This window comes from Arachis hypogaea, chromosome 4 (assembly GCF_003086295.3).
Source record: "Arachis hypogaea cultivar Tifrunner chromosome 4, arahy.Tifrunner.gnm2.J5K5, whole genome shotgun sequence".
NCBI lineage: Eukaryota > Viridiplantae > Streptophyta > Magnoliopsida > Fabales > Fabaceae > Arachis > Arachis hypogaea.
In genome coordinates this window covers 109,112,982-109,185,070 of record NC_092039.1, presented here as the reverse complement: position 1 = coordinate 109,185,070, position 72,089 = coordinate 109,112,982, and the positions used below count along the sequence as shown (strand labels likewise).

Sequence of the window (72,089 nt, the reverse complement as noted above, 5' to 3'; positions counted from 1 at the left end):
ATTTATTTTAATTAGTAAATAAACTTTGTAAATGGCTGGGTTGCCTCCCAGCAAGCGCTTCTTTATTGTCTTTAGCTGGACTACCACTGAGCTCTAATCAAGTCTCAGTTTTGAGCAATCTTGCTTGAAGTTGCTTTCAAGATAATGTTTAACTCTCTGTCCATTAACAATGAACTTTTTGTTAGATTCATTATCCTGAAGCTCTACGTATCCATATGGTGACACACTTGTAATTACATATGGACCTCTCCACCGGGATTTTAATTTTCCAGGGAATAATTTGAGCCTAGAATTGAATAGCAGAACTTTCTGCCCTGGCTTAAAGACTCTGGATGACAATTTCTTATAATGCCATCTTTTTGCTTTCTCCTTGTAAATTTTTGCATTCTCGAAAGCATTGAGTCTAAATTCCTCTAGCTCATTTAACTGGAGCAATCGTTTTTCTCCAGCTAACTTGGCATCAAGGTTTAGGAATCTGGTTGCCCAGTAGGCCTTGTGTTCCAGTTCCACTGGCAAGTGACATGCCTTTCCATACACAAGCTGGTATGGAGAGGTCCCTATAGGGGTCTTAAATGCTGTTCTGTATGCCCACAGAGCATCATCCAAGCTTCTTGCCCAATCCTTTCTACGGTTAATTACAGTCCGTTCCAGGATTCTTTTGAGTTCTCTATTTGAGACTTCAGCTTGCCCATTAGTTTGTGGGTGATATGGAGTAGCTACCCTGTGGCTAACTCCATAACGTACCAGAGCAGAGTAAAGCTGTTTATTGCAGAAATGAGTGCCCCCATCACTGATTAATACTCTAGGGATACCAAATCTGCTGAAAATATGTTTCTGGAGGAATTTTAACACTGTTTTAGTGTCATTAGTGGGTGTTGCAATAGCCTCCACCCATTTGGATACATAATCCACTGCCACCAGAATATAAGTGTTTGAGTATGATGGTGGGAAAGGACCCATGAAGTCAATACCCCATACATCAAACAACTCAATCTCCAAGATTCCTTGTTGAGGCATGGCATAACTGTGAGGTAGGTTGCCTGATCTTTGGCAACTGTCACAATTAAGCACAAATACTCGGGAATCTTTATAGAGAGTGGGCCAGTAGAAGCCACTTTGGAGGACTCTTGTGGCTGTTCGCTCACTTCCAAAATGTGCTCCATACTGTGATCCATGGCAGTGCCATAAAATCTTTTGCGCTTCTTCCTTAGGCACACATCTACGGATTACTCCGTCTGCACATCTCTTAAAGAGATATGGTTCATCCCAAAGATAGTACTTTGCATCTGTGATTAATTTCTTTGATTGCACCCTACTGTACTCTTTGGGTATGAATCTCACTACCTTGTAGTTTGCAATGTCTGCAAACCATGGCACTTCCTGGATGGCAAAGAGTTGCTCATCCGAAAAAGTTTCAGAGATTTCAGTGAGAGGGAGGGACGCCCCTTCCACTGGCTCTATTCGGGACAAATGATCTGCTACTTGATTCTCTGTCCCTTTTCTGTCTCTTATTTCTATATCAAACTCTTGCAGAAGCAACACCCATCTGATGAGTCTGGGTTTTGAATCCTGCTTTGTGAGTAGATATTTAAGAGCAGCATGATCAGTGTACACAATCACTTTTGATCCTACTAAATAGGACCTGAATTTGTCAATGGCGTAAACCACTGCAAGTAGATCTTTTTCTGTGGTTGTGTAATTCTTCTGTGCATCATTTAGGACACGGCTAGCATAATAAATGACGTGCAGAAGCTTGTCATGCCTTTGTCCCAGCACTGCACCAATGGCATGGTCACTGGCATCACACATCAATTCAAATGGTAATGTCCAGTCTGGTGCAGAGATGATTGGTGCTGTAACCAATTTAGCCTTCAGAGTCTCAAATGCCTGCAGACACTCTTTATCAAAGATAAATGGCGTGTCAGCAGCTAGCAGGTTGCTCAGAGGTTTGGCGATTTTTGAAAAATCCTTTATAAACCTCCTATAGAATCCTGCATGCCCCAAAAAGCTTCTGATTGCCTTAACATTAGCAGGTGGTGGCAATTTTTCAATGACTTCTACCTTAGCTTGGTCCACCTCTATTCCCTTGTTCGAAATTTTGTGCCCAAGGACAATTCCTTCAGTCACCATAAAGTGACATTTTTCCCAGTTTAAAACCAGGTTAGTCTCTTGGCATCTTTTCAGAACAAGTGCTAAATGGTTAAGGCAGGAGCTGAATGAGTCTCCAAAAACTGAAAAGTCATCCATGAAGACTTCCAGGAATTTTTTCACCATATCAGAGAAAATTGAGAGCATGCACCTCTGAAAGGTTGCAGGTACATTGCACAGGCCAAATGGCATCCTTCTGTATGCAAATACTCCAGATGGGCATGTGAATGCCGTTTTCTCCTGATCCTGGGGATCTACTGCAATTTGATTATAACCTGAATATCCATCCAGGAAGCAGTAGTATTCATGACCTGCTAGTCTTTCTAGCATCTGGTCTATGAATGGTAAAGGAAAATGATCCTTTCTGGTGGCTGTATTGAGCCTTCTATAATCAATGCACATACGCCACCCTGTAACTGTTCTTGTAGGAACCAGTTCATTTTTTTCATTATGAACCACTGTCATCCCTCCTTTCTTAGGGACAACTTGGACAGGGCTCACCCAGGGGCTGTCAGAAATAGGATAAATAATCCCAGCCGCTAGTAATTTAGTGACCTCTTTCTGCACCACTTCTTTCATAGCTGGATTCAGCCGCCTTTGTGGTTGGACCACTGGTTTGGCGTCCTCCTCCAGTAAGATCTTGTGCATGCATCTGGCTGGGCTAATGCCCTTAAGATCACTGATGGACCACCCAAGAGCTGTCTTGTGTGTCCTTAGCACTTGAATTAGTGCTTCCTCTTCCTGTGGCTCTAAGGTAGAGCTTATAATTACAGGAAAGGTATCACCTTCTCCCAGAAATGCATATTTCAGGGATGGTGGTAATGGTTTGAGTTCGGGTTTTGGAGGTTTCTCCTCTTCTTGAGGGATTTTCAGAGGTTCTATTATCTTCTCTGATTCCTCCAAATCAGGCTGAACATCTTTAAAGATGTCTTCTAGCTCTGATTCGAGACTCTCAGCCATATTGACCTCTCTTACCAGAGAGTCAATAATATCAACACTCATGCAGTCATTTGGGGTGTCTGGATGTTGCATGGCTTTGACAACATTCAACTTGAACTCCTCCTCATTGACTCTCAAGGTTACTTCCCCTTTTTGGACATCAATGAGGGTTCGGCCAGTTGCTAGGAAAGGTCTTCCTAGAATGAGAGTTGCACTCTTGTGCTCCTCCATTTCCAGCACCACAAAGTCAGTAGGAAAGGCGAATGGCCCAACCTTGACAATCATGTCTTCAATCACTCCTGATGGGTATTTAATGGAGCCATCAGCAAGTTGAAGACATATCCTGGTTGGTTTGATTTCTTCAGTTAAACCAAGCTTTCTGATAGTAGATGCAGGTATTAGGTTGATACTTGCCCCAAGATCACATAAAGCTTGCTTGGTACAAGTACCTTCTAATGTGCATGGTATCATAAAGCTTCCAGGATCTTTAAGCTTCTCAGGTAAGCTTTTCAGAATGACTGCACTGCATTCTTCAGTGAGGTAAACTTTTTCGGTTTCCCTCCAATCCTTCTTATGACTTAAGATCTCTTTCATGAACTTAGCATAGGATGGTATTTGCTCAAGTGCTTCTGCAAACGGAATCTTTATTTCAAGAGTCCTGAGATAGTCTGCAAAGCGGGCAAATTGCTTATCCTGTTCCGCTTGGCGGAGTTTTTGAGGATAAGGCATTTTGGCTTTGTATTCCTCAACCTTAGTTGTTGCAGGTTTATTACCTACAGAAGTAGGTTGGGAAGCCTTTTTAGAAGGGTTGTTATCAGCACTTATTTGTGACTGATCACCCACTGGCATTTGAATGCCAGGGGTAAAAGCTGGAGTGGCGTTAGACGCCATCTCCCCATTTGTTACTGGCGTTTGAACGCCAGAACCATGTTCCCTTTGGGCGTTCAACGCCGGATTCATGCTTGTTTCTGGCGTTGAACGCCAGAAATGAGCATGGTCTGGGCGTTCAACGCCAGCTTTATTCCTGTCTGGGCTCTGACTGTCCTCAGAGGGATTTTGAGTAACCAATTGTTCATTTCTTGGTTTTCTGCTGCTTTGAAGTGAGATATTTAATGTTTTCCCACTTCTTAGTTGAACTGCTTGGCATTCTTCTGCTATTTGTTTTGACAGTTGCTTTTCTGTCTGCTTTAATTGCACTTCCATATTCCTGCTTGCCATTCTTGTTTCCTGTAATATTTCCTTGAATTCGGCTAGCTGCTGAGTTAGAAAGTCTAATTGCTGATTAATTTCATTAGCCTGATCCACCGGACTGAGTTCAGCAGTTACTGTTTTAGCTTCTTCTTTCATGGAAGATTCACTGCTTAGATACAGATGCTGATTTCTAGCAACTGTATCAATAAGCTCTTGAGCTTCTTCAATTGTTTTTCTCATATGTATAGATCTACCAGCTGAGTGGTCTAGAGAAATCTGAGCTTTTTCTGTAAGCCCATAGTAGAAGATGTCTAATTGCACCCATTCTGAAAACATTTCAGAGGGGCATTTTCTTAGCATCTCTCTGTATCTCTCCCAGGCATCATAAAGGGATTCATTATCTCCTTGTTTGAAGCCTTGGATGCTTAGCATTAGCTGTGTCATCCGTTTTGGAGGGAAATAGTGATTCAGGAATTTTTCTGACAGCTGTTTCCATGTTTTTATGCTGTTCTTAGGCTGGTTATTTAACCACCTCTTAGCTTGATCTTTTACAGCAAATGGAAACAGTAATAATCTGTAGACATCCTGATCCACTTCTTTATCATGTACTGTGTCAGCAATTTGTAGGAATTGTGCCAGAAACTCTGTAGGTTCTTCCTGTGGAAGACCAGAATACTGGCAGTTTTGCTGCACCATGATAATGAGCTGAGGATTCAACTCAAAGCTACTAACTCCAATGGAGGGTATACAGATACTACTCCCATATGAAGCAGTAGTGGGGTTAGTATATGACCCCAGAGTCCTCCTGGACTGTTCATTCCCACTTAATTCCATGATGGAATAAAAGAGATGATATGTATGTTGATATTATTTATTTTATAAAAAATTATATATTTTTTTTATTTTTATTTTTTTTAAAAAAATAAAATAAAAACGAAACAAAAAGAAGAAATTGAAAATATTTTGAAATTGAAATCCGAATTTTTATAGAAAATTTTCGAAAATATAGTTTAAAATTAGTTAAAAAAGATATATTTTTTTTGAATTTTGAATTTTATGATGAAAAAGAAAAACACACAAAAGACACAAGACTTAAAATTTTTAGATCCAATGCTCCTTATTTTCGAAAATTTTTGGAGGGAAAACACCAAGGAACACCAAACTTAAAAATTTTAAGATCAGAGCACAAGAAAGACTTAAGAACACCTTGAAGATTCACAAGAACACCAAGAACAAAAGAAAGAACACCAAACTTAAAATTTTTTGAAACCCAAGACAAATTTTCGAAAATTATATCAAAATTAACAAGAAAACACCAAACTTAAAGTTTGGCACAGATTAAATCAAGAAAAATTATTTTTGAAAAAGATTTTCAAAAGAACTGGTGCCCAATTGCCAAGAACATAAGCCAACGCTATAACCAACTGAGTTAAAAATGTAATGTATTTTAAAGATGTATTATTTTTGTGGATAAAAATATAATTTTTGAAAGTTAATGTTTTGAAAAAGCACAAGAAAAACAAGAAAAGACACAAAACAAGAAAAACTCAAGATCAAACAAGAAAAATAACCAAGAACAACTTGAAGATCAATGAAGAACAAAGAACACAAGTTCGAAAATTTAAAGAAAAATATCAAATATGCAATTAACACCAAACTTAGAATAAGACACTAAACTCACGAAAATTAACAATTAATTAAGAAAAATAATTTTTTTTTAAAAGAATTTTTTGAAAAGAAATTATCCTATCAGAATTTAATGACTCTATAAAAATAAATTATTCCTGATCTAAGAAATAAAATATGCCTTCAATTGTTCAAACTCAATAATCCCCGGCAACGGCGCCAAAAACTTGGTGCACGAATTTGTGATTCGCACAACTAACCAGCAAGTGCACTGGGTCGTCCAAGTAATACCTTACGTGAGTAAGGGTCGATCCCACGGAGATTATTGGTTTGAAGCAATCAATGTTTATTTTATTAATCTTAGTCAGGAGGCCAATAAGGTTAATTGGATTTAATTGTAAGAAGTCAAAGTATTTAAAATTATTAGAAAAATAATAGAGAATAATAGCGTTACTTGTTGTGCAGTAATGAGAAATATGTTGGAGTTTTGGAGATGCTTTGTCCTCTGAATTTCTGCAATGTAATATTTAACTCAATTGTTTGTAAAGCACGTCTACGGCAAGCTGTATGTAGGGCGTCACCATTGTCAGTGGCTACTTCCCATCCTCTCAGTGAAAACGTTCCTATGCTCTGTCACAGCACGGCTAATCATCTGTCGGTTCTCAATCAGGTTGGAATAGAATCCATTGATTCTTTTGCGTCTGTCACTAACGCCCAGCCTTCAGGAGTTTGAAGCTCGTCACAGTCATTCAATCCCAGAATCCTACTCGGAATACCACAGACAAGGTTTAGACTTTCCGGATTCTCATGAATGCCGCCATCAATCCGGCTTATACCACGAAGATTCTGTTGGGGAATCTAAGAGAAGTTCATTCAGTCTGATGTAGAACGGAGGTGTTTGTCAGACACACGTTCATAGATTGAGGGAGGTGATGAGTGTCACGGATCATCACCTCTTTCACAATTAAGCGCGAATAAACATCTTAGATCGGACCATACACAAGTTTGAGTGAAATAGAAACAATTGCATTAATTCATCGAGACGCTGCAGAGCTCCTCACCCCCAACAATGGAGTTTAGAGACTCATGCCGTCAAAAAATATGTAATTTAGATCTGAAAATGTCATGAGGTCCAAGATAAGTCTCTAAAAGTTGTTTAAATAGTAAACTAGTAACCTAGGTTTACAGAAAATGAGTAAACTAAGATAATTGGTGCAGAAATCCACTTCTGGGGCCCACTTGGTGTGTGCTGGGGCTGAGACTAAAGCTATCCACGAGTAGAGGCCTTTCTTGGCGTTAAACTCCAGGTTATGACGTGTTTTGGGCGTTCAACTCCGGATCATGACGTTTTTCTGGCGTTTAACTCTAGACAGCAGCATGAACTTGGCGTTCAACGCCAAGTTACGTCGTCTATCTTCGCGCAAAGTATGAACTATTATATATTTCTGGAAAGCCCTGGATGTCTACTTTCCAACGCCGTTAAGAGCGCGCCAATTGGACTCCTGTAGCTCCAGAAAATCCATTCCGAGTGAAGGGAGGTCAGGATCCAACAGCATCAGCAGTCCTTTTTCAGCCTAAGTCAGATTTTTGCTCAACTCCCTCAATTTCAGCCAGAAAATACCTGAAATCACAGAAAAATACACACACTCATAGTAAAGTCCAGAAATATGATTTTTGCCTAAAAACTAATATTATTCTACTAAAAACTAACTGAAACATGCTAAAATCTACATGAAATTACTCCCAAAAAGCGTATAAAATATCCGCTCATCACAACACCAAACTTAAACTGTTGCTTGTCCTCAAGCAACTAGATAAATAAAATAGGTTTTAACAGAAATTAAGAAGTAATAATATTTTAGAGTTTTAAATGAAGCTCAGATTCTTATTAGATGAGCGGGGCTTGTAGCTTTTTGTCTCTGAACAGTTTTGGCATCTCCCTGTATCTTTTGAATTTCAGAATGATTGGCATCCTTAGGAACTCAGAATTCAGATAGTATTATTGACTCTCCTAGTGTAGTATGTTGATTCTTGAACACAGTTATTTTATGAGTCTTGGCCGTGGCCCTAAGCACTTTGTTTTCCAGTATTACCACCAGATACATAAATGCCACAGACACATGACTAGGTGAACCTTTTCAGATTGTGACTTAGCTTTGCTAAAGTCCCCAGTCAGAGGTATCCAGAGCTCTTAAGCACACTCTGTTTGCCTTGGATCACGACTTTAACCACTCAGTCTCAAGTTTGTAACTTGAACTTGCATGCCACAAGCACATGGTTAGGGACAGCTTGGTTTAGCCGCTTAGGCCTGGATTTTATTTCCTTGGGCCCTCCTATCCATTGATGCCCAAAGCCTTGGATCCTTTTTACTCTTGCCTAGGGCTCATGGCTTTTTCTATTGCTCCTTTTTCTCTCTCTTTTTTTTTGACTGCTTTTTCTTGCTTCAAGAATCAATTTCATGATTTTTCAGATCATCAATAATATTTTTCGTGTTCCTCATTCTTTCGGGAGCCAATATTCATCAAATTCAAAGTACAAATTATGCACTGTTCAAGCATTCATTCAGAGAACAAAAAGTATTACCACCACATATAATTAATTATAATTTTTATTATTGAGAACTCGAAAAATATAGATTACTTCTTTATTCTAAAAAATCTACTACTTTATTTATGCCTGATGATGATGAGAAAAATAAATTATAGCTTAATTGGAAATAAAATCAAAATAGACATACTAATTACTACTACTCCTATATAACTTCTAAGGTAAATTTCTATAAAAATACTATCACAGAGTTAAAGCTTAAAATTAGAACTTAACAACCTGTATTTTTGGGAAGTGGATGTTCCTCTAGTCTGTGGGGTGCTTGGTCCTTCAAGGAATAGCTTCTGACGCTTTAGTTCCTTCAGTTCACATCCTTGCTCTTCCTGTTCCCTTAGGTTCCATGATCTTGATGAGTTTTGGCTCAGTGATCATGGCAACTCACACCAAACTTAGAGGTTTGCTTGTCCTCAAGCAAAAGAAAGAAAATGAGAGGGATAGAGGGAGAGGCAATTTCGAAATCCAGAAGATATGATGAGTTGAAAAAGATTTGAAAAAGATTTGGATTGAAAAAAAGATTTGTGTTTATGAATTAAGATATATTTGATACTCTTAAAAAAGGGATTTTAGAAATTAGGATTTTTAGAAAACTAATTTGATTTGAGGGATGACAATTTGAACATGTTTATGCAAGAAATCATGAATTGAAACATAAAAATTTAGAAAAATTATAAAGAAAAACGAATTTTACCTCCTCCCACCATCCTGGCGTTAAACGCCCAAACGATGCATGTTTTGGGCGTTTAACGCCCAAATGCTGCTTCTCCTGGGCGTTCAACGCCCAGCTGATGCTTCTTTCTGGCGTTGAACGCCAGGAAGTCCTTTGTCACTGGGCGTTTTTCTGAACGCCCAGGATGCTAGCAGACTGGCGTTAAACGCCCAGAAGGTGCTTCTTTCTGGCGTTTAACGCCCAGAAGATGCTCCTTTCTGGCGTTTAACGCCCATATGGCTGCCCTTACTGGCGTTAATACGTTTTGCGCTTTTGAAATCCTATTTTTTTTAGCTATATCTTTCATCGGGCTTCTAGATTATACTATTCTTTCTATATATATTATATGTATGAGCTTAGAACTGTCGTAATCTCTGGTTAACATTTGCTTTACGACGCAATGTAAAGTTTAGGCTAATTAGGGTGTTACATAGATATTGATAAAGGTGATCGTCTAGACAAACATACGTGAGCAAGATGTTGCCTGATGATTTTAAGAAAGAAATAGTGGAGATATTAAAGAAATATTGCAATTGTTTTGCATGGGATTATGTAGAGATGCCAGGCTTGACTCATGAATTAGTAGAGCATCAATTGCCATTGAAAGCCAATGTCAAACCTGTCAAGTAGCCACCAAGGAGTTTTGCTCCTGAAGTCGTGCAGAAGATTAAAGAAGAGATTGAAAGACTTCTTAAAACTAAATTTATAAGAACAGCAAGGTACGCTGACGATTGGATTTTCTATCGGTAAAGAAATTCACAAATATAATCGCGTTGTAAGTATAGCTTCTAAACCAACAGAGAATCCTTTCGTACAAAAGTTTTGGTTGTCACTTAAGCAAACCCAATAAAATTTATAACCGAAGTATTTAAACCTCGGGTCGTCTTCTCAAGAAATTGTAGGGAAGTATGATTTATTATTGGTTATGAGTTGTGTAAATTGGGGTTTTGGGGATGAGAAATAAGAAGAGTGAATTGTAGAGAAAATAAAATAATAACAATAAAAACTCTTGGCAAGGTATGAGAATTGGAAGTCCTATCCTAGTTATCCTTATCAATTGTGATGAGAATTGGCTTTTGCTCCCACTTGGTCAACCTTTAACTATGAAGGTATGTTAAGTGGATAAATCAATTTAATTCCTCAGGTCCTAGTCAATTCCTAAGAAAAGACTAGAGTTAGGGGAATCTAAATCAATCAGCAAAGAATTTCAATTTTCAATCAACAAGGAGTTTGATAACTCAAGTGTCTCCAATTACTCAACACAAGCTAAGAATGTAAAAAGCTAAATTAAAATCATAAATATGAAATACCTCAAATTGCATTAAATAGAGAAATCAAATTAAACATGAGAATTCATAAATCAAAGTAATGGAATAAATAAAAATAGAAGAGAAACCAAAGTAAAGGAACATTGAACTTGGAATGAAGAAGAATAATCCTAAAACTAATAGAAATTCTAAATCCTAAATCCTAAGAGAGAGGAGAGAGCCTCTCTCTCTAGAAACTACATCTAAAACCAAAAATTATGAATTATGAGCTTATTTCATGAATGGATGCATTCACCCACTTTATAGCCTCTAATCTGTGTTTTCTGGGTCGAAACTGGGTCAAAAACAACCCAGAAATTGCTGGAAACGAATTCTGCCACGCTGATTTTCGCAGATGCGATGCGTCCGCGTGATGTACGAGTTCGCGTCACTTATCCTGAGGGCAACTGTGGTAAATTATATATCATTTCGAAGCCCCAGATGTTAGCTTTCCAACGCAACTGGAACCGCCTCATTTGGACCTATGTAGCTCAAGTTATGATCGATTTAGTGTGAGAGGGTCAAGTTGACAGCTTTGCAGTTCCTTCAATTTCTTGTATTCCTTACACTTTTGCATACTTCCTTTCTGTTCTCCAAGCCATTCCTGCTCTGTAATCTCTGAAATCACTTAACACACATATCAAGGCATCAAATGGTAATAAGAGAGGATATAATATGAATTTCATCAAGAAGTGTTGGGAAGAAGTTGGGCAGGAGTTTACTGGAGCAGTCTTTGATTTTTTCTGGTCTTCTAGGTTACCTAGAGATTCGAATATCACTTGGGTGGCGCTGGCGCCGAAGTTTGTTGGGGCTAAAGAAATAAAAGACCTCAGGCCGATTAGTATGATGGGTTGTGTGTATAAGGTCATATCTAAGGTATTGGTTCGGAGAATGAGGAAGGTCATGCCAGGGTTAGTAAGAGAGACACAGAGTGCGTTTGTGAAGGGCAGGAAAATTCATGATGGGGCAATGATAGCCTGTGAAACTGTGTAGTGGCTGAAGGCTAGGAAGAGGAGTGCCACAATTATTAAACTTGATTTTCAAAAGGCATACGACCGGGTCAAATGGAGTTTTGTGGATATTGCTTTGCAGAAGATGGGCTTCGGCCATATATGGAGGGGGTGGATTAAGGAGTGTGTCTGCTCTGCGTCTATGTCGGTTCTGATAAATGGGTCCCCCACTAAGCCTTTTAAGATGGAAAGGGGACTACGACAAGGAGACCATTTATCTCCATTTCTGTTTGTGCTAGTTGTTGATGTGCTACATAGGATGATCAGGGAGGTAGTGAGGAATGGCCGCATCTATCCACTTTTGGTTGGAAGGGATAACATTGAGCTGTCGCACTTACAGTTTGCAGATGATACCATTCTATTCTGTCCTATTGAGGAAGAGACTATCAGGAACTACAAGCGCTTGTTACGTTGCTTTGAGCTGATGTCAGGGTTGAGTATCAATTTTGAGAAGTCTAGCTTCATTCCGGTTAACAGTGATTAGCATTGAGCGCGTAAGATGTGTCAGTTGCTGGGTTGTAAGGCGGAGTCTCTACCAGTCCGATATCTTTGCATTTCTCTTGGAGCAAACCCGAGGCTTGTGAAGACTTGGAAACCGGTGATTGATAAGGTGGACGACAAGTTAAGTCTGTGGAAAGCAAAGACCCTAAACAAAGTGGGTAAGCTGGTTCTTATTAAGTCTGTTCTGAATAGTTTGCCTATCTACTATCTTAGCCTATACAAGATGCCAAAGGCGGTAGTTGAGAAGTTGATCTCACTCCAAAGGCGTTTCTTGTGGAGTAAAGAGAATGGGAGAAATGGGATACCACTAGTAAAATGGGAAGTGGTGATGGCTCCAAAAAAGGCAGGTGGTTGATGCGGTATTTTACAACCCACACTACTAACCGGCAAGTGCACCGGGTCGTACCAAGTAATACCTTATGTGAGTAAGGGTCGATCCCACGAGGATTGATGGATCAAGCAACAATAGCGTTTGATAAGATTAGTTAGCAAGCAGAAAATGGTTTTGAGATATTCAAAGAGCATTAAACAGTACTTTAAAAATTTCAGAAAGCAAGCAGCAATGAGTTGGGAATAAAATATTTGAGAGAACAGTTAAGGTTTCAGAGTTATCTATTTTTTCGAATTAATTTTTCTTACTAACTATTTTAATTATCTGGATTTAACGGGATACGTGACATATAATCCTTCTATTTTTGGATAATTAGAATTTATGTGGCATGCAAACTGGAGTTTGATCATGTAGCTTCTAATTGGAATTAATTGACCAAGGAATTGGCAGTTAATGAATTTTAGAGGAGACTAGAAAGGTCTAAAGAATTAGGGTCTAGTCACATATAGTTTGCCATAAATTAAATCCTACAAGGCGGTTACTGAGTTTCTCACTAAATTTTTTCCACCAAAGAAGCTGACTAAGCTTAGGATGGAGGTTCAGACCTTCAGGCAGAATGATGGTGAGACTCTGTATGAAGCTTGGAAGAGATACAAGCTACTGATTATGCAATGCCCTCCAGACATGTTCTCCAAATGGACTCAACTAGATATCTTTTATGAAGGCTAGGGTAAAATGTCCAAGATGTGCTTAGACAATTCTGCAGGAGGTTCATTGCACAAGAAGAAGACACCGGAGAAGACTATTGAGCTTATTGAATTGGTTGCTAGCAACCAATATTTATACTCATCTAACAGGAATCTAGTGAACTTTAAAACCCCTCAGAAGAGAGGCATGTTGGAAGTAAAAGCTATTAATGCTCTTCTCACTCAGAACAAGCTGATGTCTCAATAAATAAATCTACTTACTCACCAGATGGGTGGCATACAAATATCAGCTATCAACACACAAAATCCACCACAGGAAGTCTCCTATGACATGGCAGGTAATTTTTTGCAAAATGATAATTATGATTATGCTCAACCTTCTTTTGAACAGGTGAATTACATGGGGAGTGATCCTAGGAATCCCAACAATGACCCATATTCTAAGACATACAACCAGGGATGGAGAAATCACCCAAATTTTGGATGGAGTGATCAACCTCAGAGACCTCAGAACTTCAACAATAATTCTCAGGGCGATTTCCAACAGAACAATGATTTGGAAGCAATATTGATAGATTTTAGACAGGAAACCAGAGCATCCATCAAGAACCTGGAGATTCAAATGGGTCAAATAGCCACCAGAGTTAATGAAATTGATCAGAGGACCACTAATAGACTTCCTAGTAACATAATTCCAAATCCAAGAGAGGAATGCAAGGCTATCACTGTGATAAGTGGACAAGTGGCAAGTACAGAAGCACAATTTATGCAGGAAACCAGAGCATCCATTAGAAATTTAGAGGTGCTAGTGAGCCAACTGAGCAAGCAAATACTTGAGAGGTCTACAAGTAGATTTCAAGGTGATACAGTGGTGAACCCAGGAGAAGATTGCAAGGTTTTTCAATTAAGAAGTGGTAAAGTAGCTGGCTCTAAGACCAAGGTCAATGAAGAGTTAGTTGAAAAAGAAGCTCCAGAAGAGAAGAAGGAAGAAGTAGAGCACGCCCCTCCAAAGCGTGCAGACAACCCATTCCCAGACTCTCTTGACACTTATCCTACACTACCAAAGGCTCCTGAGTACAAGCCTAAGATGTCGTATCCTCAGAGACTTCAAAAGGAGACTAAGGACAAGTAGTTTTCAAAGTTCTTGGAAATCTTCAGAAAGTTACAAATCAATATTCCTTTTGCTGAGGTTTTGGAGCAAATGCCTATCTATGTCAAGTTCATGAAGGAGCTGTTGTCAAAGAAAAAGCGTTTAAAGGGAGATGAGACAGTAGTCCTGACTAAGGAATGTAGTGCTGTCATTCAAAATAACTTGCCAAGGAAGATGCCAGATCCAGGAAGCTTTAAAATTCCATGCACCATTGGGAGCACAACCTTTGAGAAAGCCTTATGTGATCTGGGGGCAAGCATAAATCTAATGCTCTTATCTGTGATGAAGAAGTTGCAAATCCAAGAGGCACAACCCACAAAGATAGCATTACAGATGGCAGACAAATCTATGAAGCCTGCATATGGATTAGTGGAAAATATATTGGTTAAAGTGGGTAAATTCTTCCTCCCAGCAGACTTTGTGATTCTTGATACAGAAGAGGATGAGAATACCTCTATAATTTTAGGAAGACCATTCCTAGCCACTGAAAGAGCCCTGATTGATGTAGAAGTGGGTGAATTAGTGTTTAGAGTGCATAATGAGCAACTGGTCTTTCATGTCTTCAAAGATATACATCCAACAGGTGAAGAAGAGAGGTGCATGCAGGCTGAGCTTATTGATCCAGACCTTCAAAAACCCCCTGATGATACACAGCAGAATCTGCAGCTCCAATCTCCCTTGGCAACAATCAATAAAATTCCTCCTGACATCAAACCTAAGTTTGGTGTTGGGAATGCATCATCTACCAAGGAGGAGGTTCCCAAAAAGAAGAAAGTACCCAGAGGATGGAGAAACAAAAAGATCCCCACTGAAGGTTTCTCCCCAGGAATGAAGGTGGTGTTGACCAGCAATCTAGCATGGTTTATACAGTAATCAGAATCCTCTCTGTGGAGCATATTGAGCTACGTTATGGAGACACAGGAAAGAAGTTCAAAGTGAGGCGTAAAGAGCTGAGCCCCTATGATCCTTCTTCTTAGAGGAGCTGACCGTCAAGCTAGTGACGATAAAGAAGCGCTTGTCGGGAGGCAACCCGATAATTTCGTATACTTAGCTATTTTTATTTTTCGTAGTAGTTTCTTATTTATTTCATTTTTCTAGAGTTCTTACTAATTTTTTTATTATGCAGCTATGTTATTCCAGGAACCGAACACCTTAAGTTATTTAAAAAAAAGGAGAAAGAGCATACGACGCGCAAGCGTCAATGACGCGTACGCGTCAGATGGATGTGTGTGAAAAATAAATTTGACAGAGAGTTGCGCAGGAGAAGCGCCAGAATGGAGCCTTTCGCACAAACAATCCCACGCGTTTGCGTACCCCACGCGTTCGCGTCGTTTGTTGATTTTCGCCATTCACGCGGGCGCGTCACCGACGCGAACGCGTGACCTGCTAATTCGACGTAAAAGAGTGTTTGGACAGAGAGTTGTGCTGCCTTGGGACAGGAAGTGTGCTAAAAGCACAAGTTAGAGCACGCAAACGTATGACCGACGCGTTCGCGTCAATTGCACATATGGCCATCCGCGCGAGCGCGTGCATGACGCGAACGCGTCGTATGAAAAATTGGCTCTCAAGCCATGTGAACAGAGAGTCGCGTGGGCGCGCGGCTGGCTTCGCGCTAATCGCACAAAATCCAGGGCACGCGGACACGTGCCTGACGCTAACGCGATATTTTGAAGAATGCGCGATCCACGCGTACGCGTGTTGTACGCGCATGCGTCACTTGCGCCGCCCAGTTTTCTTTTTCTCTCTCTCTCAATCCGAATTCTCTCTTATTCTTTCATCCTTTTATTTTTCTCTCCTCATAAAATTCGTCTCTTCTATTTTCAGTTCTTCTTTGCTTGAGGACAAGCAAACTTTTAAGTTTGGTGTTGTTGGACGCTGCGCTTATTGGTTTTCTGGCACAAAAGGGAGGCGAATCATCTTCATTAAGGAGCACAACCTGAAGAATAAAGCGACCGCTAGGATAACTAAGGTGGTTGAGTTCCTTTCACTTTTTATTCCTCCCCTCTTTTTCTATGTTATGTTCCGACTTTCTGCTATTTTGCTTTGATTGTTGCATGATCCTTTATTAGTTAGAATAATAAGACTAGTTTAGTTTCCTTTTAATTGCTTTAATGCTGAAAAGATGTTTCATGTACCACTCACTGAACTTGAATCTAAAAAGAATAGCAAAAGAAGTGATGTGTTGCATGAGAAATTGAGTTAATTTTAAGAATAATCTGATTTACTTAAAGGTGGTGGTATTTTCTGTGATTTTTGAATGCATGATATGAACAGTGCATATTTGAATTTGAATCAAGGGATGTTGATGTATAAGGAACAGGAATTTAGAGAATTATTATGACTTCTCTGAAATAAACAAAAATTTATTCCTTGAAGCAAAAGAAATAGCAAAAAAAAAAAACAATTTAAGTGCAAATTCACTAGGAAAAGATAGACAAGATGCTCACGCATCACAACACTAAACTTAAACTGTTGCTTATCCTCAAGCAATCAAAACTAATATAAGCTTAGGATGTGAATTTGCATGATAATGGGAGTTCGATTAAGCTCATGTCTCTTTTTATAGTGGGGTTTATAACTGTAATCCTGAATAGTTTTGGCATCACACTCTCCTTTGAATCAGAAGGATGTCATTGTCATTCGGAATTAGAATCCGGATAATATTATGAATTCTCTGATCTTTACATTTCAGTTTAATTCTTGAACACAAAAAAATTTACTTTAATTTATTATTATTTATTTATTTATTTTCTTTGGTGCTTTGCACCTTGAGCCTAGCCGTGACTTTAAATGTTTTCTCTCAAGCTTTACTTGACACAAAAACACCACAAGCACTTAACTGGGGAACTCTCTTTGAGTTCTGATTTTTCCTTTAATTACTCCCACAAGCCTTTGGCATACTCTATTAAATGCAATTGATCTCGACTCTAAGTGTTTTGTCTCAAGGATTACTTGACACAATCACACCACAAGCATATGACTAGGGAAACAGCTCTTTGAGCTTTTAATCATGTCTGACCTTCCTAGTCATTGATGCTCAGAGCCTTGGACCTTGCTTTTATTTTTATTCATTATTATTTTTTTTTTGCTGTTTCTTTCCTTAGACCTTTCTAGTCTCCTCTAAAATTCATTAACTACCAATTCCTTGGTCAATTAATTCCAATTAGAAGCTACATGATTAAATTCCAGTTTGCATGCCACATAAATTCTAATTACCCAAAAATAGAAGGATTATATGTCACGTATCCCGTTAAATCCAGATAATTAAAATTTAGGAGAAAATGTGTTCAAGCTATTATTCAAGTAAAGAGCTTTTCCAAGTTTTACAAGAACTCAAATAGAAAGAGGGTCATACTTCCGTTCCACCCAAATTCATAAGATAAAGAGCGAAAATAATTCTTAAATTATAAATCCATACATGAATTAAAATAGAAAAAGCAATAAAATCAATCCATGAAAATAGACAGAGCTCCTAACCTTAACAATGGAGGATTAGTTGCTCATAGTTTAGAGAAGAAAAATAAGGGTTCTAGTAACAATATATGTCTCCTGTCTAAATGTACAGAGCTCCTATTTATAACTAATCCTAATAAATTATTATCTAATTATCTAAAAATACAAATAATATCTTTTCCTAAAAGATAAGATTTGAATTTAAATTCGAATTAATTAACTACTCCGCGTCTTGTAACGTGGGGACCACTTGGCTTTACTGGATCTGCGCCTAACTTGGGTGCTAAAATGGGGCCCAGAAATCACCCCTCAGCGTTTTCTGTGTTTCTGTACGTGGCGCATGTCACGCGTACGCGTCAGTCATGCGTACGCGTCGATGGTCTTCTTCACAAGTCACGCAGACGCGTTGTTGAGTAAATTTTCAATTCACGCGTACGCGTCAGTCACGGATATTTCCGGATCACACGCACGCATCAAGCACGCGTGCGTGTCGCTCCTCGCAGTCATCTCCTTTGATTCTTGTGCTGCAGAAACTCTGTCAAATTTCGCCGAATGCTACCTAAAATAAATAAAATTGCCAAAAACTCAAAATAGCATCCATAGTGGCTAAAATATAATTAATTCTTAATTAAACTCAACAATTTAAGTGCAAATTCACTAGGAAAAGATAGACAATATGCTCACGCATCAGTGGTCTGGGAATTGGAGACGTAGTAATTCGGAATACAACTTTGCTCTTTAAGTGGCGGTGGAGGTTCTCGAAAGAGGATTGTCCCCTGTGGAAGAAAGTCATCTGCTCCTGTAATAACTTGAATCCGAATGTGATGCTGTGTGGTCAGCCTGTACCTACAAGGGGGTCCTTAGAAGGATATTTGCCAGTAACAAATTAGTGAGCCACATGTGAGAGAAAAAATAATCAGGAGTTTGTATATGGATGTAGGGAATGGTAGAACAATACGGTTCTAGGAGGATATCTGGTTACCTCACGGTGTTCTTAAAGAGTTGTTTCCAAGGCTTTTCTCGGTCTCAAACCTCAAAGGTTCTGTTATTGGAATTGTGGGTTTTGGGATGGGCTAGAGTGGATACTGAATTTTCAATGGAGGAGAGAGCTTTTTCAGTGGGAGTTGGCACTAGTAAACCAACTCCATCAGGTTTTACAGTCTGTTCAGCTAACATCTGAGAGGGAGGACAGAGTGGTCTGGACATTTGATAGATCTGGTATTTATTCGACTAACTTATTTGTGCAGGTGCTACAGGAAGCGGTTCTCCCAGAGGAAATAACAAGCTATAGCTTCACAAGTGCAATTTGGAAGGGGTTCGTTTCTCCAAGGATCGAGTTATTCTCTTGGTTTGTGTTGGTGGGAAGGGTGAATACTAAGGACAGATTGTGTAGACTAGGTGTAATTAATCCAAATGATCGTATATGTGTCTTATGTGGTAAGTCTGTGGAGTCTGCTTTTCATTTGTTTGCTGGTTGTGAGATTTCCTGGCAGCTGTGTTGTGCCTGGCTATTCGCTCTTGGAAGGAAATGGACCATGCCTGGTACACTCAAACAACACTTTGAAAGCTGGACGAATGCTGCAGCAAGAAGAGGTGAGAGGAGGAGGTGGGTGATTGGCTTCTTTGCTGTTATCTGGACGGTTTGGCTAGAACGGAATGATAGAATCTTCAGAAATCAAAACTCACGTGTGGTGGATATTATTAATAGATCCTTCTTACTCTCCGATGAGTGAAGTGGTGATGAACCCTATGGTTGTTGATGGCAACGCCGAAGATAACTAGGAGTTGTCATAACTAGAGTTGTCGAGTTGTTCTTTGTTATTTTATATGTTCCACCTTGTTGTTTTGAGCTCTTTACTTCAAAAAAAAAAAAAAAACCAATGCCTAGATAGGCAATGAATAAACCACTACGGCTGCAATACTTTCCTTCATTCAAACTTTAATTTCGTAGTAATGGCTACTACCTCTGCTGATCAGTTCATTTTTAATTGATTTTTTGCTAATTTTTTCTTTTTATTCTTCTATTGCCGTTAAAAATCACGAGACAGAAGCGTAAGTATGAACTTATTGTTTTGTTAAATTTACATATAATTTTTGATGCAATTTTTGTTCCTCCTGTAAGTTTGTGGCTTAAAAAAATATATATTAAAAGGAGATTAGACATTTGTTGTTTTTCAATTTAATCTTTAGTGCAATTGATACAATTGAATCCTCTATTTTTGGGATTAGGGAGGGAATTCCAATGCAGCTTGCTCATGATGGCTTGAGAGTCCTCATAAACTTATAAGGTGATAATGCTTTTGGATCTGAATCTTCATTTTAATCATCTAGATCAATACATATCGAACTAGGATATGAGATGTTCACTATAATTAGTGCAATGCATTTATCTCTGATATATCATCATTTTTTGTATGTGTTTACTAAAATGATTTCATTTCTCGGTTTATTATTGTCTTTTAATTTTCTAAAACTTTTTCCTATAAATCTAGAAGTAGATGACATCCAGGTTGTGTCTGTTGAAGAAGATAGAATAGGAGTGGATAGAAAATGTGAATAAAGGTTAATTTTAAAAAAATTATAAATTTTAATTTTTTAACAGACTAAAATATCTTTATAATTAATGTTCGTAAAAGTTAATTTTAAAAAAATCTAAAATACCATGATACGATTAATTCATATTGTTTAACTATACTAGAAATTAAAAATTTGAATATGATTTAGAAAAAACAAAAATACTCTTGTAATTCATATTTAGAATACTAAAATATCCTTTAATCATTAGTAAAAAAAATACTAAATTATCTTTTTAGGGTTAATTAAAATTGTTTGATTATATTAGAAATTAGAATATTTATCTACTATTTCAAATTTTAGATAACGAATGTTAAAATTAATTAGATAAAACAATTAGATATTTTTATATAAAAATAATAACTAAAAATTTTATTATTTGATTTTTTATCTACAGAGACCTTAGTTTTTTTAACCGGAGACTTTTGTCAACCTACAACTTTTTTTGTAAAAATAGCTTAATTCTATAAATTTTTTGTGCTATACATAATCTATATTGTCAGAATAAAGTAGACTATAATTTTAAAAAATTTATATTTTCGTAATATTATTACAGATAAAAATACCAATAAAAATTATTTGAATATCTCCCAATTTGATTATCTTTTATTTTGAGTAATACAATATTATTCCTTTAAATTTCTGGTAAATTTTATAGTGCCTATGGTTATATGATGTCTATAATAACTATAAAAATTTAGCAAAACTTTTTTAAGTATGATTAAATTAAAGTCACATTTTTTTTATATTTTAGTAATGCTTTTTGTTTTTGTTTTTTAAATATTATTAAATAATAAAAAATATTACTTTTAATTCTAACAATTTTTTTAAATAGGATTAAAATTATATAAACACCATAATAAAAATCATCAGCACGTAAAATTCTATCTACCGATAAACTTTTATTCTCATTCTCATCTTCACATATAAATTTATCCGTGTGAATATTCATATTCAATTTTCTCCACTAATAGCCCTATAATTAAAGAACAAAATTTGTGTAAGCGTGGTGCTTGAACCTGAAGTCAAGGAGATTCTTGCTTGTTAGTGAAACAAAAGTCGAAAATTAAGGAGAATCCATGACACAATAATTGACACTTGTTGACGAAATCAAACATTATTCTACATTCAAGTATTTCAGTAGATTGTGACATGTTACCTAGCTAATATTTGTATATACCCCATAAACCTATTTATATAGGATCACTAGGCATGCATTCATAACAAGAACTAATTGCATTCCCTATTTATAATTTGTTACATCACAATTCAATAATTATAGCAGCTAGTGTCATATATTTGCTTTGTTTTTTACAATATCTCATATATAATCTAGTAGATCAAAGATTAATTTACCATAAAATTAGAATTATTTATGTACAAAGCGAAATTCAAATTTTTAATATTTATTTAATTAGACAAGTAATTGATTACTCACTATTCAATTATAACTTTAGCTGTTTAATTATTTCCTTCCTTGATTAGCTTCTTACTTATCTATATATATGGAAGCTAATTATTATTCTTCCATGGTTAAAGATGATTCAACATCGAAATTGAACTCGATGCATCGTCTTCGCCGCCGTCGTCTTCGCCGCCGTCGTGCCGTCTCGGCGCTACAATGATAAGGATCATGAGTTCCATCATCATCAGTTGCGGATATCAGTTTCATCAACAATATCTTTGTCCCTCCAAAAAGATGATGCTGCTGATGATAATGAGTTTCCATGCATGTTATCTCCTATTAATGGTGATGATACAACAAATAATAATACTAATACTAGTGCATTAATGTTGAATAATCCGGGGGTTGGATTAATAATGGAGAGTAATCCTCATAAACCTCCTGAAGCCCAAACAACAATTCAGAGGGGGAACCATAATATGGACGCTCCATCTTCTAGGTATGTATTTATATGTTCTAGGTATGGATTAAAATGTTAACATAAACATACTAATAGAAATGTGTTGCTTGTTTTCATTTTAATTTTATAAATCAACTCAGCACACATATTTCTATTTCATGAAAAAGACGTACTTATCTTTTATGTGAGTTGCCTCATCCAATACTTAATAATTATGTGTTATTTGAATATATGAAACAAATTTAGAGGCAGATTGATTTGTAAAAATATTTTTTATTTTATTTTTTAAAATTATTTTTATTTTCAGATTCTTAGATTTTTTAAAATATGATTTTTTTTAAAAATAAGATTCGAATCCGAAACTTCTAGATAAAGAGAAAGAAATTATGCAATCTAAATTATAGTTCATTGACTTAAAATATGATTGTTTAGTTAAAATGATTTTTGTTTTCAAATAGAAAAATAATGAAATATGTTTAATTGATCTTTTTCATCATCAAAATTAAAACTTATATTTATTACTAAATAATAAAAATACGTTTAGTTAATCTATTATTTTTTTTAAGTGCACAATTTAGTTAATCAAATTATTTTTATTATAAGTTAACAATTAATTTTATAAAATATGTCTCATTTTTTTTTAATTGATGAATGATGATTAAATTGTCAATTAACTTTTTTTTTAAGACAATGTGCACTAGTTAAGTCCCACAAATAGACAAAATAAAAGTTATAAGTATGTCTGATGACAAAAAAAAAAAAAAGAGGGATTTGACATTTGATGAGAGAATAGAGAACCTGCTAGCATAGAGGGGTTAAATAAAAAGACAAAAGAAAAATTTATGATAGATTCGAACAATGCACATAATCATTTAACGCAAATTAATTTTATTATGGAGGCAACCTTAGTGTAGGATGTAGATATGGAGAGGAGGAGAGTTTTATTGGGCTGTGGTATCAGGAATATAATAATCAGATCTTACGATTTGTTGATGGGAACTTGGACTTTTTGATTTTTTGTAAATTAAAAAAAAAATTCCTCTCAATCACAAATCAGACCCAAGCACTAGTATAGCCAAATAAAAAAAAATAAAGAAAATGGACCATCCATTTTGGTGAGGACATATCGCACGGTCTGATTTTTTCTATGTGAATTTCATATACTATGAGCAAAATGGACCCTCCGATTTGCTTACAAAATTTTCAAAACAAAAAATTTGGAGAGTCCGATTTCTTCCTACCAAATATGAGCTAAAAATTGCCCCACATTTCAGTGTAGCACTCCCTCATTTCATAACTTGGCACAACACCTGCCCCTTCTCCATAACCAAAAAAATTAACCTAATTTAAAAGAGTGAAATCACAATCTTTGGAGTTGAAAATATCTTTAACTCTTACAAGAGAAAATTTCAGAAACAAAGAAATGTCATTTTTAGTTGCGTTGCATTTTTAAAATATATAACCAATCATATTTTCATATTTTATTTTTGTTTTTATTGACAATAAAAATGAAAATGATCAAACCAATCAACTCCTTATATATAAATAAATTGTGCAGTACGAAAATTTTGTAGAAAAAATTATTTGTTCAAATTTTATTTGAGCTGGTGGATGTATTAGCATTATGCTTAGAGTTAGGCCAATTAAGCAAGTGCAAGATGATGTACAAGTTGCTATTAGTTAGTTACTGATTTAAGAAGTTAATAATTAGTTGTTAAAGTAAAACTCTCCAGAAGTGAGTAATTAGTTAGAGCCAACTCATACTCTCTTTTCACTTCACTGCTTCTTTTTTTTATAAGCTGCAAAACACTGTCACTGTAGCTAATTTTCACTGTAGCTAAGCGATTGTGTGATGTGATAACAATTTAATAAACATTTAATTTCACTAGCTAAACATGATTTTGATGCTGGTTTTCTTATTTTAATGACCATGTGTATTTCAATTCATATTAAAATTTTATAAAACTGCTTGCATATATAAAACCATTAGGGAAACTCGAAATAATTAATTTTCTTTAAAAAAAACTGTTTTTATTCGTGGTTAATACAAATATTCAAATAATAATAATAATTATATTTCTCATCAAGTGAAATTTCAGGTGCAGTTAATAACTAAATTTTCATCTAACAGTTTTCAATTATCAACTTCACGCAAAATTGAGTGCACTTGAATTTTTACTTTTTGCATAAACTGTTTCATTTGGCACATCAATCATGCTTAAGTTCTCCTAATTAGAGCAATATTTAATGGTCAAATTTAATATTGTCTCAATGCTAGGAAACAACCAAACTTCACAACAAAAACAAGAAGCAATGGAGGCATGACGAAGTTGTTGATAAAATTTAGAGGTATAAATATTGGGGCCATATTAGCATCTCTTATAAAGCCACTATACCAACCCAACAACAATAATGGACATAACAAGTCATCAAGCAAAAAACCATTTTCAATGTTATCGAAAGAAATTGGTCAACCCCAAAAATACTAGAAGAAGCAATGTAAAGAAGGATCAAGGAATAACAAGGAGTAGCAATAACAATAATAATCGGGAATTTGAGGATGAAATCATATGTGGCTCATTTAGAAGTTGCAAAAAATCATCAAGAAAGTTGGAGATGGATTTTGGAGCAATTAGAGTTATATTCAATGCCATGGGGATGAACATTGCTGATAAGAAAGGTAGTAGATCAAAGAGGAGATCTCAACCTAATTCTTGTGACATTACACCAATTCATGAAGGATTTGCATTATACACCAATAATAATAATAATAATGATAATAATAATTCCATTCAGGCAGCTATTGCCTATTGTAAAAGTTCATTCGGCCAAACATCTGATTTTTCATTCTGATGTTTTATTTTGGAGTGAATTGTGTAAAATTTTAATTTATTCATAATAATTTAAATTAAAAGGAGAAAAAGAGTGATTTTTTTTGGGACAATAATTCTTTGTTAGACTATAAGATTATGATAAAAATTGAGTGATTTTAGAATACAGAAATTGGAAAGAACTTGAGAGCATTGTAAATCAGAGGACTTTGAAACCCCCTCCACCCCAAACAATGCAATTAAGAGTATAAAATTGACAGAAAAATTCAGTTAGAAGAGAGAATCAAAAAAAAAAAAAAAGAGTGAATGGTACAGAATGGAGTCAAGGCGTGCAATTAAAACTTAAAAAAGAGAGTTAAAGTGAAAGTAATGTTTGTTTAGACTTTAGATACATTGCATTACGTTTTTTAAAAGATTCCTACCGGAAAAGGAAAACCGTGTCGTATTCTTGGTTGTGTTGGTCACCACCTTCAAACGTGCAAAAGAACTTGCTAAAAAAACTACGCACGCTTATAAAATTGACAAAAGTAAAAAATCATGCTGATGTAGTTATTATTTATGTAACATCACAATGGGAAGCGAAGTAGCTAAAACTAGAAAACAAGGGAGAGTTACTAGGGAACCTGCAATTATGATAATTATAGTATTACGTAGCACAATAACTTTCTCGCTTCTTCCTAGAAATATCTTCAGTCTTTGGTAGGAAGATTCATAGAAACTTCTTGTGGTTGCATTTCTCTTCTGCAATTCTTCTTATTTATATTCTTGTTTTGCTTCGTCACAAAAAATGAACCACTGTCTTGCTCAATTTTCTCTTCTAAACTGTGCTTCATCTTTGTGTGTGTGTTAAGCGTTTTGGAACTGAAGGATGGGCCAAGCACTTGGTTGCTATCAAGTTGAGGAGTCAAATGTGGCTATCAAGGAATATTTTGGAAAATTTGAGGAAATTCTGGAGCCTGGATGCCATTGCTTACCTTGGTGTCTTGGTTACCGGATAGCTGGTGAACTATCACTACGAGTCCAGCAACTCGAGGTTCGTTGCGAAACGAAAACCAAGGTAGAGTGCTTCCTTTCCTCCATTTGCACTGTTTCATGGGTCTGTTATTTTGTTAGATTTTGACTGTCATCAAATTGTTAGGACCATGCATTTGTCACTGTGGTTGCGTCCGTGCAATACCAAGCTCTGGCTGACAAAGCATCTGATGCCTTCTATAGGCTTTCAAACACAAGGGGGCAGATCCAATCATACGTTTTTGATGGTAGGTGGGGTGGCTTTTCTGCTTCATTCGTTCATGGTTTTCTTTTGTGGATTATTTTAATTTTTATGTGGATTATGCTCATTTCTTCAGTTATTCGGGCCAGTGTGCCAAAATTAGAGTTGGATGCGGTGCTTGAACAAAAGAATGATATAGCAAAGTCTGTTGAAGAGGAGCTTGAGAAGGTACGTATTATACTTTTCTACACTCTCCTGCTTCCTATTTGCTTTCTTAATATTGAGAATATTTCCTCAATACATCAGTGAAGGTTGCAATTATTCTCTCATTAAAAGTTACTTCATCCATAATATTTTAGGCCATGTCTACCTACGGATATCAGATAGTCCAGACCCTGATTGTGGATATCGAACCGGACACTAATGTTAAGAGAGCCATGAATGAGATCAATGCAGGTAACATGTTTTAAATATATTTATTTGCATTAGATTTGCTCACAAATGTGCTTCAATATATCCTGATCTGTGTGCTTTTTGTTCAATAGCTGCTAGACTGAGGGTGGCTGCAAATGAGAAAGGTGAAGCAGAAAAAATTCTGCAAATCAAGAAAGCTGAGGGAGAGGCAGAGTCCAAATATCTGTCGGGACTCGGTATGGCTCGCCAACGCCGGGCCATTGTGGACGGGTTGAGGGACGGCGTCCTTGCATTCTCCGAAAATGTGACTGGAACAAGGACCAAGGATGTGATGGAGATGGTGCTGATGACTCAGTACTTTGATACTGTGAAGGACATTGCTACGCAGGTTCGAGACGGCCTCCTTCAGGGAAATGCCTCCCAGAACTTAATTCAAGAATTGTAAAAGTGACCAGATAAAATTTCTATATAAAATTAGTCTATTTAAGTTGTAACCTAAGAACATATGAATTATGTATATTTTTTATTTTTTAAACAAATTTTTCCTCTATAACAAAGTTTTAATTATTATTTTATTAGCATCATTCTTCGTTCTTTTAAAAGGTCAAATTTGCATTTAATAGATAGAAATAGTGATTATTTATGTTGACTTGCAAAGTTAAATAATTTTATTTTCTTTAAGAAAAATATACTAGGTGAACTCATTTCATTTAAAATATTGTGGACAACTGTAGTGATTAACAGTTTTTCAATTAATTCATTTCTTATTTTGACATCTTTTACTTTATAATATCAAATTTTAAGGAAATGTTTATCTCACAAATAGAAAACAAAACTAATTACTGTTGGAATAAATATATAATATTATATGTAAGTGTATAATTATAGATGTTTTATATATGAAATTAATGTGTGAAATAGACATTATTGTTACATATTAACTTGTTTGTTAATTAGTATAATTAATTAAACTCTAATAGTACTATATATGAGGGTTTTCATCACGTGTAAACTTAACAAGTGTTGAAAGGGTATTCATCATCAGCCAAACCCTAAATATTATTATTAGTAACATTTATTTATTTGATTTTTATCATGAGCATATGTATATGACTCATGATGACATGCATATTCTTGGAGAAGGGAGAAAGAATAATGAAGTAAAATTGAAAGGCTTGTCATTTTGTGAGCGCAAAGTGATGACATTGGAGAGTAGCTAGCATTCATTGATGGGGAATACCAAACTTTCAACTTTAGCATTCACAAAAAAAAAAAAAAAAAAAAAAATTCAGACAAATGGATGAGAAGGGTAAGAGGACATTGTCCTCAGTTTCTTGCCATATATTAGAATGGAAATGAGGACAATTACTTGTGGCCTTTCACTGTGTTTCTGTGTGTGTAATGTTACCTATATTTTAATATATCAAAAGTTTTTTTTATTATTTTTAATTAGCTTAGTTACTACAGCATCTATATGTATGTATATATTCAACACAAAATCACGATGCCATTGCTTTAGTGTTGGAAATAGCTAGTGAATTATGATGGAGACGGGCCATTGATGATGAATTTCTTCATGAGATGTGATGTGCTAAAATATTTTATAATATTTTGCTTTCAGTTCTAATTATAAAAAGACCGGTTAAATGTGCTAAAATACTAATGATTTTGGACATTGTTAATTAAAGACCAATTGTATCTTTTTCATTAATATTTTGAAAAGATTAAATAATTTTTTATTTTATAAAAAAATAGTAACTGACATTTTAAGGTTAATTAATTTTTAAATAACATAACAACATTTTAAAGTTAATTTTGAAAAGATTAAAATACCAAAGTTAAATTATTAACATAGCCCATGATGAATAGTTTTAAAAAGACTAAATTATATATCCTTATAGGATTAACTAAGATGATACGATTGTATTAAAAACTAGAAATTTTTATACATAAAAAAGTCTAAAATATCCTTACACATAACTTTTAAAAAGACTAAAATAAATTTTTATGATTAATTTCAAATTATTAAATGCCCTTTTTATAATAAATTTTTTAATTATATTAAAAATTATAAACTTTAATTTTTTAACAGACTAAAATATCTTTATAATTAATGTTTAAGAGAACAAAACAACCCTTAAAGGTTAATTTTTTTAAAAAAATCTAAAATACCATGATACGATTAATTTATATTGTTTAACTGTATTGGAAATTAAAAATTTGAATATGATTTATAAAAAACAAAAATACTTTTGTAATTCATATTTAGAATACTAAAATACCCTTTAATCATTAATAAGAAAATACTAAATTATCTTTTTAGGATTAATTAAAATTGTTTGATTATATTAGAAATTAGAATATTTATCTAATATAAAAAAGACTAAAATATTTGTATATTTAATCTTTAAAAGACAAAATATTTTTTTAGAATTAATTTTAAGAGACTGAAATATTTTTTCACAATAAAGAATATTTAATTATTTTAAAAATTATAAATTGTAAGTTTTAAACAAACTAAAATGTCTCTATAAATAATACAAATTTTTTATTGAATTATTAAAAAAAATTAGTTTAACTTGTGTTTTTGAGAGAGAAATTGAGAGAAAGAGAGAGAGAAGGGTGAATGAGGAAGCTAGGTTAATATTGAAGTATGAATCGAAGTAGTAATAATAATAGCTGTCCATTTCTTCATGTATGGGTATGTATGTATGGGAAAAAAGTTGATTGAGACAATAATAATAAAAGGGTAGATCTTCTTCTTTTTGAAAGTGACGTTGGTGTTTTGATTAGTAGTGTTTAGTGTGGGGTTATGGTGTGAGGATTAAAGGACTTATATACATAAATGAATATAAGAAAGAAGAATGTGGGAAAGGATTAAAATTCGTAAAAGTAGTCTTAGAAGGAGAGATTGAGAGGGACATTTCCAGGGTTAGAGAAAAAAAATAGTTAAAAATAAAAATTTAGAGTCTTATGCTTAAATTATAATTTAGAGATGACAAAGTATTACGACTTCTAAAATAAAAATTTAGTACATATAGTAGTATGAATGATTCATTATAACTAGGAGCCTTTGTAGAAAAAGGGGGTAAACAAAAATTGCAACTCAAAAGCGCAACACTCCGATCGATAACGTAACGAACAAGGATAAACCAATGCGAGATTATAGATATACAAAAGAGTGTCAAAAACGAGAATATCAAAACTCAAAATCTGGTTGCGAAGATAACCGATCCGAGCAAAGCAACGTATATATACAAGGGAATAAAATAGGAAACCCCAAGGAAAACCCAAAGGGACACAAAACTGAAAACCTATTCTCCAAAATCTCCTATAAGAGGAGTCATCACAGTTTGTATTATTTAATGGAGATAAAAGTATCTAAGCAAAACATATAAACCAAAATAGAGTCCCAAGAACAAAGGATCTTCGCTAATCCAGAAGTCTCCAGTATGCCTCATCGAGAAGCCTCACGTCTTGCATCTGAAAACCACAAAATCCGCATGGGTGAGAACCAGAGGTCCCCAGTGATGAGCGGATAATTTATACGCTTTTTGGCATTGTTTTTAGGTAGTTTTTAGTATGATCTAGTTACTTTTAGGGATGTTTTCATTAGTTTTTATGCTAAATTCACATTTCTGAACTTTACTATGAGTTTGTGTATTTTTCTGTGATTTCATATATTTTCTGGCTGAAATTGAGGGACCTGAGCAAAACTCTGATAGGAGGCTGACAAAGGACTGCTGATGCTGTTGGAATCTGATCTTTCTGCACTCGAAATAGATTTTCTGGAGCTATAGAACTCCAAATGGCGCGCTCTTAACGGCGTTGGAAAGTAGACATCCAGAGCTTTCCAGCAATATATAATAGTTCATACTTTATTCGTGATTAGATGATGTAAACTGGCGCTCAACGCTAGTTCCATGTTGCTGTCTGGAGTCAAACGCCAGAAACACGTCACGAACCGGAGTTGAACGCCCAAAACACGTTACAACTTGGCGTTCAACTCCAAAAGAAGCCTCAGCTCGTGGATAGATCAAGCTCAGCCCAAACATACACCAAGTGGGCCCTGGAAGTGGATTTATGCATCAATTACTTACTCCTGTAAACCCTAGTAGCTAGTCTAGTATAAATAGGATAGTTTTCTATTGTATTAGACATCTTGGGACGTTTAGTTCTTAGATCATGGGGGCTGGCCATTCGGTCATGCTTGGACCTTTCACTTATGTATTTTCAACGGTGGAGTTTCTACACACCATAGATTAAGGGTGTGGAGCTCTGCTGTACCTCAAGTTTCAATGCAATTACTACTATTTTCTATTCAATTTGACTTATTCCTATTCTAAGATATTCGTTGCACTTCAACTTGATGAATGTGATGATCCGTGACACTCATCATCATTCTCACCTATGAACGCGCGTGACTGACAACCACTTCCGTTCTACCTTAGGCCGGGCGCATATCTCTTGGATTCCTTAATCAGAATCTTCGTGGTATAAGCTAGAATTGATGGCGGCATTCATGGGAATCCAGAAAGTCTAACCTTGTCTGTGGTATTCCGAGTAGGATTCCGGGATTGAATGACTGTGACGAGCTTCAAATTCCTGAAGGCTGGGCGTTAGGGACAAACGCAAAAGAATCATTGGATTCTATTCCAACCTGATTGAGAACCGACAGATGATTAGCCGTGCTGTGACAGAGCATTTGCACCATTTTCACTGATAGGATGGGATGTAGCCATTGACAACAATGATACCCTACATACAGCTTGCCATGGAAAGGAGTAAGAAGGATTGAATGGATGCAGTAGGAAAGCAGAGATTTAGAAGGAACATAGCATCTCCATACACCTATCTGAAATTCCCGCCATTGAATTATATGAGTAACTATTTACTAATTTTCTGTTTGTTTTATTAATCATTATTTAAACCAATAATCTCTTAAATTAGTTAAATTCGCCTGACCGGGATTTACAAGATGACCATAGCTTGCTTCATACCAACAATCTCCGTGGGATCGACCCTTACTCACGTAAGGTATTACTTGGACGACCCAGTGCACTTGCTGGTCAGTTGTGCGGAGTTGTGACTAAGTGTGATTCACGTTTGAGAGCGCTACCAAGTCTTTGGAGCCATTGTTGATGATCACAAATTCGTGCACCAAGTTTTTGGCGCCGTTGTCGGGGATTGTTCGAGTATGGACAACTAACGGTTCGTCTTGTTGCTCAGATTAGGTAATTTTCTTTTCAAAAGGTTTTCAAAAAAATTTTCAAAAAAAAATTTTCTTTATTTTCGTTTTTCTAAAGAATATTTTCGAAAAAAATAATAAAAATACAAAAAAAAATCATAAAATCATAAAAATAAAAATATTTTGTGTTTCTTGTTTGAGTCTTGAGTCAACTTTTAAGTTTGGTGTCAATTGCATGCTTTAAAAATTTTTCTTGCATTTTTCGAAAATTCATGCATTCATGGTGTTCTTCATGATCTTCAAGTTGTTCTTGACAAGTCTTCTTGTTTGATCTTGATGTTTTCTTGTTTTGTGTTGTTTGTTGTTTTTCATATGCATTTTTCGTTTGTTAGAATCCATGCATTAAAGATTAAGTTTGGTGTCTTGCATGTTTTCTTTGCATCAAAAAATTTTTCAAAATTATGTTCTTGATGTTCATCATGATCTTCAAAGTGTTCTTGGTGTTCATCTTGACATTCATAGTGTTCTTGCATGTATCATTGATTCATAATTTTCATGTTGTGAGTCATTTTTACGTTTTTCTCTCTCATAATAAAAAATTTTCAAAAATAAAAAAATATCTTTTCCTTATTTCTCTCAAAAATTTGAAATTTTGGGTTGACTTGGTCAAACATTTTAAAATAAGTTGTTTTCTTGTTAGTCAAATCAAAATTTCAATTTTAAAAATCTTATCTTTTCAAAACTTTTTCAAAAATCAAATCTTTTTCATTTTTTTATATATTTTCGAAAATTACTTTTAAATTAATTTTTAAAATCTTTTTTTATCTTTATTTCATAGTTTTTGAAATTACACTAACAATTAATGTGATTGATTCAAAAATTTGAAGTTTGTTACTTTCTTGTTAAGAAAGGTTCAATCTTTAAATTCTAGAAGTATATCTTTTAGTTTCTTGTTAGTTAAGTAATCAATTATAATTTTAAAAATTAAATCTTTTTCAATCCTATCTTTTTATCATATCTTCTTATCTTATCTTTTTATCATATCTTTTTCAAAATTTTATCTTTTTCAAAAATTTGATTTCAAAATATCTTACCTAAATTCTTATCTTCTTATCTTTTCAAATTTGACTTTAATATTTTTCAACTAACTATTTGACTTTTTGTTTGTTTCTTATCTTTTTCAAAACCACCTAACTACTTCTCTCTCTCTAAATTTTCGAAAATATCTCATCCTTTTTCAAAATTCTTTTTAATTAATTAATTATTTTAAATTTTAATTTTAATTATATCTTATCTCTAATTTTCGAAAATCACTAACTACTTTTTCAAAATTATTTTTGAAATTCTCTATATCTCCTCTTCTTCTATTTATTTATTTATTTACTAACACTTCTCTTCACCTCTCTTCATCTCTTATCACCTCCCCTATCCTTACTCTTTATACAGACTATTCATCCCTCTCCTTTCTTTATTCCCTTTCTTCTTCTACTAACAATAAGGAACCTCTTTACTGTGACATAGAGGATTCCTCTTTCTTTTCTTGTTCTCTTCTTTCCTATATGAGCAGGAACAAGGAAAAAGGCATTCTTGTTGAAGCTGATCCTGAACCTGAAAGGACTCTGAAGAGGAAACTAAGAGAAGCTAAATTACAACAATCCAGAGACAACCTTTCTGAAATTTTCAAACAAGAGAAGGAGATGGCAGCCGAACCCAACAACAATAATGCAAGGAGAATGCTAGGTGATTTCACTAAACCAACGTCCAAATTTGATGGAAGAAGCATCTCCATTCCGGCCATTGGAGCAAACAATTTTGAGTTGAAACCTCAATTAGTTGCTCTAATGCAATAGAACAGCAAGTTTCATGGACTTTCATCTGAAGATCCTTACCAGTTTTTAACTGAGTTCTTGCAGATTTGTGAGACTGTAAAGACGAATGGAGTAGATCCTGAAGTCTACAGGCTCATGCTTTTCCCTTTTGCTGTAAGAGACAGAGCTAGAACATGGTTGGACTCACAACCTAAAGATAGCCTGGACTCCTGGGATAAGCTGGTCACGGCCTTCTTGGATAAATTCTTTCCTCCTCAAAAACTGAGCAAGCTTAGAGTGGATGTTTAGACCTTCAAGCAAAAAGATGGTGAATCCCTCTATGAAGCTTGGGAAAGATACAAGCAGATGACCAAAAAGTGTCCTTCTTACATGTTTCAGAATGGACCATATTAGATATATTCTATTATGGTCTATCTGAGTTTTCCAAAATGTCATTGGACCATTCTGCAGGTGGATCCATTCACCTAAAGAAAACGCCTGCAGAAGCTCAAGAACTTATTAATATGGTTGCAAATAACCAATTCTTGTACACTTCTGAGAAGAATTCCGTGAATAATGGGATGCCTCAAAGGAAGGGAGTTCTTGAAATTGATGCTCTGAATGCCATATTGGCTCAGAACAAAGTGTTGACTCAGCAAGTCAACATGATCTCTCATAGTCTGAATGGATGGCAAAATGCATCCAACAGTACTAAAGAGGCAGCTTCTGAAGAAGCTTATGATCCTGAGAACCCTGCAATGGCAGAGGTTAATTACATGGGTGAACCTTATGGAAACACCTATAATTCATCATGGAGAAATCATCCAAATTTCTCATGGAAGGATCAACAAAAGCCTCAACAAGGCTTTAATAATGGTGGAAGAAACAGGTTAAGCAATAACAAGTCTTTTCCATCATCTTCTCAGCAACAGACAGAGAATTCTGAACAGAGCCCCTCTAACTTATCAAACATAGTCTCTGATCTGTCTAAGGCCACTTTAAGTTTCATGAGTGAAACAAGATCCTCCATTAGAAATTTGGAGGCACAAGTGGGCCAGCTAAGTAAGAAAATCACTGAGACTCCTCCCAATATTCTCCCAAGCAATACAGAAGAGAATCCAAAGGGAGAGTGCAAGGCCATTGATGTAATCAATATGGCCGAATGCACAAGGGAGGAGAAGGACGAAAATCCTAGTGAGGAAGACCTCCTGGGACGTCTCTCAAGCAAGAAGGAGTTCCCTATTGAGGACCTAAAGGAATCTGAGGCTCATATAGAGACCATAGAGATTCCACTAAATCTTCTTCTGCCATTCATGAGCTCTGAAGACTATTCTTCCTCAGAAGAGGATGAAGATATGACTGGAGAGCAAGTTGCTCAATATCTAGGAGCTATCATGAAGCTGAATGCCAAGTTGTTTGGTAATGAGACTTGGGAAGGTGAACCTCCCTTGCTCATTAGTGAACTAGATACATGGGTTCAGCAAACTCTACCTCAAAAGAAACAAGATCCTGGGAAATTCTTAATATCCTGTACCATAGGCACCATGACCTTTGAAAAAGCTCTGTGTGACCTGGGGTCAGGCATAAATCTTATGCCACTCTTTGTAATGGAGAAACTAGGGATCATTGAGGTACAGCCTGCCTTATTCTCATTACAATTGGCAGACATGTCAGTAAGACAAGCTTATGGATTAGTAGAGGACGTATTAGTAAAGGTTGAAGGCCTTTACATCCCTGCTGATTTCATAATCCTAGACACTAGGAAGGAAGAGGTTGAATGCATCATCCTTGGAAGACCTTTCCTAGCCACAACAGATGTTGTAATAGATGTAACAGAGGAGAATTAGTCCTTCAATTGAATGGGGACTACCTTGTGTTTAAGGCACACGGCCATCCCTCTGTAATAAAAGAGAGTAAGCATGCAGAGCTTCTCTCAGTACAGAGTCAACAAGAGCCCCTACAATCAAACTCTAAGTTTGGTGTTGGGAGGCCACAACCAAACTCTAAGTTTGATGTTGAGAAGACCCCACATTCAAACTCTAAGTTTGGTGTTGGGAAACCTTCATCATGCTCTGAACTTCTCTAAGGCTCCATGAGAGCCCAATGTCAAGCTATTGACATTAAAAGAGCGCTTGTTGGGAGGCAACCTAATTTTTATTTATCTAATTTTATTTTTATTTTATTGTTATTTTGTGCTTTATTAGGTCCATGATCATGTGGAGTCACGAAAAAAATACAAAAATTAAAAACAGAATCAAAAACAGCAGAAGAAAAATCACACCCTGGAGGAAGAACTTACTGGCGTTTAAACGCCAGTAAGGTGCATCTGGCTGGCGTTCAACGCCAGAACAGAGCATGGATCTGGCGCTGAACGCCAGAAACAAGCAACATCTTGGCATTTGGATGCCAGGAATGTGCCCTGAGGAAAGCTGGCGCTGAACGCCAGTAACAAGCATGGAACTGGCGTTCAACGCCAGAAACATGCTGCACATGGGCGTTGAACGCCCAGAACGTGTATCACTTCGGCGTTTAAACGCCAGAATGGTATGCTAAGGCATTTTATATGCCTAATTGGTGCAGGGATGTAAATCCTTGACACCGCAGGATCTGTGGACCCCACAGGATCTCCACCTAACATATTCTCCCCTCTTCTCAACATTCATTCTCTCTTTCCAATAAACACTCTTCCGCAAAACCCTTCACCAAACCACCTCAATCTCTCTTCCCAATTACCCCCTTCACCACTCACATCCATCCACTCTTCCCCATAAATCCCACCTACCTTCAAAATTCAAAAATCTTTCCCACCCAAACCCACCCTAAATGGCCGAACCTACCCTCTCCCCCCTCCCTATATATACCCCTCCATTCATTTTCACACAACACAACCCCCTCTTCTATACCTTGGTCAAAACCTACACCTCCTCTTCTCCTCCATATTTTCTTCTTCCTCTTCTTCTCTTCTTTCTTCTCTTGCTCGAGGGCGAGCAATACTTTAATTTTGGTGTGGTAAAAGCATAAGCTTTTTATTTTTCCATAACCATTAATGGCACCTAAGGCCGGGGAAACCTTTAGAAAAGGGAAAGGGAAGACAAAAGCTTCCACCTCCGAGTCATGGGAGATGGAAAGATTCATCTCTAAAGCCCATCAAGACCACTTCTATAATGTTGTGGCCAAGAAGAAGGTGATCCATGAGGTCCCTTTCAAGCTCAAAAAAAATGAGTATCCGGAGATCTGACATAAGATCCAAAGAAGAGGTTGGGAAGTTCTAACCAACCCCATTCAACAAGTCAGAATCTTAATGGTTCAAGAGTTCTATGCCAATGCATGGATCACTAGGAACCATGATCAAAGTATGAACCCGAGTCCAAAGAATTATCTTACAATGGTTCGGGGAAAATACTTAGATTTTAGTCCGGAAAATGTGAGGTTGGCATTCAACTTGCCCATGATGCAAGGAGATGAACGCCCCTACACTAGAAGGGTCAACTTTAATCAAAGGTTGGACCAAGTCCTTATAGACATATGTGTGGAAGGAGCTCAATGGAAAAGAGACTCCAAAGGCAAGCCGATTTAACTAAGAAGACTGGACCTCAAGCCTGTGGCTATAGGATGGTTAGAGTTCATTCAACGCTCCATCATCCCCATTAGCAACCGATCTGAAGTCATTGTGGATCGGGCCATCATGATTCATAGCATCATGATTGGAGAGGAAGTAGAAGTTTATGAAGTCATCTCCCATGAATTCTACAAAATAGCCGATAAGTCCTCTACTTTGGCAAGGCTAGCTTTTCCTCATCTTATTTGCCATCTATGTTACTCAGCTGGAGTTATCATAGAAGGAGACATCCTCATTGAGGAGGACAAGCCCATCACTAAGAAATGGATGGAGCAAACAAGAGAGCCCACTCATGGAGCCCAAGGGATGCATGAGGAAGCTCATCACCAAGAAATCCCGGAGATGCCTCAAGGGATGCACTTTCCTTCCAACAACTATTGGGAACAACTCAACACTTCCTTAGAAGATTTGAGTTACAATGTGGAACAATTAAGGGTGGAACATCAAGAGCACTCCATCATTCTCTATGAAATAAGAGAAGATCAAAGAGCAATGAGGGAGGAGCAACAAAGGCAAGGAAGGGACATGGAAGAGCTTAAGGACATTGTTGGTCCTTCAAGAAGAAGACGCCACTAAGGTGGACTCATTCCTTGTTCTTATTTTTCTGTTTTTCGATTTTTATGCTTCATGTCTATTTATGTTTTGTGTCTCTACTTCATGATCAGTAGTATGTAGTAACTATGTCTTAAAGCTATGAATAAATTCCATAAATCTTTCACCTCTCTTAATTGAAATATGTTTTAATTCAAAAGAACAAGAAGTACATAAATTTCGAAATTATCCTTGAATTTAGTTTAATTATATTGATGTGGTGACAATACTCTTTGTTTTCTGAATGAATGCTTGAACAGTGCATATTTTTGATCTTGTTGTTTATGAATGTTAAAATTGTTGGCTCTTGAAAGAATGATGAACTAAGAGAAATGTTATTGACAATTTGAAAAATCATGAAATTGATTCTTGAAGCAAGAAAAAGCAGTGAAAAAGCAAAAGCTTGCAAAAAAAAATATGGCGAAAAAAATAGAAAGAAAAAGAAAAAGCAAGAAGAAAAAGCCAATAGCCCTTAAAACCAAAAGGCAAGGGTAAAAAGGATCCAAGGCTTTGAGCATCAATGGATAGGAGGGCCCAAGGAAATAAATTCAGGCCTAAGCGGCTAAATCAAGTTGTCTCTAACCATGTGCTTGTGGCATGCAGGTCCAAGTGAAAAGCTTGAGACTGAGTGGTTAAAGTCGTGATCCAAAGGAAAAAGAGTGTGCTTAAGAGCTCTGGACACCTCTAACTGGGGACTCTAGCAAAGCTGAGTCACAATCTGAAAAGGTTCACCCAGTCATGTATCTGTGGCATTTATGTATCCGGTGGTAATACTGGAAAACAAAATGCTTAGGGCCACGGCCAAGATTCATAAAAGTAGCTGTGTTCAAGAATCAACAAACTTAACTAGGAGAATCAATAACACTATCTGAAATTCTAAAGTTCCTATAGAAGCCAATCATTCTAAACTTCAAAGGAAAAAGTGAGATGTCAAAACTGTTCAGGAGCAAAAAGCTACAAGTCCCGCTCATCTAATCAGAATTAATATTCATTGATATTTTGGAATTTATAGTATATTCTCTTCTTTTTATCCTAATTTATTTTCAGTTGCTTGGGGACAAGCAACAATTTAAGTTTGGTGATGAGCGGATAATTTATACGCTTTTTGGCATTGTTTTTAGGTAGTTTTTAGTATGATCTAGTTACTTTTAGGGATGTTTTCATTAGTTTTTATGCTAAATTCACATTTCTGGACTTTACTATGAGTTTGTGTGTTTTTCTGTGATTTTAGGTATTTTCTGGCTAAAATTGAGGGACCTGAGCAAAACTCTGATAGGAGGCTGACAAAGGACTGCTAATGTTATTGGAATCTGACCTCCCTGCACTCGAAATAGATTTTCTGGAGCTACAGAACTCCAAATGGCGCGCTCTTAATGGCGTTGGAAAGTAGACATCCATAGCTTTTCAGAAATATATAATAGTTTATACTTTATTCGTGATTAGACAACGTAAACTGGCGATCAACGCCAGTTTCATGTTGCTGTCTGGAGTCAAACGCCAGAAACACGTCACGAACCGGAGTTGAACGCCCAAAACACGTTACAACTTGGCGTTCAACTCCAAAAGAAGCCTCAGCTCGTGGATAGATCAAGCTCAGCCCAAACATACACCAAGTGGGCCCTGGAAGTGGATTTATGCATCAATTACTTACTCCTGTAAACCCTAGTAGCTAGTCTAGTATAAATAGGATAGTTTTCTATTGTATTAGACATCTTGGGACGTTTAGTTCATAGATCATGGGGGCTGGCCATTCGGTCATGCCTGGACCTTTCACTTATGTATTTTCAACGGTGGAGTTTCTACACACCATAGATTAAGGGTGTGGAGCTCTGCTGTACCTCAAGTTTCAATGCAATTACTACTATTTTCAATTCAATTTGACTTATTCCTATTCTAAGATATTCGTTGCACTTCAACTTGATGAATGTGATGATCCGTGACACTCATCATCATTCTCACCTATGAACGCGCGTGACTGACAACCACTTCCGTTCTACCTTAGGCCGGGCGCATATCTCTTGGATTCCTTAATCAGAATCTTCGTGGTATAAGCTAGAATTGATGGCGGCATTCATGGGAATCCGGAAAGTCTAACCTTGTCTGTGGTATTCCAAGTAGGATTCCGGGATTGAATGACTGTGACGAGCTTCAAACTCCTGAAGGCTGGGCGTTAGTGATAGACGCAAAAGAATCATTGGATTCTATTCCAACCTGATTGAGAACCGACAAATGATTAGCCGTGCTGTGACAGAGCATTTGGACCATTTTCACTAAGAGGATAGGACGTAGCCATTGACAACAGTGATGCCCTACATACAGCTTGCCATGGAAAGGAGTAAGAAGGATTGAATGGATGCAGTAGGAAAGCAGAGATTCAGAAAGAACATAGCATCTCCATACACCTATCTGAAATTCCCGCCATTGAATTATATGAGTAACTATTTACTAATTTTCTGTTTATTTTATTAATCATTATTTAAACCAATAATCTCTTAAATTAGTTAAATCCGTCTGACTGGGATTTACAAGATGACTATAGCTTGCTTCATACCAATAATCTCCGTGGGATCGACCCTTACTCACGTAAGGTATTACTTGGATGACCCAGTGCACTTGCTGGTCAGTTGTGCGGAGTTGTGACTAAGTGTGATTCACGTTTGAGAGTGCTACCAAGTCTTTAGAGCCATTGTTGATGATCACAAATCCGTGCACCACCCAGCATGGTAAAAGCTTCCACATATATAATACATAATAATAGAGGAAAGTCGAAGACAATCCTAGAACTTCCTCCAGATAATTCAAAGCTTATAAACAAGCTAAACCATAAAGGACATCTGACTAAAGATCATTCAGTCTAACTAATATTTCCCTTTCCAATTCCTTCAGACCTCCCAACCACCTGCAGGAGTATAATATAGCAAACACAGTTATATCAGACAAGAGATATACAAATAGGAACAGATAAGGCATTTAGACAATTAGCAAGTAATATGCAGTCAAATAAGCAGTCTCAAACAATTCACATAGTATGCATATGATGAATGCCTGTCCCTAATGGCTGATGATATCATCTGTCGGTTATAGAGCCAACCCGACAAGTCCTGGTAGCTAACCATTGGACTGTCTCTCTGTCGTGTCTCCCCAACTCGAGTTATACTCAATATAAACTTGATCATAATCATGATCCATATCCATCACCCTCACTGGTGAATATTTATGGGGGTGAGCTCATTGACGTTAGGATTTTTGCTAGTAAAGAATTTTATAAAGTTGCGTTGTAAGTATAGATTCTAAACCAACAGAAATCTCTTCGTACAAACGTTTTGGTTGTCACAAGTAACAAACCCCTAAATAAATTGATAACCGAAGTATTTAAACCTCGGGTCGTCTTCTCAAGGAATTGCAGGGAGGTATGTTCTTATTATTGGTTATGAGTTTGCAAATTGGGGGTTTTAAGAATGAGGAATGAATATGGCAAATAATTTAAATGGCAGTTAAAATAAATAAATACTGTAAAGCAAACTTTTGGCAAGGTATGAGAAATTGGAAGTCCAGACTTAGTTATTCTTATCAATAATAATGAAAGTTGAATCTTAATTCCACTTAGTTAACCTTTGCTAAAGCAAAGGAAAGTCAAGGGACTAATTAGTTAGACCTTCAAATCCTATTTATTTCCTAAGAAAAGGTTGGGATTATTGAAGTTCAGTTCAATTAGCAAGATAACAGTTATCAATTATATTGAGCTAAGATAACTCCTGAGTTACTGATTTCTTAACCAAGACCAAAAGGGAAGGAAATTAAATCTACCGGAATAAGAATATCTTCAGATTGGGAATGATTAATAACATGAATAAAAAGAGCAATATTGAACTGAAATATCTCAAGTAACATTAAATAAGAAAATCATAACATGAATGTAGCATAAGCCAAATAGGCAACATAACTAATACAAGCAAGCATTAATGGTATCTGAAAATAAGAGATGAATATAAAGTAAAAGAACATTGAACCTGGGATCGAGAGTCACTCCTAAAACTAAGAGAAGTCCTAAATCCTAATTTCTAAAAACCCTACCTAAATCCTAAGAGAGAGGAGAGAACCTCTCTCTCTAAAAACTACATCTAAAACATGAAAAGTGAATTATGAAAAGCCTCCTGAGTCTCTGCAAGTTCCCTGACTTTAATCTGTATTTCTGGGCTGAAAACTGGGTTGAAATGCGGCCCAGAATCTCTGCCAGTGACTTTTGTAATTCTGCAGATCGCGCACGTCACGCGATCGCGTCATCCATGCAGACGCATCATTTGCATTTTTCCCTGCCACGCATTCGCGTCGTCCACGCTTCCGCGTCACTTGTGCTTTTCCAATCTGCGCGGTCCCGTGAGCCATGCGACCGCATCACTGCGAATCCCTTTCTTCCGCGCGGTCACGTCGCTGACGCGTACGCGTCACTTCTCGCTGGTCATCTCCTCAATTTCTTGTATTCCTTCCATTTTTGCAAGCTTCCTTCCCAATCTCTCACTCATTCATGCCCTATAAAGCCTGAAACACTTAACACACAGATTAAGGCATCGAATGGTAATAAGAGAGGATTAAGATTAGCTAAATTAAGACCAAAGAAGCATGCTTTCAATCATGTAATAATTTTAGGAAGGAAATATAAATGCATGCTAATTATATGAATAAGTGGGTAAAGACCATGATAAAACCACACAATTAAACATATTGTAAACCATAAAATAGTGCTTTATCAACCTCCCCACACTTAAACATTAGCATGTCAAGGAGACCAAATAAATGAGTAGGAAAAGGCAAGACTCATGCAATGAAACCTATGAATGTGAATGCAACTACATGCTAAAATGATTCTACCTACTTGGTGAAAAAGTAAATAAATCTTTCAAGAATAAATATGAACTGGATTTCACTAATTCAAATCACAAAATACAATATAAGTAACTTGCAAGAAGAAGATAGCTCATGAAAGCAGGGAACATAGAATTAAGTACTGAACCCTTACTAGTAGTGTATATCATTCTAACTCTCAAGTGTCTAGGTCAATTCTCTCAATTATCTATTAATCTTGCTTTCTATAGCTTGCTTTTCATCTAACAATCAACAAAAATTTAATGCACCAATACACAAATCAAGAGGTCTTTTAAGGGTTGTAATGGGGTTAGGGTCAAGGTAGGATTGTATTTGGCCAAGTGGACTAAAATCTGAATCCTTAATTAACATAAACTTTCCACCTAACTTAAGACAATCCATTTAATTAAAATGCAAAATCTAACTTCCCATTAACTGTGATTTCCACATGTTCATGCATCCTAAAATTGAGTTTAGTACATATGCATTGATACCAACACTCACTTTGGGGCATTTTATCCCCTTTTATTAATTGCTCTTTTTTTTTTTCAATGCATATGATTAAAGTATTGAATGCAATAATATGTGCTCAACTATTATTTTGCACATTTTCACTAAAATATACAACACCCAATTATTCAAACCAAATAATTTCAAACCCAACTTTCCCACACTTAAATCATGAGCACTTTTACTAGTCTAAGCTAACCAAGGATTCAAATTAAGGATATTATTGTTTTCCGCTTAGAGTTAGTAATGAGCTAAAGTAAAGAACAAATGGGTATATTAGGCTCAAATTGGTTTGCAAAGGATAATGAAAGGTAAGGCCATATGGGTATGTAAGCTTAGTGAAACAAATACCTCAATCATATCAGTGCATGCATACATCAAACAATGGAAATATAGAATTAAGCAAGACAAAAATCACAATTTTAGAGAGAGAAACACACACCAAAAATAAAATATTGGTTGATAAAATGCAACCAATCAAATAGGCTTAAAATCTCACTGGTTTTGTGTGTTCGAGCTTTAAACCATGTTCCAAAATAAGATTTCTTCAAACAAGTTTTTCAAAAAGTTTTATTCAAATTAGTGAAATACTATAAAAGGTTTCTTGAAAAAGAAAATATTACTTTAACCAAGTGGTAAAATATGCAAAAATCAAACAAATATGCAATCAATCATGCAAATGCAACAATGAACAAGGAAAATAAACCATTGGTGTTGAGATAGAAGAGTAACTAACCCATGGAGATCGGTATCGACCTCCCCACACTTAAAGATTGCACCGTCCTCGGTGCGTGCTGAGATGTGCAGGTGGATGGGGGTTGTAGTTCCTCAGCTAGTGCTCGTTGTAGAAGCTTTCTCTTTGCCCGTTCTAGTGGCCAGCCTGAAAAAGGGAGAAGAGAAAGGGACATGAAGTCAAAGGGATGGAGCAAAGAGGAGGGCGGTACGAGTGATAATCATGCCAAGTAAAAAAATAGTGAATGAAAGACATGGTCGCGATTCCATGTGATCAGTTCATCAATGGAACTATAGCAAGGCATGGGGATTATTCGATGCAAGATGTTTATTAGCATGCCGGCAAGGGCACAAGTAGCATAGATCAAGCACCAAAAGCTTTAATGTATTGTTAGTTGTGAGAAACTAACAATAACGTTTGTATTGACAATTATATTTAATTAATAAAATAGTAAAGAAAGTTTGTGAAAAGCAAGCATTGAATAGTAGAAGAGAATAATTTAAAATAATGCACAATGCCATACGGGCTTCTTCACAAACACTTAGCATGCATGGTGAATATGTTATTGAAAATATTAATTAGAACATGCAAAAAACCCTATAAAAATAATATATAATTTTCAAACAATTCTTTGAATAACCCGCAAGCAAAATAAATAAATTTCTAACACCAATGAAAATAATGCAATGAATGAAACTATGCAAATAAATTAATTATAAGTGAAGAGGGATGAGAGGAAGAAAGTAAGAAAAGGGAGAAGAAAGAAGAAAAGAAATAAGAAAAGAATTAGATATAGGGGAGAAAAGATAAGATATTTTGCTGCGTTGGAAAAGTTGTGCGGCGCAAGCGACGCGGACGCGTGGGGGACGCGGTTGCGTGACTTGCGCTTAAATTAATCGACGCGGTCGCGTCGGTCACGCGGACGCGTGACTCAGGTTATGCTACTAGCGCGAGGGCAGCCTCGCGCTCGCAGAACTCTCTGTTCAAAATCTTATTAGTGCCAAATTTTAAGTGACGCGATCGCATGGGGCATGCGATCGCGTGACTGGGCTTTAGAAGAATGTGACGCGGTCGCATGGGTTACGCGGCCGCGTGGGTAGAATTGTGCGTTCAGCACCAATCCAGCACCACTCTAGCACAATAATTGGTTGTGCACCCTTTTTTGTCGAAATCCAGGGCACGCGGCCGCGTGGGAGGCCATTATTCCCATATGACGCGGTCGCGTCAGCGATGCGGTTGCGTGGGACGATTTGTGCCATTGGCACGCCTCCAGCCACGCTCTCGCGTGACTCTCTGTTCATTTTATTATTCTCTTCCACACATGCGACGCGGACGCGTCAATGAGGCGGTCGCGTCGCATGAAATTTTTTTTTTAAATGCAGAATGCAATGCTTAATGTGAATGCTATGTATGATTCCAGGTTCAATAAAATAAAATTCAAAAACAAACAAAACTAAATAAAATTAAAATTGAAAAAGGAACGATCATACCATGGTGGGTTGTCTCCCACCTAGCACTTTTAGTTAAAGTCCTTAAGTTGGACATTTGAGGAGCTTCCTGTTATGGCGGCTTGTGCTTGAACTCATCCAGAAATCTCCACCAATGTTTGGAGTTCCAGTAGCCTCCGGGTCCCAAACTAGGCGCAGAAAGCCTTCAAGTAAGTTAAAGCAAGTGACAAGGCCCCAAGAGTGTTGATTTCTAGATTGAATTCCGGGGTCCCAAATCTTGCTTTTGCACCCGTCTTCTTGTTGAGCAATATTGTTCAAGCCGGGTGGCAAACACTCTGAATTCTCACTGAAGCAACCAGACAACTTTCTAGACTCATTCAGTTGAGCTCTACACCAACCTTTGCGTTCAAATGTTGAGCACACAACCATGTTAAACCTTGCAGGATAAATCTTACCACTGACCATCTTCTTCTTACTCTTAATGCCACAGAGAGCTCTAAGTTGACTGGTGCGCGAAATTGTGAACAATACTTTTTACAACTCTCATAATCCCCGGTCATGAACCCCAAAAACTTGGTGTTCAATACCATGGCATTAACACAACTTCGCACAACTAACCAGCAAGTGCACTGGGTCGTCCAAGTAATAAACCTTACGCGAGTAAGGGTCGATCCCACGGAGATTGTTAGTATGAAGCAAGCTATAGTCATCTTGTAAATCTTAGTCAGGCAAACTCAAATGGATGTAGGTGATAAACGCACAAAACATAAAGATAAGGATAGAGATACTTATGTAATTCATTGGTAGGAACTTCAGACAAGCGTATGAAGATGCCTTCCCTTCTGTCTCTCTGCTTTCCTACTGTCTTCATCCAATCCTTCTTACTCCTTTCCATGGCAAGCTTAAGCAAGGGTTTCACCGTTGTCAGTGGCTACCTCCCATCCTCTCAGTGGAAATGTTCAACGCACCCTGTCACGGCACGGCTATCCATCTGTCAGTTCTCGATCAGGCCGGAATAGAATCCAGTGATTCTTTTGCGTCTGTCACTAACGCCCCGCCCTTAGGAGTTTGAAGCACGTCACAGTCATTCAATCATTGAATCCTACTCAGAATACCACAGACAAGGTAAGACCTTCCGGATTCTCTTGAATGCCGCCATCAGTTCTAGCCTATACCACGAAGACTCTGATCTCACGGAATGGCTGGCTCGTTTGTCAGGCGAGCACTCGGTTGTCAGGCGATCAACCATGCATCGTGTATCAGGAATCCAAGAGATATTCACCCAATCGAAGGTAGAACAGAGGTGGTTGTCAGTCACACGTTCATAGGTGAGAATGATGATGAGTGTCACGGATCATCACATTCATCAAGTTGAAGAACAAGTGATATCTTAGACAAAGAACAAGCGGAATTGAATAGAAGAACAATAGTAATTGCATTAATACTCGAGGTACAGCAGAGCTCCACACCTTAATCTATGGTGTGTAGAAACTCCACCGTTGAAAATACATAAGAACAAGGTCTAGGCATGGCCGAATGGCCAGCCTCCCAATGAGGGTTCAATCATAAAAACATGATCAAAAGCTCTCTAATACAATAGTAAAAGGTCCTACTTATAGAAAACTAGTAGCCTAAGGTTTACAGAAATGAGTAAATGACATAAAAATCCACTTCCGGGCCCACTTGGTGTGTGCTTGGGCTGAGCAATGAAGCATTTTCGTGTAGAGACTTCTCTTGGAGTTAAACGCCAGCTTTAGTGCCAGTTTGGGCGTTTAACTCCCATTCTTGTGCCAGTTCTGGCGTTTAACGCTGGAATTCCTGAGGGTGACTTTGAACGCTGGTTTGGGCCATCAAATCTTGGGCAAAGTATGGACTATCATATATTGCTGGAAATCCCAGGATGTCTACTTTCCAACGCCGTTGAGAGCGCGCCAATTGGGCTTCTGTAGCTCCAGAAAAGCCACTTCGAGTGCAGGGAGGTCAGAATCCAACAGCATCTGCAGTCCTTTTTAGTCTCTGAATCAGATTTTTGCTCAGGTCCCTCAATTTCAGCCAGAAAATACCTGAAATCACAGAAAAACACACAAACTCATAGTAAAGTCCAGAAAAGTGAATTTTAACTAAAAACTAATAAAAATATACTAAAAACTAACTAGATCATACCAAAAACATACTAAAAATAATGCCAAAAAGCGTACAAATTATCCGCTCATCACAACACCAAACTTAAATTGTTGCTTGTCCTCAAGCAACTGAAAATCAAATAAGATAAAAAGAAGAGAATATGCAATGAATTCCAAAAACATCTATGAAGATCAGTATCAATTAGATGAGCGGGGCTTTTAGCTTTTTGCCTCTGAACAGTTTTGGCATCTCACTCTATCCTTTGAAACTCAGAATGATTGGCTTCTTTAGGAACTTAGAATCCAGATAGTGTTATTGATTCTCCTAGTAGAGTATGATGATTCTTGAACATAGCTACTTATTGAGTCTTGGCTGTGGCCCAAAGCATTCTGTCTTCCAGTATTACCACCGGATACATACATGCCACAGACACATAATTGGGTGAACCTTTTCAGATTGTGACTCAGCTTTGCTAAAGTCCCCAATTAGAGGTGTCCAGGGTTCTTAAGCACACTCTTATTGCCTTGGATCACAACTTTATTTCTTTCTTTCTTCTATTTTTTTTTCGATTTTTTTTTCATTGCTTTTTCTTGCTTCAAGAATCATTTCAATGATTTTTCAGATCCTCAGTAACATGTCTCCTTTTTCATCATTCTTTCAAGAGCCAACATTCATGAATCACAAATTCAAAAGACATATGCACTGTTTAAGCATACATTCAGAGAACAAAAATATTGCCACCACATCAAAATAATTAAACTGTTATAAAATTCAAAATTCATGCAATTCTTTTTCTTTTTCAATTAAGAGCGATTTTTTTTTAAGAGAGGTGATGGATTCATAGGACATTCATAACTTTAAGGCATAGACACTAAGACACTAATGATCACAAGACACAAACATAGCTAAACATAAGCACTAAAATTCGAAAAACAGAAAAATAAAGAACAAGGAAATTAAGGAACGGGTCCACCTTAGTGACGGCGGCTCTTTCTTCCTCTTGAAGATCCTATGGAGTGCTTGAGCTCCTCAATGTCTCTTCCTTGTCTTTGTTGCTCCTCTCTCATGATTCTTTGGTCTTCTCTAATTTCATGGAGGATGATGGAGTGTTCTTGGTGCTCCACCCTTAGTTGTCCCATGTTGGAACTCAATTATCCTAGGGAGGTGTTTAGTTGCTCCCAATAGTTTTGTGGAGGAAAGTGCATCCCTTGAGGCATCTCAGGGATCTCATGATGAGTGGGGTCTCTTGTGTGCTCCATCCTTTTCTTAGTGATGGGCTTGTCCTCATCAATAGGGATGTCTCCCTCTATGTCAACTCCAACTGAATAACAGAGATGACAAATGAGATGAGGAAAGGCCAACCTTGCCAAGGTAGAGGACTTGTCCGCCACCTTATAAAGCTCTTGAGCTATAACCTCATGAACTTCTATTTCTTCTCCAATCATGATGCTATGAATCATGATAGCCCGGTCTATGGTAACTTCGGACCGGTTGCTAGTGGGGATGATGGAGCGTTGGATAAACTCCAACCATCCTCTAGCCACGGGTTTGAGGTCATGCCTTCTCAATTGAACCGGCTTCCCTCTTGAATCTCTCTTCCATTGGGCGCCCTCTTCACATATGACTGTGAGGACTTGGTCCAACCTTTGATCAAAGTTGACCCTTCTAGTGTAAGGATGTTCATCTCCTTGCATCATGGGCAAATTGAATGCCAACCTTACACTTTCCGGACTAAAATCCAAGTATTTCCCCCGGACCATAGTAAGATAATTCTTTGGATCCGGGTTCACACTTTGATCATGGTTCTTGGTGATCCATGCATTGGCATAGAACTCTTGAACCATCAAGATTCCGACTTGTTGAATGGGATTGGTAAGGACTTCCCAACCTCTTCTTCGGATCTCATGTCGGATCTCCGGATATTCACTCTTTTTGAGTGAAAAAGGGACCTCGGGGATCACCTTCTTCAAGGCCACAACTTCATGGAAGTGGTCTTGATGCACCCTTGAGATGAATCTCTCCATCTCCCATGACTCGGAGGTGGAAGCTTTTGCCTTCCCTTTCCTCTTTCTAGAGGTTTCTCCGGCCTTGGATGCCATAAATGGTTATGGAAAAACAAAAAGCAATGCTTTTACCACACCAAACTTAAAAGGTTGCTCGTCCTCGACCAAAAGAAGAAAGAAAAGAGTAGAAGAAGAAGAAATGAAGGAGATGGGAATGGCTTTTGTGTTCGGCCAAGAAGGGGAAGAAGTGGTGTTTAGGTTGTGTGAAAATGAAGGAGTGAAGGAGGGTATATATAGGAGAGGGGGAAGGGAGGGTTCGGTCATGTATGGGTGGGTTTGGGTGGGAAAGAGGTTTGAATTTGAATGGTGGGGTAGGTGGGGTTTTATGAAGGATGGATGTGAGTGGTGAAGAGAAAGATGGGATTTGATAGGTGAAGGGCTTTTGGGGAAGAGGTGTTGAGGTGATTGGTGAAGAAAAGAGAGAGTGGTGGGGTAGGTGGGGATCCTGTGGGGTCCACAGATCCTGAGGTGTCAAGAAAAAGTCATCCCTGCACCAAATGGCAAGCAAAATCTCGTTTTGTGCCAATTCTGGCGTTAAACGCCGGGCTGGTGCCCATTTCTGGCGTTTAACGCCAGCTTCTTGCCCTTTTCTGGCGTTTAACGCCAGTCTGGTGCCCCTTTCTGGCGTTAAACGCCCAGAATGGTGCCAGACTGGGCGTTAAACGCCCAACAGCTAGCCTCACTGGCGTTTAAACGCCAGTGGGTTCTTCCTCCAGGGTGTGCTATTTTTCCTTCTGTTTTTCATTCTGTTTTTTACTTTTTTATTGATTTTGTGACTTCTTATGATCATCAACCTAAAAAAAATAAAATAACAAAAGAAAATAGTTAATTATAAAACATTGGGTTGCCTCCCAACAAGCGCTTCTTTAATGTCAGTAGCTTGATAGAGGGCTCTCATGGACCCTCACAGATGCTCAGAGCCATGTTGGAACCTCCCAACACCAAACTTAGAGTTTGAATGTGGGGGTTCAACACCAAACGTAGAGTTTGGTTGTGGCCTCCCAACACCAAACTTAGAGTTTGACTGTGGGGGCTCTGTTTGGCTCTGTTTTGAGAGGAGCTCTTCATGCTTCCTCTCCATGGTGACAGAGGGATATCCTTGGGCCTTAAACACCAAGGACTCTTCATTCACTTGAATGATCAACTCTCCTCTATCAACATCAATCACAGCCTTTGCTGTGGCTAGGAAGGGTCTGCCAAGGATGATGGATTCATCCATGCACTTCCCAGTCTCTAGGACTATGAAATCAGTAGGGATGTAATGGTCTTTAACTTTAACCAGAATATCCTCTACAAGTCCATAGGCTTGTTTTCTTGAGTTGTCTGCCATCTCTAGTGAGATTTTTGCAGCTTGCACCTCAATGATCCCTAGCTTCTCCATTACAGAGAGAGGCATGAGGTTTACAGTTGACCCTAAGTCACACAAGGCCTTCTTGAAGGTCATGGTGCCTATGGTACAAGGTATTGAAAACTTCCCAGGGTCCTGTCTCTTTTGAGGTAGTTTCTGCCTAGACAAGTCATCCAGTTCTTTGGTGAGCAAAGGGGGTTCATCCTCCCAAGTCTCATTTCCAAATAACTTGTCATTCAGCTTCATGATTGCTCCAAGGTATTTAGCAGCTTGCTCTTCAGTGACATACTCATCCTCTTCAGAGGAAGAATACTCATCAGAGCTCATGAATGGCAGAAGTAAGTTCAATGGAATCTCTATGGTCTCATTAGGAGCCTCAGATTCCCATGGTTCCTCATTGGGGAACTCATTGGAGGTCAGTGGACGTCTATTGAGGTCTTCCTCAGTGGCGTTCACTGCCTCTTCCTCCTCCCAGAATTCGGCCATGTTGATGGCCTTGCATTCTCCTTTTGGATTTTCTTCTGTATTGCTTGGGAGAGTACTAGGAGGGAGTTCAGTAATTTTCTTGCTCAGCTGTCCCACTTGTGCCTCCAAATTCCTAATGGAGGACCTAGTTTCAGTCATGAAACTTTGAGTGGTTTTGATTAGATCAGAGACCATGGTTGCTAAGTCAGAGGTATTCTGCTTAGAACTCTCTGTCTGTTGCTGAGAAGATGATGGAAAAGGCTTGTTATTGCTAAACCTGTTTCTTCCACCATTATTATTATTGAGACCTAGTTGAGGTCTCTGTTGTTCCTTCTATGAGAAATTTGGATGATTTCTCCACGAAGGATTATAGGTGTTTCCATAGGGTTCTCCCATGTAGTTCACCTCTTCCATTGAAGGGTTCTCAGGATCATAAGCTTCTTCCTCAGATGAAGCTTCCTTAGTACTGCTTGGTGCATTTTGCATTCCAGACAGACTTTGAGAAATCATTTTGACTTGTTGAGTCAATATTTTGTTCTGAGCCAATATGGCATTCAGAGTGTCAATCTCAAGAACTCCTTTCTTCTGACTAGTCCCATTGTTCACAGGATTTCTTTCAGAAGTGTACATGAATTGGTTATTTGCAACCATTTCAGTGAGCTCTTGAGCTTCAGTAGGCGTCTTCTTCAGATGAAGAGAGCCTCCAGCAGAGCTATCCAAAGACATTTTGGATAGTTCAGAGAGACCATCATAGAAAATACCTATGATGCTCCATTCAGAAAGCATGTCAGAGGGACATTTTCTGATTAATTGTTTGTATCTTTCCCAAGCTTCATAGAGGAATTCTCCTTCCTTCTGTCTGAAGGTTTGGACTTCCACTCTAAGCTTACTCAATTTTTGAGGTGGAAAGAACTTTGCCAAGAAGGCATTGACTAGCTTTTTCCAAGAGTCCAGGCTTTCTTTAGGTTGAGAGTCCAACCATGTCCTAGCTCTGTCTCTTACAGCAAAAGGGAATAGCATAAGTCTGTAGACCTCAGGGTCAACCCCATTAGTCTTGACAGTGTCACAGATTTGCAAGAATTCAGCTAAGAACTGATGAGGATCTTCCAATGGAAGTCCATGGAACTTGCAATTCTGTTGCATTAGAGAAACTAATTGAGGCTTAAGCTCAAAGTTGTTTGCTCCAATGGCAGGGATAGAGATGCTTCTCCCATAGAAGTCGGAAGTAGGTGAAGTAAAGTCACCCAGCACTTCCTTGCATTGTTGGCATTGTTGTTGTTTTCGGCTGCCATGAGTTCTTCTCCCTTGAAGAATTCGGTTAGGTCCTCTGCAGAGAATTGTGCCTTAGCTTCTCTTAGCTTTCGCTTCAAGGTCCTTTCAGGTTCAGGGTCAGCCTCAACAAGAATGCTTTTGTCTCTGCTCCTGCTCATATGAAAGAGAAGAGAACAAGGAAATATGGAATCCTCTATGTCACAGTATAGAGATTCCTTTAGGTGTCAGAGGAAAAGAAAAATGGAAGGCAGAAGTAGAAAATTCGATATTATCAAGAAAGATGGAGTTCGAATTTTGCATTAAGGAATAGTGTTAGTCCATAAATAGAAGGATGTGAGAAGAAGGGAAGTGATTTTCGTTAATTAAGTAAAAGATTTTGAAAACATTTTGAAAAACATTACTTGATTTTCGAAAATAAAAGTGGGAAAGAAGTAAAGTGATTTTTTGAAAAAGATTTTGAAATTAGAAATCAAAGAGTTTTGATTGAAAATTATTTTGAAAAAGATGTGGTTAAGAAGATATGATTAGTTTTAAAAAGATGTGATTGAGAAGATATGATTTGAAAAACATTTTTTTTTAAAAAAAAAAGATTTGAAAAAAATAATGACTTGGCTATCAAGAAAAAGATATGATCCAAACATTAAACATTTCTCAACAGAAAAGGTAACATACTTGAATTGTTGAATCAAATCATTAATTGATAGCAAGTATCTTTGAAAAAGGAAAGAAATTGATTTTGAAAAACTTTGAAAACCTGAAAAAAATTGCATTGAAAAACAGAATCTTCCCTCTTGTGCCATCCTGGCGTTAAACGCCCAGAATGGTGCACATTCTGGCGTTTAACTCCCAAAACTATACCCTTTTGGGCGTTAAACGCCCAACCAGGTACCCTGGCTGGCGTTTAAACGCCAGTCTGTCCTTCTTCACTGGGCGTTTTGAACGCCCAGCTTTTTCTGTGCAATTCCTCTGTTGTATGTTCTGAATCTTCAATTCTCTGTATTATTGACTTGAAGAGACACAAATTAAAAATATTTTTGGATTTTTAATAATGAAGAATAATCAAAATGCAACTAGAATCAAATAACAATGCATGCAAGACACCAAACTTAGCAGTTTGTATACTACTGACACTAATGAAAATGCATATGAGACACACAAAACACTCAAGTCAATAGAATTCAAAGATCAGAGTAAGAAATCATCAAGAACATCTTGAAGATCCTTAAGACACATGAATGAATGCATGCAATTGACACCAAACTTAACATGAGACACTAGATTCGAACAAGAAATATTTTTGGATTTTATGACTTTGTAAATTTTTTTGTGCTTTTTTCAAAAATTAAGTGGAAAAAGAAAATAAAGGTATCAAAATTCTTAATGAGAATTCCAGGAATCAGTGCAATGCTAGTCTAAGACTCCGGTCCAGGAATTAGACATGGCTTCACAGCCAGCCAAGCTTTCAAAGAAAGCTTCGGTCCAAAACACTAGACATGGCCAATGGCCAGCCAAGCCTTAGCAGATCACTGCTCCAAAAGCAAGATTGATAGAAATCAACAAGCTCTTGTGATGATAAGTTGAAACCTCGGTCCAATGAAATTAGACATGGCTTCACAGCCAGCCAGATCTCAACAAATCATCATGAAACTCTTAGAATTCATCTTCAAGAATTTCGAAAAAATACCTAATCTAAGCAACAAGATGAACCGTCAGTTGTCCAAACTCAACAATCCCCGGCAACGGCGCCAAAACCTTGGTGCTGTTGCCGGATCAGAAATTTGGCACTGATGTTACCGGACCAAAAGCTTGCTCAAAACTTGAACAGTCCCCGGCAACAGCGCCAAAAACTTGGTGCACGAAATTGTGAACAATACTTTTCACAACTCTCATAATCCCCGGTCATGAACCCCAAAAACTTGGTGTTCAATACCATGGCATTAACACAACTTCGCACAACTAACCAGCAAGTGCACTGGGTCGTCCAAGTAATAAACCTTACGCGAGTAAGGGTCGATCCCACGGAGATTGTTAGTATGAAGCAAGCTATAGTCATCTTGTAAATCTTAGTCAGGCAAACTCAAATGGATGTAGGTGATAAACGCACAAAACATAAAGATAAGGATAGAGATACTTATGTAATTCATTGGTAGGAACTTCAGACAAGCGTATGAAGATGCCTTCCCTTCTGTCTCTCTGTTTTCCTACTGTCTTCATCCAATCCTTCTTACTCCTTTCCATGGCAAGCTTAAGCAAGGGTTTCACCGTTGTCAGTGGCTACCTCCCATCCTCTCAGTGGAAATGTTCAACGCACCCTGTCACGGCACGGCTATCCATCTGTCGGTTCTCGATCAAGCCGGAATAGAATCCAGTGATTCTTTTGCGTCTGTCACTAACGCCCCGCCCTCAGGAGTTTGAAGCACGTCACAGTCATTCAATCATTGAATCCTACTCAGAATACCACAGATAAGGTAAGACCTTCCGGATTCTCTTGAATGCCGCCATCAGTTCTAGCCTATACCACGAAGACTCTGATCTCACGGAATGGCTGGCTCGTTTGTCAGGCGAGCACTCGGTTGTCAGGCGATCAACCATGCATCGTGTATCAGGAATCCAAGAGATATTCACCCAATCGAAGGTAGAACGGAGGTGGTTGTCAGTCACACGTTCATAGGTGAGAATGATGATGAGTGTCACGGATCATCACATTCATCAAGTTGAAGAACAAGTGATATCTTAGACAAAGAACAAGCAGAATTGAATAGAAGAACAATAGTAATTGCATTAATACTCGAGGTACAGCAGAGCTCCACACCTTAATCTATGGTGTGTAGAAACTCCACCGTTGAAAATATATAAGAACAAGGTCTAGGCATGGCCAAATGGCCAGCCTCCCAATGAGGGTTCAATCATAAAAACATGATCAAAAGCTCTCTAATACAATAGTAAAAGGTCCTACTTATAGAAAACTAGTAGCCTAAGGTGTACAGAAATGAGTAAATGACATAAAAATCCACTTCCGGACTATCATATATTGTTGGATTTCTGAGGGTGACTTTGAACGCCGGTTTGGGCCATCAAATCTTGGGCAAAGTATGGACTATCATATATTGCTGGAAAGCCCAGGATGCCTACTTTCCAACGCCGTTGAGAGCGCGCCAATTGGGCTTCTGTAGCTCCAGAAAATCCACTTCGAGTGTAGGGAGGTCAGAATCCAACAGCATCTGCAGTCCTTTTTAGTCTCTGAATCAGATTTTTGCTCAGGTCCCTCAATTTCAGCCAGAAAATACCTGAAATCACAGAAAAACACACAAACTCATAGTAAAGTCCAGAAAAATGAATTTTAACTAAAAACTAATAAAAATATACTAAAAACTAACTAGATCATACCAAAAACATACTAAAAACAATACCAAAAAGCGTACAAATTATCCGCTCATCATTGACCATCCGTCTCCAGCAGCCCATATTCAAGTGGAATTAGAAAGCTAAGGGATATGAATTTTACCCACTTGAATGTTGTGAAGGATGATGGCAACTTAGGGGGAGGTGTTTCTAATGAACGTGCAAGCTCCACTCCCTTGTGCTCTTCTTCGACATCTTCCACCTCTTTGTAATCTTCAATATCAACCTCCTCTTTTTGGTGAATTTCTTCTAATTTAATCTCTTCGTCATTTTTCACCAAGGGCATGGGATGTTGTGTTTCATCTTCTTTAAACTCCATATCAAGTCCAATGGAAGAGGATTCAAATATAGATAAGAATTCATCAATGATTGAATCCATCTCTTGATCGTCTCCTTCAAAGTCTTCAACTATGATATGCTTTGGAAGTTGTACACCCTCCTCAACATCAGCTTCAAACGTCTTTGAAGGGTGCTCTATAACTTGACTTTCCCATGGAGGTTCAGCATCTCCTAAGTCTTCAACCACTGCCTCCTCTTCTTCTTTAATAATTCCGGCTTCCTCTACTTGTTCCAATATCAAATCGTGCTGCTCACTATCCACCGGAGTGCCCAATTTATCCTTCCTGCTACATTCTTCAGTAGCTTTCCCACATGAAACCATGGGGGTTCTTTGAATGTCCGAATGTCGGAAAGGTAGTTGATTTCTTTCTTGATCCAGGCATTTAAGTATGCAATCGTATTCGTCCTCGATGATTTTCTTTTCAACTATTTCTTCACCTTTAAGCACAAAATCCTCCTTGTTGTCTTCCTTCACTAGTTCTTCAATCGCGCTGTCAACTTCAAGGGTCTCTACTACCTTCACCTTTAGTGCCTCCTCTAGCTCCTTATAAAGTATGGATTCGCGAAGATGATCCTTTCTCTCTTGTTCTATGTCAATAGTATCAGTGGGATTATGTTGCTCTTGGATTGATGGATGTTGGTGCTCTTCCATGGATGGTGGTGATGGGATGGATGGATCATTATGTGGTTAAGATGGAAGTGCATTGGAGCTTGAGGGTTGTATATTGAAGGTATTTGGTGGTCCGATTTGGGCGGCGAGAGCTTGTATAGTAGAGTTCAGATCGGCAAATACTTTCTTCATGGAGGTTTGGGGTGGATAGGAGGGTTCATTTGTTGGGAGAAAGGATTCATGGTAGGAAGGTGGTTCGTCTTGATAATGATAAGGAGATGGTGTATATTGAGGTGGTGGTTCCGTATATGGTTCATTTGGTCGTTGGTGTGGTGAATAAGGATTGTGGTCATATGGAGGTGAATGGTGGAAAGAAGCTTGTGAGTGTGGTGGTTCGAAGTTATATCGAGAGGATGGTCTCTGAGCACAGGGTGGGGTTTGTTGGTAGTTACAAGGTTGTCCACCATATCTTTCAGCTGGGTATGCATTGTAGAATGGTCGTTGTCCACGATATCTTGGAGGGTGTTGTTGCCTAAAGGGTTGATTAGATCCTCTTGGCTGCATCCATCCTTGATCGGTCTGACCTTGATGCATATTCCTGCTGTGGTTTCTATTTCCTTCAACAAAATTAGAACCAAACTCAAAGCGAGAGGGGTGAGAATTCATAGTTGTTATCAGAAATAAGGGGGAAAAGAGAAAAACAAATAAACAAGTAAAAGAAAAAAAATATATATTTTTTTCTTTATAAAAAAATATTTACAATAACCAATAATAAGGCACACGTTTGCAATTCCCCGGCAACGATGCCATTTTGACGTTAAGATTTTTGCAAGTAAAGAATTTTATAAAGTTGTGTTGTAAGTATAGATTCTAAACCAACAGAAATCCCTTCGTACAAACGTTTTGGTTGTCACAAGTAACAAACCCCTAAATAAATTGATAACCGAAGTATTTAAACTTCGGGTCGTCTTCTCAAGGAATTGTAGGGAGGTATGTTCTTATTATTGGTTATGAGTTTGCAAATTGGGGGTTTTAAGAATGAGGAATGAATATGGCAAATAATTTAAATGGCAGTTAAAATAAATAAATACTGTAAAGCAAACTTTTGGCAAGGTATGAGAAATTGGAAGTCCAAACTTAGTTACTCTTATCAATAATAATGAAAGTTGAATCTTAATTCCACTTAGTTAACCTTTGCTAAAGCAAAGGAAAGTCAAGGGACTAATTAGTTAGACCTTCGAATCCTATTTATTTCCTAAGAAAAGGTTGGGATTATTGAAGTTCAGTTCAATTAGCAAGATAACAGTTATCAATTATATTGAGTTAAGATAACTCCTGAGTTACTGATTTCTTAACCAAGACCAAAAGGGAAGGAAATTAAATCTACCGGAATAAGAATATCTTCAGATTGGAAATGATCAATAACATGAATAAAAAGAGCAATATTGAACTGAAATATCTCAAGTAACATTAAATAAGAAAATCATAACATGAATGTAGCATAAGCCAAATAGGCAACATAACTAATACAAGCAAGCATTAATGGTATCTGAAAATAAGAGATGAATATAAAGTAAAAGAACATTGAACTTGGGATCGAGAGTCACTCCTAAAACTAAGAGAAGTCCTAAATCCTAATTTCTAAAATCCCTACCTAAATCCTAAGAGAGAGGAGAGAACCTCTCTCTCTAAAAACTACATCTAAAACATGAAAAGTGAATTATGAAAAGCCTCCTGAGTCTCTGCAAGTTCCCTGACTTTAATCTGTGTTTTTGGGCCGAAAATTGGGTTGAAATGCGGCCCAGAATCTCTGTCAGTGACTTTTGTAATTCTGCAGATCGCGCACGTCACGCGATCGCGTCATCCATGCAGACGCGTCATTTGCGTTTTTCCCTGCCACGCGTTCGCGTCGTCCATGCTTCCGCGTCACTTGTGCTTTTCCAATCAGCGCGGTCGCGTGAGCTATGCGACTGCGTCACTGCGAATCCCTTTCTTCCGCGCGGTCGCGTCGCTGACGCGTACGCGTCACTTCTCGCTGGTCATCTCCTAAATTTCTTGTGTTCCTTCCATTTTTGCAAGCTTCCTTCCCAATTTCTCACTCATTCATGCCCTATAAAGCCTGAAACACTTAACACACAGATCAAGGCATCAAATGGTAATAAGAGAGGATTAAGATTAGCTAAATTAAGACCAAAGAAGCATGTTTTCAATCATGTAATAATTTTAGGAAGGAAATATAAATGCATGCTAATTATATGAATAAGTGGGTAAAGACCATGATAAAACCACACAATTAAACACATTGTAAACCATAAAATAGTGGTTTATCACTCATCCGGGGCTTTCACAGTGCACGGCCACCCTGACGACATAGGGTCAAAAGAGCTTCGAGTCTCAACCTGGAGCACGTGGTGGCTAGCCACTTACTTCCTTCCAGGAAAACTCTCATCTCCAACAGTGGAAGTGCAACATTCACAATTCATTCAACAGCATATATGCATTTATACATAGCCATAATCATGGCTCCGCCGTAACACGGCAATAATCTAGTCATCCGGCTCCCGGTTAAATCTATAACCAGCCAATTCATTAACAATTACGGCCCTTCAGCCCATGGCATAATAAGCACTTCCACCGCCATCCTTTGCATTTCGCATAATCATCTTTGATCCTTATTGATCATTCATTTTTCCCTTGCTTCACTCGTAAGTTACTACATTCACTAGCTCCTTTTCTCATAGCTAGGCATATCATAATGATTTAAGACATAAGTGGTGAGATCGGAGGCTTCGAAGTATGAAATTTGACTTTTAAAACTCAAAAATCAACTTTGGGATGAAAATAGATCCACGCGCTCGCGTACTCCACGCGTATGCATGGATGGCCACAAAACTCATCGGCGCGTAAGCGCCCTTTACGCGGACGCGCGAATTCAAAAATAGCCAACGGCGCGCACGCGTCAACCACGTGTACACGTGGGTGCATTTGCGCCCCAGGCACAAAGTTGGCACAACTCTAGCACAACTCTCGGGAAAATAGCTGGGCATTGGGTGCAGCGCATCGGCGCGCCCACGCACACCACGCGCACGCGTGGATGGCTCTTTCGAGAAGAATGGTGCGTACGCGCCAAGTGCGCCTACGCACGGGGGATTATTCTGCTAAAATTTTTCTAAGTTAAAAGCTGCAGAATTCACAGATTCAACCCCAATCTTCCGACGGACATAACTTTATGATTTTGAATTGTTTTTCGCCTGTTCTTTGAGGCATGGACATCCCGGATCCAATTTCATTTCTAAACAGATTTGGCACAAAACGGGGATCTAGTCCAAGTTAAGTCCCGTCAAAGTATGCCCAAAAACCATATTTTCATACAAAACCACAAAGTGCCATTTTCAAAACAAGCCACTTTCAACTCTTTTCAAAATAAATCAAAACATGCCAATTTCATCCCTTTTCTTTGATATCAATCAAAATATATTAAAGTCAATATCAAGCCTCCTCAACTCACACATTGATACTTTACCATAATTCACAAAATCACTATCCCATCATTTTAACCAACTTCATCCAAGTGGCTCAAACTCAAACACATTGACACATCATATACTCTTCTTCATGCCAATTTCAACAACACCATTCCCAATCAACCATCATTGTACATAATCAATATCATACCCACCATCAACATGGTTTCACTCATAATTCAACCTTAATCAATCATCAAGCATATATCACAACATGCATATTTCTCATACATCATACCATCAAGGCTTCAATAATCATCATCACATATATGGCCACATCATATATATCAACCATTCAACAACATCAACAATTCAATGCCTATCTTAGGGCCTCTAGCCTAAGTATTTCCTACCACATTACATATTAGATACGGGAAACCGAGACCATACCTTAGTCGATTTCCCAAGCTCAACCGGAGAACTTCTAAACCACTTTTTTCTCAAGCTCTCAAGTCCTCAACACTTCCAAGAACATATTTTTCACCACCAAATCCTTTTTCAAGCTTTTCAAAATCACCAATCAAGCTCCAATATTCACACATACACAACCTAAGCCACAATAATCATACTCATACACAACATCTCAATACCCAAACATCATAGAATAACAATTTACACTAGGGTTGAGAAACTTATCATGCCCAATGTCCAAGGAGACAAGATTAACCTTCTCCTTCAAGAGAGTTGGGTCCTATAACATCAAAGAGCCCAAAATCTCAACATTTTTGCTCATGCAACTCGAAAACAAGGCTGGAAATTCGAAGATAAAAACATAGATTACCTCAAGATTGATTGTATGAGTTTTGTAGAGCTCTCCACGGTGAACGCGTGGCCACAAACAGTGCGACGATCGGAGCTCTAGATCAAAAGTTATGGTGGTTTGAAGATCAAGTGAAGGTTAGAACCTTGGAGAGTGTTCTTCCCCCATTTTCTCTCTTTTTCAGCGTGTATTAGTATTGTGTGAGGAGAGAGAGTGCTGAAAACTAGGGTTTTGATTTAGTTTAGTTGGGTCAAGGGCCCATTTTGGGTCCGGTTGGCCCGGTTTGGCCCGTTCGGTCCAATCTTAGTCCGAATTCTATAAAATTGGTATTGAAATTCTCGTCTCAATCTCCTCTATCACAATTAGCCATAAAAATCACATTTTGAGCTTTTTTGAATAAATTCTCATTTTTGGGTTAATTAACCATTAATTAACCGGGTCTTACAAGGTTTATGGTTAATTTTAGAGTCGTACATGATTTGGTTAATTTAAAAATCAAATCTATTTTTTGGTTAATTAAAAATTTATGATTATTATGTCAAACTAAAATGTAAGTCCGTGAGTCGCACGAATTTAGCACTAGTTCCTTTGAAATGTAAAGAGTGTAAGTATGATGTTTTTCTAAAAAAACGGTTATTATTTTCTATTAAAAACATTAAACAAATTAATAAATTTATATTTTTATTATAAAAAATAATTAATCTCATTTTTTAACAGCTAGAAGACATTGTTATAGCTTTTTCTATTATACTTTATTCTCAAAGGCCACTTTCTTACTTGCACCAATTGCCTCGTCTCTTTGTAAATTTTTCTGATGTACAAATTGCGTCTTTTCTTTTTAAAATGATTTTCGATTATAATGAGATGCGCTAATTTTAATTCTTTAGTGAAATTTTTTTGTTATATTACGGGGTTAGAGAAAAGAAAAAATGGTTAAAAATTGTGTAAAAGGCTTATGGTTGATTTTAGGACTGTACATGATTTGGTTAATTCAAAAACCATATCTATTTTTTGGTAAACCAAAAATTTATAATTATTATGTCAAATTATAATGTAAGCCCCTGAATCGCACGGATTTAGCACTAGTTCATTTGAAAAGTAGGGAGTATATGTGTGATATTTTTCTAAAAAAAGGTTATTATTATCTACTAAAAGCATTAAACAAATTAGTAAATTTATATTTTTATCATAAAAAATAATTAATCTCATTTTTTAACAGTTAGAAGACATTGTTTTAGCCCTCTCTATAAATATTTCATTTTCGGAGGCCACTTCGTCACTTGCACCAATTGCCTCATCTCTTTGTAAATTCTTCTGTTGCACAAATTACCTCTTCTCTTTGTAAAATAGCTTTCGATAATAATGAGTGCACTAATTTTAATTCTTTAGTGAAATTTTTTTGTTTTATTATGGGGTTAGAAAAAAAATGGTTAAAAATTGTATAGGAGACTTATGGTTAATTTTAGAAGTGTACATGGTTTGCTTATTTCAAAAACCACATCGATTTTTGGGTTAACCAAAAATTAATAATTATTATATCAAATTAAAATGTAAGCTCGTGAATCGCACATTTGAAAAATAAGGAGTGTAAGTGTGATGTTTTTCTAAAAAATGTTATTATTATCTATTAAAATCATTAAACAAATTAGTAAATTTATATTTTTATTATAAAAAAATAATTAATCTCATTTTTTAACAGCTAGAAGACATTGTTTTAGTTCTCTCTATTAATACTTCATTTTCGAAAACCACTTCCTCACTTACACACCGATTGCCTCATTTCTTTGTAAATTCTTCTGTTGCACAAATTATCTTTTCTCTTGGTAAAATGGCTTTCGATAATAATGAGATGCGCTAATTTTTTTATTTAGTGATTTTTTTGTTATATTACGGGGTTAGAAAAAAAATAGTTAAAAATTGTGTAGGATGCTTATGGTTGATTTTAGAATTGTACATGATTTGGTCAATTCAAAAACCAAATCTATTTTTTGGTCAACAAAAAAATTATAATTATTATATCAAATTAAAATATAAATTCGTGAATCGCACGAGTTTAGCACTATTTCATTTAAAAACTAGGGAGTGTAAGTATGATGTTTTTCTAAAAAAAGTTTATTATTATCTATTAAAAATATTAAACAAAATAGTAAATTTATATTTTTATTATAAAAAATAATTAATCTCATTTTTTAACCGTTAGAACACATTGTTTTAGCTCTTTCTATTAATTTTTCATTTTCGAATGCCACTTCCTCATTTGCACCAATTGCTCATCATCTCTTTATAATTTTTTCTGTTGCACATATTATCTATTCTCTTTGTAAAATGGCTTTCCATAATAATAAAATTCGCTAATTTTAATTCTTTAGTAAAATTTTTTTTGTTATATTATTACATGATTAAAGAAAAAGAAAAATGGTTCATAATTGTGCAAGAGGTTTATAGTTGATTTTAGGACTGTACATGATTTAGTTAATTCAAAAACTAAATATTTTTTGGCTAACAAAAAATTTATAATTATTATGTCAAATTAAAATGTAAATCCGTGAATCGCACAAGTTTAGCGCTAGTTCATTTGAAAAGTAGGGAGGGTAAGTGTGATATTTTTTTAGAAAAAAATTATTCTTATCTATTAAAAGTATTAAACAAATTAGTGAATTTATATTTTCATTATAAAAAATAATTAATCTCATTTTTTAAGGGTCAGAATGCATTATTTTAACTCTCTCTATTAATACTTCATTTTTAGAGGCCACTTTTTCACTTGCACCAATTATCTCATCTCTTTTTAAATTTTTTTGTTGAACAAATTGTCTCTTCTCTTTGTAAAATGGATTTCGATAATAATGAGATGCGCTAATTTTAATTTTTTAGTAATTTTTTTTGTTATATTATGGGATTAAAGAAAAAAAATGGTTAAAAATTATGTAAGAGGCTTGTGGTTGATTTTAGGATTATACATAGTTTGGTTAATTCAAAAACTAAATATTTTTTTGGATAATCTAAAATTTATAATTATTATGTCAAATTAAAATATAAGCCAATGAATAGTACGGATTTAAGTAGGGAGTGTAAGTGTGATATTTTGCTAAAAAAAAGGTTATTATTATCTATTAAAAGCATTAAACAAATTAGTAAATTTATGTTTTTATTATAAAAAAATAATTAATCTCATTTTTTAACAGCTGAAAGACATTATTTTAGCTCTTTCTATTAATACTATATTTTCGAAGGTCACTTCCTCACTTGCACTAATTGTCTCGTCTCTTTGTAAATTCTTCAATTACACAAATTGTCTCTTCTCTTTCTAAAATGGCTTTCGAAAATAATGAGATGCGCTAATTTTAATTCTTTAGTGAATTTTTTTTTTGTTATATTTATGGGTTAGAGAAAAGAAAAAATGGTTAAAAATTATGTAGGAGGCTTATGGTTAATTTTAGGGTTGAACATGATTTTGTTAATTCAAAAATCAAATATTTTTTTGGTTAACCAAAAATTTATAATTATTATGTCAAATTAAAATGTAAGCCTGTGAATCGCACGGATTTAGCACTAGTTCATTTGAAAAGTAGAATGTGTAAATGTGGTATTTTTCAAAAAAAGGGTTATTTTTATCTATTAAAAGTATTAAACAAGTTAGTAAATTTATATTTTTATTATAAAAAATAATTAGTCTCATTTTTTAATATTTGAAAGACATTGTTTTAGTTCTCTCTATTAATACTTTATTTTCGAAGGTCACTTCTTCACTTGCACTAATTGCTTCATCTCTTTGTAAATTTTTCTGTTGCACAAATTACCTCTTCTCTTTGTAAAATGGTTGATTTTAAGGTTGTACATAATTTGGTTAATTCAAAAACCAAATCTGTTTTTTGGTTAACCAAAATTTTATAATTATTATGTCAAATTAAAATGTAATCCCGTAAATCACACGAATTTAGCACTAGTTCATTTGAAAAGTAGGGAGTGTAAGTGTGGTATTTTTTAAAAAAAAAGTTATTATTATTTATTAAAAGCATTAAATAAATTAATAAATTTATATTTTAATTATAAAAGAAATAATTAATCTCACTTTTTAACAGTTAGAAGACATTGTTTTAACTCTCTCTATTAATATTTCATTTTCGAACGCCACTTCCTCACTTACACAAATTGTCTCATTTCTTTGTAAATTCTTCCGTTACACAAATTGTTCCTTCTCTTTATAAAATGGCTTTCGATAATAATGAGATGCGTTAATTTTAATTTTTAAGTGAAATTTTTTTTGTTTTATTATGGAGTTAGAGAAAAAAATGGTTAAAAATTGTGTAGGAAGCTGATGGTTGATTTTAAGGTCGTACATAATTTGGTTAATACAAAAATCAAATTTTTTTAGTTAACCAAAAATTTAATTTTAGTTAATTAATCAAATTAATTTTGTATGATAAAATTAATTATTAACCGGTTATAAAATTTAAAAACTAGTTTTTAACCGGTTATAAAAATAAAAATTAATTTTGAAAAAACATTTGGTTTTTGAAAAATAAAATTGGTTTTCGGACAAAAAAATCGGTTTTTGGACCCCAAAATCAATTTTTTAAAATAAACTATTTTTTAAATTAAATTTTTAATATAAAAATTGAAATTAAAATTTTTTAAAATTTGATTTTGGTTAACCGATTAAAAATCAGTTTTTTTAAATTTGATTTTAGTTAACTAATTTTAAAAAATATAGATATAATTTTTAAAATTATTTTATTAAATTGGTCAACCAAAATATGGTTATAATTTTTTAATGGATTAACACATTTTAGTTTTTTAATTTACACCCCACCTGAAAGCTACTTTAGAACAATGCATAATTTTGATATTGAAAACCTAAATTACCATTCACAACTCAATAATTAGGGGTACCATACTTCTATTCAGATCTGAAATGAAATTGAACTTCCGATATGACTAATTGGCAAACCTGAACCATTGTCGATGATGACTCTTTCTGAACCAGCGTATTCAGTCTTTTTCCCAAAATTGTGAGCATCGCAGTCATGTGGTGTGTGGCTCTTGAATCTGAAAATCAATATGGATCTTGCAACTGAAGGATTACTATGTGTTCATAATACGCAGCGGAAGAAAAAAAAGTAATTCTAAAGATCTATTTTTGTGCTTAAATTTTTATTCCAATAATAAATATAGATCAGATCAGATCTAAATACCTGAGTACGCTAGTAAAAATATTTTTCTCCTTCGATGGTACGAAGGCACTATGCGTATCCATACCGAGACCAACCTTTGTTGTCAACTCTTTTACTAATGGATATCTAATCTAAATTGAGAACCTCTTTGCAACTTTTTTCACACCATGAAATTCTTCTCCAAGAATTAAGCTCACATACACTTATGTGTGTAGAGGTAAAGGAATAAAACTCTTGTTATTCTCTCTTCTTTCATCTATCCTTGGCATACATATATATAGTATGAGATTTGTTATTGATTTTAAATTTGATTCTCAATTCAAATTTAAATCATATATTGAAATTCTAAATCTGAATCCTTCAAATTTTATGAATCATATAATATCAATTCAAAACATAATCGATTTGGATCTCATCCAAATTTATAATTCAAATTTAAAAATAGAATAAGTAATTATTCTCAAATCTCATTTAATATTCTCAATTATCATATTATTATTATATTCTTGGTGCTAGCAAAGAATATAATAATATTCCATTTGAATTAATATAATTATTTATTTGATCAAATCAAAATAATAATTAAATAATTCTACAACAAAGATTAGAACACTCGTTAGTGTGTGACCCCATAGGTTCAATACTAAGCGGGTAGTAAATTAGTCATACTAAATTTACTAATCAAGGTTGGTGTAACACCCTACCACACAGAGTCTTATGCTTAAGTCATAAAATAGAGGTGGTGAGGTATTACAACCTCTAAAAATAAAATATAGTACGTATAGTATTGCAAAAATGTTTATAACTAGGAGCCTTTGAAGAAAAAGGGGTAATTCAAAACTGTTAACTAAAAAGCACAACACTCCGATCGATAACGTGAACAAACAGATAAAGAATGAGCTATGCGAGATATAAATATACCAGAGAGTGCCAAAATACCAATATCAAGACTCAGAACTCGACTTGCAAAGATAACCGGCCTAAGCATATAAGTATACATACATATATAGGGGAACTACCCAAAAGAAACCCCAAGCACAAGATACAAAACCTTTTTCTCCAAAATAACTTCTAAGAGGAGATAATACAAAATATATATGAACAACAGAAAATATAAGTATCTAAGCAAGTCTACATGATCAAAATAAAATCCCAAAATACTAAGGATCTCTACCAAAAGGAAGTCTCCAGCATGCCTCAGCGAGGAGTCTCACGTCCTGCATCTGAAAACCACAAAATCTGCATGTGTGAGATCCGGAAGTTCTCAGCATGGTAATAGTGCCCAAATATCTAACATATAATGTCCTGGGAAAGTCGAAGGCAATCTTAGAACTTCCGGAATTATAATCAAAGCATATAAACATACTAAACTATGAAAATGAAAACAGGCGACTAACTTAAAGATCTTCGGTCTAACTATATATATCCCATTTCCAAATCCTGCAAACCTTCCAACTGCCAACAGTAATAGAGATACAATCACAAATATATCAAACAAAGAAATACACAAGTAGGAAGCAGATAAGACAATTAGGCAATTAGCAAGTAATGATGCAATCAATTAGGCATTCCAACAAATCACATATGATGCATATGATGCATGCCTGTCCTAGTGGCTGATGAGTCTCATCTGTCGGTTATAAAGCCAGCCTGACAAGTCCTGGTAGCTAACCATTGGACTGTCCCTCTGTCGTGCATCCCCAACTCGAGTTATCTCATAACATAAACATCATATATATATATATATATATATATATATATATATATATATCGAAAGTCTTCCTGGTAAAGGTGATCCGGACAGCGTGTCCTGCGGTGTGGTGCGGCGGTCTGATGGACGAATACTCATATGTGGTGGAGGAGATAGAAGGGAGTTGATATTTGATGTGGAGACTCACACTTGAGGGAGAGATTGTTAATATTGCAAGTGTGAGAAGTATATAGTGGAAAAGATAGAAGGGAATTGATATTTGATGTGGAGACTTACACTTGAGGGAGAGATTGTTAATATTGCAAGTGTGAGAAGTACTGTATGAAATTAGTCCCACTTAAAAAAAGTAAAGAAGAGTGAAGAATTTATAAAATGAGAGACCCATTAATTTACTATCTTAAAGTTTTGAATTAGATGTGATATCTTCTCATTTTATTTCTCTCGCTTGATTCCTTTCTAAAATTTTTCTAGTAATTAAGAGCTCCCCACGGTAGCTCAATAGATCACACCATCACTTGGTAATCATTTCCATTTTTCTAATGGCTTACAACTTTATTATATCCTCCATAATGTTTTGTTTGCTTCCTCTTTGATTATTTATTATTCATTTGGTGGTTTGAATGGAGGTGTGTGTTGTCGATCTTTATGAAAATAATGGACCACATTTAATGGCATTATCATATTATAGCCTTCATTTGAAAATGCTACTACATATAATGATGCTGCCAAATACGATTTTAATGGCATGATCACATCATAGTCTTCATTTTGGCAACGCTACTGAAGTTATACAACTATTCTTATTCGGGAGCCACTCAGATAAAGATGTTTAAAACATCTTTTTTTTAAAGATATTTTTTAATAATTAAAATTTAACATATATAATCGATTAAATCGTGTTATTTTTGTTAAAATTAGTAGGTTAAACAAATTAATTTGACCAAAAAAATAATGAATCAAATCTTGAACTGCTCTAAATTAATATTATTTTTTTATAGAAAATGGATAAAATACTTCTATTATATATATTAATTTTGAGAATCATAAATTCTAGCCCTTTACTTGTCTGTCATCATAGGGTTAAAATTTAGAATTTTCAAATATATATATATATATATATATGTATTTTAGTTATTTTTTATAATAGAGATATCGTAGTCATCTTTTATAAAAAATATATTAATTTAGACCGATTCAAAATTTAATTTATTGGTTTTTCGGCTAAACTAATTAGTCCGGTCTAATTTTAATAAAAATAACCCAATTTTATCGGTTATATTTGTTGAATATTAATTATTAAAAATCATCTTTAAAAAAAAATATTTTTGACATATTTATATAAGTGACTCCCTTCTTATTTTCACATTGTAGATATTGAAAATTTTCTAAAAATTAAATTGAAATATAAACTAGATCATATATATGCTTTATTTTATTATTATGTTCTTGTTTCGAAGAAAAATAGAATGTGATTAAGATAAATTAGCAGCGATTTTTACACAAATTGCTATCAAATCGAAGACATATAATTATTTTATTTAATATATTGCTACCAAAATCACCGTTAAATTTATAGATGACGGCAGTTAAATTTGCAGTTAGTCATGATGGTTGCGATAATACTGCTAATAAACTATTGTTATCTATTAGTTTTATTATAATGATAAAAAAATAAAGTTGATATATATATATATATATATATATATATATATATATATATATGTATGTGTGTGTGTGTGTGTAAAGTTTTTGAAAGAAAAATTATTACAAGCATGATTGAAAATTAATTTCAAAACAAGTTATTATTAGTTTGAAATTAAATAAAGTTCTCTGAATTGATCCATAATAAGGGAATAAAGTGTGCATTTAAACACAACATTAGTGAAACATTAGGAGTAATTGGAAGATATATAAGATGTATGTTAAGCCTGATATTAAAAAATTGATTTAAAAACAACATATATGTTTTATTTTATTTTAAAAAAAGAATGTATAAATAAAGATGCAAAATGTAAATCATAGAGAGAAATCTTAATGAGGCCATAGAGTTACTTTCTGCAGCATATGGGCATTCATTTCCATATATAGCCACCATTATTGAGCCTTCTTTTGGATCATCAATTTCTTAATAATTTAATTACTTTTCTTTATCCTTTGTTAAGATCATTATTAGGGATGTCTAGATGTCACTAATAAGCCTGATAAAACTATATAATATAGTCTTATTAATTTAGTCATAAACATACACATAATTATATATGTATTCATTTTGTTCTTCCCTTTTTTTTTCTATAGGGGCCGGACTGAGATATTAAAGAGTAAATATCATTAACTTTGCTAATACTATGCATTCATAACATCATTCTAATCATTTGCTTTCCCCCTTCTGTCAACTTATATACTTCTTTTGCAACAAAAATTGCATACATGTTCAAATTCAGTTGTTGGTTATTTTATATATGATACTACATAGTTGAGTATCAAGTTTTATAACAATCAGTAATTCACTATTATATAATGACAATGAAAGTAATTTTATTATATAATGACAATGAAAGTATAATACTAAATTCGAGATATTTATGATTATTCTGTCAAATTAAAATATAAGTTTGTGAATTGCATAAATTTAATATTAGTTCATTTGAAAAGTAGGGAGTGTAATTATGGTGTTTTTATAAAAAAAAAAGGTTATTATTATCTATTAAAACCATTAAACAAATTAATAAATTTATATTTTTATTATAAAAAAATAATTATCTCATTTTTTAATAGCTGAAAGATATTATTTTAACTCTCTCTATTAATATTTTATTTTTGAAAGCTACTTCCTTATCACTTGCACCAATTATTTCATCTTTTTGTAAATTCTTCTGTTGCATAAATTGCCTAGCTCTTCTCTTTATAAAATGGCTTTTGATAATAATGAGATGTGCTAATTTTATTTTTTTGGTGAATTTCTTTTCTTGTTATATTACAGGGTTAGAGGAAAGGAAAACTAGTTAAAAATTGCGTAGGAGGCTTATGGTTGATTTTAGGGCTGTACATGATTTGGTTAATTCAAAAATCAAATCTATTTTTTGGTTAACAAAAAATTTATAATTATTATGTCAAATTAAAATATAAACTCGTGAATCGCACGAGTTTAGCACTAATTCATTTGAAAAGTAAGGAGTGTAAGTGTGATGTTTTCCTAAAAAAAAGGTTATTATTATCTATTAAAAGCATTAAACAAATTAGTAAATTTATATTTTTATTTTAAAAAATAATTAATCTTATTTTTTAACAGTTAGAAGACATTATTATAGCTCTTTCATTTAATGCTTCAATTTCGAAGGCCGCTTCCTTACTTGCACTGATTGCCTCATCTCTTTGTAAATTATTTTGTTGCACAAATTGCCTCTTTTCCTTTTAAAATATTTTTTTATTATAATGAGATGCACTAATTTTAATTTTTTAGTGAAATTTTTTTGTTATATTACGGGGTTAGAGAAAAGAAAAATTTGTAAAAATTGTGTAAGAGACTTATGGTTAATTTTAGGATTGTACATGATTTGGTTATTAATTCAAAAACTAAATCTGTTTTTTGGTTAACCAAAAATTTATAATTATTATGTCAAATTAAAATATAAGTCCGTGAATCGCACGAATTTAGCACTAGTTCATTTGAAAAGTAGGGAGTTAATGTGTGATGTTTTTCTGAAAAAAAGGTTATTATTATCTACTAAAAGCATTAAACAAAATAGTAAATTTATATTTTTATAATAAAAAAAATAATTAATCTCATTATTAAACAGCTAGAAGACATTAATTTAGCTATCTCTATCGATACTTCGTTTTCGGAGGCCACTTCATCACTTGCACCAAAAAAATCATGTTAAAGGCTCCTCTGTATTTGTAAGGAGCAATCTCTGACACATAGATTGGAACAGACTGATTGGCAACATCCAATTCCGAAGCCAAG

At 35.8% G+C, this 72,089-nt stretch overlaps 1 protein-coding gene and 2 non-coding genes across 3 annotated transcripts; 2 read left to right on the top strand and 1 right to left on the bottom strand.

Annotated features, from left to right (window-relative positions):
• Positions 1 to 25,730: 25,730 nt before the first annotated feature.
• LOC112794388 (hypersensitive-induced response protein 2-like) lies at positions 25,731 to 27,130 on the top strand. Its single transcript, XM_025836426.3, has 5 exons — positions 25,731 to 26,003; positions 26,085 to 26,205; positions 26,296 to 26,387; positions 26,519 to 26,615; positions 26,705 to 27,130. The coding sequence occupies exons 1-5, from the start codon at positions 25,815 to 25,817 to the stop codon at positions 27,016 to 27,018; spliced, it is 813 nt and encodes a 270-aa protein (XP_025692211.1). The 5' UTR covers positions 25,731 to 25,814; the 3' UTR covers positions 27,019 to 27,130.
• A 6,727-nt stretch (positions 27,131 to 33,857) lies between these two features.
• On the bottom strand, positions 33,858 to 33,965 carry LOC112799424 (small nucleolar RNA R71). Its single transcript, XR_003201006.1, has one exon. It is a non-coding gene; the product is annotated as a small nucleolar RNA R71 (small nucleolar RNA).
• An 18,148-nt stretch (positions 33,966 to 52,113) lies between these two features.
• LOC112799041 (small nucleolar RNA R71) lies at positions 52,114 to 52,221 on the top strand. The gene has a single exon (XR_003200629.1). It is a non-coding gene; the product is annotated as a small nucleolar RNA R71 (small nucleolar RNA).
• Positions 52,222 to 72,089: the final 19,868 nt, after the last annotated feature.

What these genes read in the sequence shown, in the direction of transcription:
- LOC112794388 (XM_025836426.3), top strand. Translation starts at nt 25,815, where the DNA reads ATGGGCCAAGCACTTGGTTGCTATCAAGTTGAGGAGTCAAATGTGGCT. An exon ending in TTGAAGAGGAGCTTGAGAAG is followed by an intron (nt 26,388 to 26,518) that starts GTACGTATTATA and finishes ATAATATTTTAG; the next exon opens with GCCATGTCTACCTACGGATA. An exon ending in CATGAATGAGATCAATGCAG is followed by an intron (nt 26,616 to 26,704) that starts GTAACATGTTTT and finishes TTTGTTCAATAG; the next exon opens with CTGCTAGACTGAGGGTGGCT.